The 72,089-nt window shown below is 40.7% G+C and overlaps 3 protein-coding genes across 3 annotated transcripts in view; 2 read left to right on the top strand and 1 right to left on the bottom strand.

Moving 5' to 3' along the window:
* cd101 (CD101 molecule) overlaps nucleotides 1-7,225 on the top strand; it is a gene marked incomplete at its 5' end in the record, with an annotated part of 15,228 nt that extends 8,003 nt beyond the window's left edge. The window contains 5 exons of the mRNA XM_081367423.1: nucleotides 2,621-3,004; nucleotides 3,647-4,042; nucleotides 4,143-4,940; nucleotides 5,114-5,497; nucleotides 6,503-7,225. Coding sequence (XP_081223549.1) covers nucleotides 2,621-3,004; nucleotides 3,647-4,042; nucleotides 4,143-4,940; nucleotides 5,114-5,497; nucleotides 6,503-6,714 — 2,174 coding nt within the window. The 3' untranslated portion in view covers nucleotides 6,715-7,225. The remainder of the gene's footprint in view (nucleotides 1-2,620; nucleotides 3,005-3,646; nucleotides 4,043-4,142; nucleotides 4,941-5,113; nucleotides 5,498-6,502) is intronic.
* A 16,892-nt stretch (nucleotides 7,226-24,117) lies between these two features.
* On the bottom strand, nucleotides 24,118-29,652 carry LOC308692365 (uncharacterized protein). Its single transcript, XM_081368301.1, has 2 exons — nucleotides 29,339-29,652; nucleotides 24,118-27,616 (listed from the first exon to the last, which is right to left on the bottom strand). Exon 2 carries the CDS (start codon nucleotides 27,587-27,589, stop codon nucleotides 26,579-26,581), a length of 1,011 nt encoding a protein of 336 aa, XP_081224427.1. The 5' UTR covers nucleotides 27,590-27,616; nucleotides 29,339-29,652; the 3' UTR covers nucleotides 24,118-26,578.
* A 687-nt stretch (nucleotides 29,653-30,339) lies between these two features.
* On the top strand, nucleotides 30,340-57,094 carry LOC308692351 (sacsin-like). The gene is made up of 8 exons (XM_081368286.1): nucleotides 30,340-30,408; nucleotides 31,212-31,266; nucleotides 37,381-37,468; nucleotides 37,584-37,695; nucleotides 38,701-38,847; nucleotides 43,548-44,976; nucleotides 45,074-45,162; nucleotides 45,268-57,094. Exons 2-8 carry the CDS (start codon nucleotides 31,232-31,234, stop codon nucleotides 56,130-56,132), a joined length of 12,765 nt encoding a protein of 4,254 aa, XP_081224412.1. The 5' UTR covers nucleotides 30,340-30,408; nucleotides 31,212-31,231; the 3' UTR covers nucleotides 56,133-57,094.
* The last annotated feature ends 14,995 nt before the right edge of the window (nucleotides 57,095-72,089 follow it).

The raw sequence follows: 72,089 nt of genomic DNA, 5'->3' as shown, positions 1-72,089 counted from the left end.
ATCAAAGAATGTCTTAAGTACTTTGATTTTCCTGTGGCAGAACTCGAATCCAGAGCTGAGGACAGAGCAGCTGGCATTTTAGCTATAAACCAATTCAGTAGAATTCATTGCAGTGCAGCTTTCCCTGCATCATTTGGCACTGTAGCCCAATATGTTTTCCCTCAGTAATTGTTTGCCTTATCAAAGTTAATCACATAGTTTAGGGTTGAATGCCGTCTGCTCTGTTGTGACCAAAAGAGCGTGGAAGATGTATATAGTTTTTCTTAATTACAAACCCAAACCCAACCTGTTCCCTAAGATATTCATGAAACATTAACCCAAACCCGACTCAAAACCCACAAGTTCGTCTGGACACATCGGGCTCGGGTTGGGTAGCAGACCTCTACTTTTCTGTCCTAAAGTGTTTACATCCAGAATAGGTATTATCAGTCAAACAAGTTCCCAACAGAGAAAGACTGCACAAAAAGTGATGTCATCGTAATCAATAGCTATTACTGTATCATCACTGTTATCAATATAGTAAATACATTTAACATTAAAATTAAAGTGTTACCCCTAATAGAAACAAATGAATCTGGCCAAAGTTTTGCATAACAACATGTATGCACGCAATAAATACATAATGTAATGTGTGCATAGTAGTTAAATACTCCTAATATAAAGAGGGGCTGATTTGTTTAACATTTTTGGTTATTACATAATAATTCCATTGGTATTATTTCATAGTTTTAAATGGGGGGTCATATGATGCTTTTTTAATGTTTACCTTTAGTGTGTAATGTATCTGTGCATGTATAAGATCTCATACTCATAGATAAGCTCATAGTCTCCTACATATGAATTTATTCTAAAACTACTTCAGACTGTCAGGGTTATGTTCTGTTGTGTGTTGGTTCTGTTTATCCCTGTGCCTATCATTTGACCCAGTTTCCCAGTGTGATTAATGATTCCATTCCTAATTCACAAGTTCCCTCATTTAGTTCTGGTATAATTGCTCCTTGTTTTGTTCAGCTCTTTGTCCTATCTCATCAGTATTAAGAAGTTGTTTCCTGTGTGTGGCTTTCATTGTTGGATTAATGACTATTTCCTGGTATTCTCCTTCGTCGTGCACTTCCTTGCAACAGCCACTAGAGTTCTCAACGGGCCTGAAAATTACAACCCGACCCGACCCGGCCCGTGGCTTTTAAAGCCCGGACCCGATGTAACCCGACACATAAACATGAATTATCTGCCCGAACCCGACCCGCGGCCCGACGCCGCGTCAGTTTTTTTTTTCTCTCATACACGTATTATCATGACCAGCAGACGGGAATTCAAATCAACCTTTAATGTTCACGCCTTTTAACAATACAAACAATACAAACAACTGAAACAATTAACTTTAAATATATAAATAGGCTGTAGTAGCGACGGTGAATTCACCTGCGGCAAGTTTACTTCTCACCAACTCCATCTTCTTCTCGAGGCTAAAGGCGTCAGGTCTGCCCCCGCCCCTCTCCATGATGCACGTTACACGCAGCAGCCAGACTTTCTTTACGGTGACCAGCAGCGATGATTAATAAATGTTTTTTTTTTTTTTTTTTTTTTTTACTGAGCGGAAAAGATTAAGCCCGAGGTCCGACCCGACCCGAGTCATTTGATTATATTTTCGACCCGAACCCGGCCCGAACCCGCGGGTCCCGTCGGGTTTGTCGGGCCGGCCCGACCCGTTGAGAACTCTAACAGCCACCCGTGACAGAAGACAGGACCATAACAGTATTTTTGCAGCTCTGCCATTCCTCCCATTAGCCTGCAATACTTGTAGCACAGGGAGTCTCACACCAGGGTTTTTTTGGAGTTGGCAAATGCCAAATTCATTATCCAGAGCGCTCGCTTTGCATGTTCTTCATCTCAAGCCTCAGCAAGCTGTCCAAGGCATGCCCGTGACACGGACCTGCCTAAAACACCTTGATATTACACCGTCCAGATATTACTTCTACAAACATCTATGTCACAAAGTGAAATATTACCATAATGTCCGGCCAAAGGCATACATAAAGAAAGAAGATGAGGATTTAGTGAATTGTGGTGTTGTCACCATGTCTTGGAGATGCTGTTGTTCTATGCAAAAGCAAAACCCTGTTCCTTGAGCTACTGAAATTGGATGAAATTACAAATTAGTTGTTAAGATTTATTTGTAACGCTGTTCCTGACCAGTAAAACCCAAAAGTTAGCTTGTGTACAGTGCATTTAACAGACAACAGCTTCCTGAACCTGGAACTATATTAGAAATGTATATTTTGTAAATGTTTTAAACTGTATTTTATGTTGTCACTTCAGGACATAAAGCTTTTACAATGAGAAGACGAAAACCGAGAGATATCAATTGAAAAGGAGAACTGGAAACTTAACCATGGCTCAAACAGAACAAACACATGTGACCACATATGCCAACATTGTGTGTGTTTGTGTTTCAAGCATGTAAATTAAATTACAGAACATTTGTACATGTCCTTTCACAGAGCTGCAAAATATCCACTGCTTTTATAAAGCATTTAGACAACTGTAGATTCATTACTGATCTACAATTTACTGAATATTTCTGTCTCTCTCTCTCCCCACTTTGAATGTTTACCAACAGTCAGCAAGATGAGCCTGTCCAGACTCAAGTCTCGCCTGGAAACCACTGTCAACACTGATGCTAAGATTGAATGCTCAGTCCTGACGACAACCACAAATACTTCTCGTTTCACGATTACATGGATGACTGGGTCCCAGATGCTCTTAACTATGGACCTAGATGCTGTTGTCAAGTTTGGCCCCGCAGCTGGACTAGAGATGGACCAGAGAATCCGCATGGAAGTAAGACAGAAACAGACCTTCCAGCTGACTCTCCATCAGGTCAGAACATCTGACAGTGGACAGTATCGCTGTGAGGTGGAAGAGTGGCTTCAGGATCCTCTTGGAGACTGGTATTCCCTAAAGAAAATGTCTGGTTCCACAGAGCTTGTTGTCAATGAGAAAGGTAAAGAAAACACACACACACACACACACACACACACACACACACACACACTTCATTGCACTTCATTGCAATGGTCGTTTCACTGAACTGCAATATTCTTCACACAAATACGTTTTTAATGATTAAGAAAACTCTTCTTTACTTGGGTCAAATAAAAGTCTAGTTTAAAAAGTGTTTCCAATATTTTAAACTTTTTCTAAGAAATAATACAATATACTATTTTTTTAAAAAATGAGACCTTTTTATTCTCATGATATAATGAGATTCAGGCAAGCCGATCTAATGAGAAAACATAACTATTTAACAAATAGTTTAAGTTCACCTCTAACCCCATCCCTAATCATAATCATCAGTGGGACATAAGTATTTTCGAATACGAATTAGCCACCAATTCACTAAAACATTAAATAGTTACAAATTGCCATGAAAGTGCTTTGGGTTAAGTTGTTACCACATTTTTAACTTTATGCCACCAAAAATATCAAAATTACTTTTAATTCAGAAATTAAAACATCAAGAGATTTATTCAAATTGTTGCATGTATGTATTTATATAAATTATGTATTTTTGAATAAATTAAGAAATTCAGAAAAAAACCTCATATCATAACCCACTTATGGATGTTGTACTTTTCTCTTTCAGCCAGTGATTTCAGAATGAATAAAGCTAACACTCAGCTGAAGGTTAAAGAGGGAGAGCAGCTGGTGTTGAATTGCTCAGTGGAGGGTATTGGTTCTGATTCCACACTTCGCTATTCCCTTTCCTGGTGGTATAACCGAGATCAGTCCTCCAGTTTGACACTTCTTAATTATAATTATGATGGCCGTCTGATATTCAACAGCTTTGAGTTTGAGGGACGACTCCTCTTCTCCAGCCCAGCAGTGGGTGTCTTTCACTTGGCTATACATAGAGCCATCCAGGAAGACAGGGGGCGCTACTACTGTCAAGTTGATCAGTACCAGCTGGACTGTAAAGGGCAATGGTCATTTAAGGCAAGCGACAAGTCAGGTTACACAAATGTCAGTGTTCAGCTTATAGGTGAGTATTCTATATTTTTTAATTTAGAGTTCTAAAATCATATAAATTTTTGATTTAGAAGATAATTTATGTTTATTTTTCATTTCTTAAATTAAATCAGAGAACAAACTGCATGTGCACAAGGAGGACAAAAGCTTCAACATCACCAATCTGCAAGAGGGGGTCACCGTTGACTGCGTCATTGACTCACGGTCCAGTGATGTATCTGTGTTTGAGGTGACTTGGTCCAGGGGTCAGAGAAACGAACGACCCATCATCATCTTCAATGCCAGCCGTGATGGAACCTTACACAGTGCGATCGTTGATAAAGATCTGGTGTTTAGACGCCCAAGTGCAATGCACTATAAGCTGACTGTGCCAAACATCAACCCTATTGATACTGGCCTTTACTACTGTCAGGTTGCTGAATGGATTCAGACAGCTGCGAACAAGTGGAGAAGGATTGGTGAAGACAAGTCTGGAGAGCTATCCGTCCATGTGGACACTGCGGAGAGCAAAAAGACAGACAGCTTTACTATGGACAGGACTGAAAAGCATCTTAGCATCAAAGAAGGAGAGCAGTTTGAGCTTGAATGCTCTTTGGGTGTAGAAAAAGAGGATCCTACACGTCACTACACTCTCAGATGGGTGTTTAATAGCCTGGAATCTTCTAGCGGGATACCTTTATTGTCATACTCTTATAATGGTCGTCTGCAGTACTATACAGAAAACAAGGACAGGTTACACTTCTCTAGACCTTCTTCTAGTACTTTCAATCTGGTTGTGTTAAACTCAGATACAGCTGATAGTGGAAGCTACCAGTGCAGAGTTGAGCAGCACAAGCTCGACTGTGAGGGCAAGTGGGAACTCACGGCACAAGCCAAATCAGGCTCAACTAACGTGATGGTTCACAGTACTGGTAATACATCCATTTAACACCTTATCCAGTTTTCCTCAACTATTAGTCTTATTAATAACTTATGAAACCCTGTCATATTGCTTATGGCTACCAACATATGACCGTCTTTAATGGTGTCACTGTATTCTGTTTCATTCTTGTTTGATCTGTGATGTTGTGTTTGATTTAAACAGAAAGTAAACTGCGTGTAAAGAAGGAGAACCGAATGCTCAACTTCACCAATCATCAGGCTGGGTTCACCGTTGACTGTGTCATTGAGTCACAGTCCAGTGATAAGTCTACCTTTGAGGTCACCTGGTTCAAGTTTCAGGAGAAAGGACCAGTCGCTATATACACTGCCAGACGTGATGGTACCTTACACAGTCCAACCGGTGATAAACATCTGGTGTTTGAACGACCACTTACCACACACTACAAGCTGACTGTGCTGCAGATCCGCCCCACTGATAGGGGGCAATACTACTGTCAGGTCGAGGAGTATCTTCCAACTGCTGACAACTGGAGGAAATTGGTTTCAGATAAATCTGGAGAGCTCTCTGTCCATGTCCACACTGAAGGTAACTATCTACAAACTAACATGTCTTTATACTAAAGATACTTTAAATGTGCTTTTACACACGCACAGCTTATAATACAGTGTTTATTTACTACTACAATACTATTTCGTTATTTTGTCCTGGAAGTCTGAGCAGCAGTCGAAGCAATATAACTCATTTTCATAGGGGATCCACTGTCACAGCACAGTTTAAATTGCAATATTTGACTAAATAATCTCAATGTATTTTTTGGCCAAGCTATTCAGCCTTATATATTATTTTGAAATTAAAACAATAAAAATGTAACGCTTACTAAAACACATGACATATTTAATCTGTTTATTTGCATGTCATGTATCCATTAATTGTCATTAAAGAACCTTGAACATGTGAATGTGTCTATAAATTATTAATATTAAATTAAAATCTCAGGGTGTAGTCCAAGTAAATATTTTATGTCTAAGAGGTTTGTCTGACAAAAAAGTTTGTGAACCCCTATTGTAAGTGATTTGAGCCATTTTTTATCATTTGCACTAGACTTTAGTCACTAAATTACTCTGTCTACATCCCTTCAACTACACTAAGTAGAAGATGTTAATGGATCAGCATCCTTCTTGCTGACCCCTGTGACACAGACACTCTCAGTGCAAAGTCAGCAAACTCCAAGGATATCTTATAAACCTGGAGAGAGCTATTCATTCCCATTCATCACAATGCCAGTCTCTTAGTGGCCGCCTGATCCCCCGGAAGTACACACACACACACACACACACACACACACACACACACACACACACACACACACACATTATGGGCACACACATGTATTTCGAGGCAAGCACTTCAGTCGTAAATGACTAATCACTCTAGAGCTGCAGGAAATGACATCATGACAACATTAACCCTAACCTTATTTTAAAAATAACTTACAGCACATTCAACCATAAATCTAATGTATACACAAAACAAAAAATATTTTGATTTTCTAAAAAAAAGAACAATCTAACATTTGATTTGTTTCCTCAGGTGATCCTGAAAAACGGACAGACCCGTTAGGAGCAGCGCTGGGAATCACTATTCCTCTGATCTGTTTACTTGTATTGGTTATAATATTGTTGTTGAGAAGAGAGCACAAGAGGAACTGTGAGCTTAAGAAAAAGAAAGCCTGTCTGTGGGCTGAAAACAACCCTCTTACCCCTGTGCCGGAGGTCCCTTCTCCTGAAGCGGATCATTCCTGATCCAAACCTGTTTACCGCAGTAACAGTATTAATCACACGGGCCTGTGACACACACAACGCACTGTTACTGAGGGTTATCTATTTTAACTCAGATACAAGTTTATTTACTCGTTCATTCTCTTTTGTATTATATGATTAATATTACTCTAAATAAATTCAATAGGCAAGATAAATAGAATATACATACATAATATTAAACCAGTTGTTCTCAGCTGGTGTTTCAGGACTCTGATTTTACATTTCACATCAAGTGTAGGCCACCCAGACAGTGTCGGCCCAGATCCGGCTCACATCCGGCTCACATCCGGTTCATGTGGACTCAATGCGTACCAAACAGACCCGTGGCTAAAACAGAATCAAAATAATGCTCAGGTAAATAAGAATGTCCTGAAACTACACATCGAAATGTATTCTTTTTAATAATAATTTATTACTGGTAATTTGGTATGACCATGATGGATGTAACAGACTTGTCTTATATTTAAGTGTTTTATGTTTTCTAAATGTTTTGTAAAAAAAAAAAAAAAAAAAAAAAAAAAAAATTCTGAATGTAATTGTTCGTCGAGTTAGATTTTAGATGTATTCTCTTTGCAGCTATATTCATTCACTGCAAATATTACCTAGTGGGCACAAACCATAGTTAATCTCCTTTAAACACATGTTGTATGCAATGTAGGTTCTGTTGTATTTTACCTTGCTTAATTTTGCTCATGGTTCATGAGGATGAACATGTCATTCAGCCTGCCCATGCTTCTGAGTGAAAGATGAATTTTTGAGAAAATACAAAAAAATGGCCAATAGTTTGTCTGCATGCACAGCCTTTGACGTGAAGTTAATGACAGAGCGGACCTATGAGACATTTTCCATGTAATTGCATAATTTGCGACTGTATTGCACAGTATTATAGTGTTCGCATTGGAATTGTGCATTGTAAACACATGTATTGATTGTTACTGCTATATTTTCAATTAAAATCAATGGCTTTTACTCTCCATTCCTCTCTTTAAAGTTGCTTCACTTGAGCAACATAGCAACAGCCACTGTGGTTACTGAGTCAGATCACGACACACGCACTACTCAGACATTTCCATTGTAGACGGGAAGTCGAGAAGCTCTGAGGAGATCTGTTTGACAATCACAATGGTGTGTGGTTGTGGTTTTTGTTGCTTATGTTAGGCCGATCTCACGAAGACACAGAGGAAACGCTTTCTTTGCAAAAACTAATTGCATGACTGAAACCACTAAAAGACATTTGGTTTAGGAAGAAAGTCTACTAAAATGGTAATATGGAAACATTGTATTAGGGGAAAGTCATGTTATGGTTTATTATACACGTGTTTAAATGTGTGTTTTTATAATCCATCTTTAAATGATGGATTTGAGAATCAAGGAGAATTTCTAATAGGTACTGCACATGAAACACTTCTTCCTCTCTCTACACTGCAAATGTAAACCAACATAGCATTTATTTGATCACATATGCAGTTAAAACAGTAATATTGTAAATCAAAGCTTAATTCAACTGTCCACAAATATACAATTAAAGACTTATCGCAATTATAATAAAGTACGAAGCTATTTCTAATGAAGACGGCCATACAGGGACTAAATGTAGAGGTCTACGCTACTTATATTTTCCAAAGAGAAAAAAAATAATCTCCAAAGATTTTTTTGTGGTCCTATTGTCATATTTTAAGTCATAAGTCATATTTTATGTTATAGTTGTCATATCAGCTTCACCTGCTACCCAAAGAAGTTCCTATATCTCTATGACCTCAAATGTTGTAAAAGAAAAAAAAAAAAAGTGTCGTTCACACAGCACTGTATCTGCAGGTTATTTGCAGTTCTAACCACACACACATACACACACTGTAAAAGGATAAAGGATACATTTAAAGGTCACATAAAGTCACCTCTATTTATATGGCTAACAGGAAAATAATGCACCCGAGTTTGCTGTACAGCAGATCTAGAAGAATGTATTGCCACATATTGCCACAGTCCAGCTGAGGTGAGTCCAGTGATGGTTCATTTCTGTTGTAAAAAAGCTCTGGAGAAAACAGTGATCTCATCGTCCAGGTATGGGTCAACTTCGCCCTCTACTGGTGAAAAGTGGCTTTCATTCAGACAACCAATGATTTCATGCTGTGCTGAGCATCACATGCGCACTATATTTTTACTGCAATTTATGAGTAATCAAGTTTTAATTTGTTGACTTGACATATACAATTAGACTTAATCAAATAATCAATTACAAGAACTTCTTAGTCATCTGAAATGATGCCCACTCTCTCTCTAAGACTGTTGCTGCAGGTCTTTTTCATAATTAATGTGAATGAAGAATGAATAAAAAAATATCAATGCAATTTAGTTTTATTATGATCATCAGAAAATTTCTTATTTTCTATATTTTTTCCCACACTTTCACAATACAGATTGTTTTAAATCAGCTTTACAGAAAATGCACGTTTCCTGCCATCAGGCCTGGATGAACAAGTAATTAAATCACTAAATTTGCTTTATTCTCTTTGAGCCACAATGAGCGGTCAGAGGCGACTTTGTCAAGAGAAAAACTCATATAAAAACTGTATAACAATTTACTTCCAAGAAAGTACAAATCATGTTAAATTAGACAAAGTTATGCTATCTTTCGCAATAATATTAAGGCAGTAAATACAGCTTGTGATATTCAGGCCTACTGTTCAAGTGTTGTGACCTAAAGATTTCAGAGACTAAAGGCCGCCGTTAAATATATATATATATATATATATATATAAAATAAATAATTAAACCATATAATGCATCTTTTTTTAGCATAACAAAGAAATGGGCAAACATTTCTTTATTTTGTGGTAGATATTACTGATGATAAACGATCCCTGGTGTCACAAAATAAAGCCCTGTTCACACCACCACTTCATTTTCAACAGCAAGCTGGCGATATCTGGCGTCATCAACCGTTGGAGAGACTCTGAGCTCTTTAACTTCATGCAAACCAAGACCGGCTTTCAGAAGCGACAACCAAGACACTTTTAACAGGGTGTTTCTCGGACTGAAGGCTGCATGTATCGGCTGCCACGTCCTTGATTTCATGTCCTTCATTCGGCTGATTTTGAAGGATGCATCAAGTGTATCCTTCAATCACCCACAATCCTTTGCACACATTCCCAGTCACAAAAAAGAACTGACGGGAAAAACGAGTCGACACTAAGGTTATCTGAGTTCCTTATGAAATGTAAGACAAAAATAATGTTTTTGGAGATGAAGGCATACATCCTTTCTTTTGTTTCGGTGTAAATGAATCACTGGACACTAAACTGTCAATAACGTACACTTGTCATTCACTGCATTAATAAAAAGCCAGTTAGTTTAAAGGTTTTAAAATACAAAGTATTTTTCCAATTTTTAATAATATCTTCATGCTGTGACCGTGGGGCAGGAACATGTGTGACGCAGCCATGCACACTTACTAGGCCGTCTCAGTCTAAACTCCCAATCCCAATGTCCATCTATCCTAAACAGTCTGTGGGATTTGAATAAGTGTTTCTCTATTAAGAATAGTATGTTGAAAAGAGTATGTCAGGTCAAGTCAAGTCATCTTCATTTATATAGTGCTTTTAACAATGTAGATTGTTTCAGAGCAGCTTTACAGTAACAAACGGATAATTTGAGGTAACCGAGATTGTTTTTCGCTTTATAGCGGTTCTTTAATAAAATATATTTTCCATCTAAAGTTAGTTTTGATTGATTCGCTTCCGTCGCAACGATCATTTGTTATTAAATTAAGGTCCGCTAAGACGACACCATTCTCTCCACACAGACTTTAAACGCGAACCTGTGAGAAACGCTGATGGCGTTCACATGCGCATTTAGAATGGGTTCTATAGTTATGTGCCTTTGAATATACGCAGGTTTGTAATTCCCTACAAACCAAGCCTAAACAAGTACTTGTCTTTCCTTATAAATTTAGATACAGAATTTTATTGTATTTTGTCACTTCGAGGTAGGTACGCAAAACGAATTTTCCCGACAACGCTTTATCTGTAGAGTGGTAGTGGGATCCTCCATAGGGAGAGACTAGTTGGCACTTCAGCACTGCGTTGTCATCGGTCCAGGCGAAGGTCCTTCGTCAGATCTGGATACGGCCTGGATCCGGCAGGCTGCAGGAAAACCTCGGGATAAACAAAGAAACTAAAATTAGCGTAGATGCCATTCTTCTCATGATGTAATGAGTACATCAGGATTTATGGGAAGTGTTCCCGGTTCCGGCTGACCTAATATATGCAGCCTAACATTGAATTATAGAAGTCTATAATGTATTATGTGAATGCTAGGTCAAAGAGATGTGTTTTTAGTCTAGCTTTGAACTGACAGAGTGTGTCTGCTTCCCGGACAATGTTAGGAAGACTGTTCCAAAGTTTTGGTGCCTGTGGTTGAACTCCATAACTGAGGTGTTTCAATCTGGATTCAAGTCAAGGCACAGCACTGAGACAGCACTGGTGAAGGTGCTCAATGACATTTTCTTGACTTTGGACAAAGGGGAAAATTCTGTATTGATGATTCTTGATCTCAGTGCTGCATTTGATTTGGTGGACCACAATATTTTACTGCAGCGTCTAGAGGCTTGGGTTGGCCTAAAGGGGAATGTCCTTAAGTGGTTTTATTCATATCTTGCTGATAGATCTGTTTCTGTGTGTGTAAAAGATTGCATGTCCGGGAGGTCTCGGTTATCGTGTGGGGTTCCCCAGGGTTCGATTTTAGCTCCTATTTTGTTCTCTTTATATATGCTTCCCCTTGGGTCTATTTTTCGGAAACACAATATGTCTTTTCACTGCTATGCGGATGACGTTCAGATTTATTTTTCGGTAAAACAGTCAAACAGTTATACTTTCGGTAACCTATTAGCCTGTATTGAGGAGGTAAAAGACTGGCTGGCAGCTAATTTTTTAAAACTGAATGATGAGAAAACTGAGGTTATAGTCTTCGGCTCAAAGTCCCACTTAGTGTCTGAGCGACTAAAAGATACCCCCTGGCAGTTGAAATCTCTGAAAAGGTCAAAAGCCTTGGTGTTATCTTGGACTCGGAGCTAAAGATGGATAAACAAATAAATTCGGTGGTTAAATCGAGTTTTTTTCACTTAAAACTTTTAGCAAAAACCAAACCATTTTTATCTCCAACAGATTTTGAAAGAGCTATTTCTGCGGTCGTTTTCTCGAGAATGGATTATTGTAATTCACTGTATGCTGGGATTGACAAAAAAGCTCTGGCACGCTTGCAAAACATACAAAATGCTGCAGCCAGGTTGATTAAGTCAGCGAAGAAAATGGATCATGTTACACCTCTTTTGAGATCCTTAAATTGGCTGCCAGTCGAGTATAGAGTGCATTACAACTTACAAGATCATTGTCTTGGTTTTTAAAGCACTACATAAATTGGCACCACCATACCTTTCTGAGTTGTTGTCGGTATATATTCCGTCTAGGTCATTGAGATCGGAAAATTTAAATCTCCTTGTGACTGTCAGAACAAACTCTAAACGGAAAGGTGACAGAGCGTTTTCTCGAGTCGGTCCTACACTGTGGAATAACCTTCCGCTCTCTGTCAGATCAGCAAAGTCGTTGGCTGTCTTTAAGACGTTGTTAAAAACCCATTTATTAGATGTTGCATGGGGTGCAGTCTGAAGTGGCCTGGCCCTTTTTTTGTGTGTGTTATAGTATAGTTGTCTCTTGTCTTATGTTTTACTTTCAATTGCTTGTTTCTATGTACAGTTTTTTTTTAATACGTGTTTTTATTATATTGTCTGTAAAGCACCTTGGGCAACTTCTGTTGTATTATGTGTGCTATATAAATAATAATAAAAAAAAAAAATAAAAAAAAAATAGGAGAAGGATCTACCGCCAGCAGTTGATTTAGATATTCTAGGTATTATCAAGTGGCCGTAATTTTGAGATCGCAATAGACGTGAAGGACTATAATGCGTTAAGAGCTCGCTCAAGTACTGGGGACCTAAACCATTTAGTGCTTTGTAAGCAATCAGCAATATTTTAAAATTTATGTCAGAAGTGCCGGATGATCTACTATTTCGAAGTGCGGATCCGTGCTCACCATAACAGCTAATATTACCCACAACCCATTGCACTTTGGAGGAGGATCCAGTTCAGAACTACAAACACGAGTAAAAAGTGTCTAAAAAATACAAACATGGCGGATGTGCAAAACCAACGGTTAAGTAGAGAGGTTTAGATAAAGGGTTTGAGTGAATAATAATCAACATTTAACCTGATAAAAAAAATATTTATTTAATTTTATAAGTGTTATATTTCATTTGAAACAACAATGTGAGCTTTTATAAAGATCTTTTTGGCCATTCAATTTTAAGTGCATCATTATGCAAAAAGATGAGCAGAGTTCTCCGCATGAAAGGCCCGCAGCTGGCAGATCAACGTGCTACTTGTTTTCTCTCCAGTACAGTGGGAAATTAAATTAAATCAAATTTAATTTAAGGTAGTTAACTGTGACAAGATGATTGACAGACCAGTTTACAGTGACAGGATACAAGTCATTATGTTACAGATCTTCCGTTAAAGAAGCAATTTTATGACATGATAGTTTGTCTACTCTTCAGCTCCACATTTAAAATCATGTACTTTTTCTTCACAAAAAGAGGACATACTTCCAGGGCGTTGTATGAGTAGGCAAATTGGGATGCAGCACAGCCTACTCGCCTCCAGAGGACTGGACTAGGAAGTACACAACACTAGGATGCAGCCTTCTGTTTGAGAAACACCCTATGAATGCGCTAGACATGCTAATTTAATAGTTTCTGTTAGGAAAATGGCACATTTCTAGACGAATCAGAGAGAAGAGGGGTTAGTGGGCGGAGCTTTGTGTTGTGGGAGTGGCCACAGACACCAACCACAACGCAAGGGGGAATGCGATCAGGTCGATTGCCATAACCCTTGGCATATCACGTTAGTCAAATTAAAGATTTTACCTAAATATAACAATGACATATTAATGTGTCTAATAAACTTATTTAACAATTATGCTAACGAGGTTACTCTTACCTTTGTGTAGTATTTTGTGAAGTCTTTCACAAATCAGAATAGTAAAGTTAAGGACCCAGTGAAAGGTTAACTGACTAAAACTGTACTGTGAAAGATTTCACAATTCAGCATAGTTAAGTTAAGGACTCAATAAAGGGTTAACTGATCAGAAATGTTTCATGAAATATTTCACAAATCACAAAAAGATTCACACAGCACTGTATCTGCAGGTTATTTGCAGTTAACCACACACACACACACACACACACACACACACACACACACACACACACACACACACACACACACACACACACACACAGTGGAGTGATCTCAACAACTGCTTTTCTCACTTCCCACTTATATTTTTTGTTACAGTACTTTCTTCTGAGTTTAATATGCAGAGACACTATGAGAGTCATTCAAGAATATAAATATAAATATAAAAAGGATAAAGGATACATTTATATAAAAAAAGCTTTATTGTTTCCCTTAAAAAGGTTGTATTGTAGGTCAAATAAAATCACCTTTATTTATATGGCTCTTTTAAAAAAAAACAGATTGTTTCACAGCAGCTTTACAGAGATAACAGGAAAATAATTGTTTCTGCTGTACAGCAGATCTAGAAGAATATATTGCCACAGTCCAGCTTAAGCGAGTCCAGTGATGGTTCATTTCTGTTGTAAAAAAGCTCTGGAGAAAACAGTGAAGTCATCGTCCAGGTATGGGTCAACTTCGCCCTCTACTGGTGAAAAGTGGCTTTTTACAGTGACAGTTTACAGTGACATACAAGTAATTATGTTACAGATCTTCTGTTAAAGAAGTAATTTTATGACATGATAGTTTGTCCCAAAACTTGTCTACTTGTCCAGTGACCGCTGTGAAAGGACAGCTGACAACATAGGAAAGTCTGTGTGACAGCTTGGAGAGACAGCTGACTGGAGGGAATAGTCCCCACTGGGGCGGTCATGGGCTAGCTACCCATGGCGACAGTCTCCGACGCTGCTTCAGTTTGTTGGAGACACCCGCCAAATGCTACAGAAAGTGAACAAAGGAACATACCCCCAGAGCCTGCGAGAGCGGGGGCGCAAGATGGCTCAATGACTGACAGCATGGTTACAGACCTAGGAACGGACATGATTACGAGCAAGAACACGGCACATGAGACAACCACAGCAGCAGCTGGACACTCTCTTCAAGTGTGCACCTGTGGCTGGGCGAAAATAACATCATACAGGGGGTTGAGGACACACCAAGGAAAGAGAGGGTGCTTGAGAGAGCAGAAACAAGGGCCTCGCATTGACCAGTACTTCCTACGAAACAACCAGTCAAATCAGTCGATTGAAGCACAGCGACGGGAAAAAAAACAAAGTTCGCAGAGCATCAGCACCATTGTTACTGAGGAGGATAATACAAGCACAGAAATGCCGGTGGAGGAACCCACTCAACCTCGGAGACCTCACAAGGAGGTAAAGATCAAAGGGCACAGACCGAGTGTAAAGTGGCCCAAAGCTGTTGAAAAGAGAGAGTGGGAAATAGTCAACAACGACCTGAAAAAAATCCTGGAGCAACAAGTGGGCACAGCAGAAAAAAAGCTGGAAAGGATGGGTGACATAATTTACCACTACGGAGAAGAGCGCTTTGGAGTAATCACAAGGAGAAGTGACAAAGCAATACCAGTACCAGCCAGATCCAGGAGGCAGCAAGAGATCGAAATGCTGGTCAGAGAGAGAAGGCAGCTGAGAAAGCAGTGGAAGAAGGCCTCTGATGCAGAGAGAGAGGGTATCATGCTACTCCAGGGGGACATTAAGTGTCGGTTGGCTACCTTGCGAAGAGCAGAGAACCTGAGGAAACTTCGCAAGAAGAAGGAACACACAAGAACAAGGTTCTATAAAAACCCCTTCAAGTTCGTTAAAGATCTCTTCAATAAGGAAAAAAGCGGAATCCTGAAAATTCCAAAGCAGGAACTGGAAGAACATCTGGAAAAGGTCAACTATGACCCAAAAAGGCACGAACAAATGGTTATCCCACACGACGTCCCACCTATTCAACCTCCCGAATTCAATCTGGAGACTGGCCCTCCAAAATGGAAGGAAGTAGAGAGTACAGTACGGCGTGCAAGATCAGCATCAGCCCCTGGGCCGAATGGAGTACCTTATAAGCTCTACAAGAACGCATCTGATGTTCTACGCTATCTTTGGAGGCTCATGAGGATAGTGTGGCAAAAGGGAATAATACCTAAGGTGTGGCGAAGGGCTGGAGGGGTGCTAATTCCCAAGGAGAAGGATGCGGCAGACATCAGTCAATTCCGGCCAATCTGCCTTCTCAACGTTGAGGGAAAAATCTTTTTCAGTGTGATAGCACGGCGGTTGTCCACCTACCTGGAAAAGAACAAGTACATTGACACATCCGTACAGAAGGCCGGCATTCCTGGGTTCTCTGGTTGCTTGGAGCATAACAGCATGATCTGGCACCAGATCCAAGCGGCGAAGAAAGACAAGAGAGACATCCATGTCATCTTCCTTGACCTGGCCAATGCCTTTGGATCAGTTCCCCATAACCTCCTCTGGGAATCCTTCAACTTCTTCCACGTTCCATCATCCGTCACTAGTCTAGTAAAAGCCTACTTCGAAGACCTGCAACTGTGCTTTACAACAACCGACTTTACAACATCATGGCAGCGCGTAGAAGTAGGCATCATGGCAGGCTGTACAATATCCCCTCTGGCCTTCACAATGGCCATGGAGGTCATCATCAGGGCCTCAAAATGGGTGGTGGGGGGTGATCGAACTAAGAACGGGATCCGCCTTCCACCTATCCGAGCATACATGGATGACATGACCACATTGACCACTACTGCAGCATGTGCCAGGCGGCTACTTGGAAAACTGCAGGAGAACATCAAGTGGGCTCGGATGAAAATCAAACCGAACAAGTCACGAAGCATCTCAATAGTTAAGGGACAGCTTAAAGATGTGAAGTTCTGCATTGGTGATGACCCAATACCAACAGTGTCTGAGCAACCTGTCAAAAGCCTGGGTAGATGGTACAATGCAAGCCTTGGGGACAAAGACCAAGTTCAGCAGGTAAGGAAGGACATTACCAACGGTCTGGAAACCATCAACAGTACCCTACTGCCAGGGAAGCTCAAACTCTGGTGTCTGCAATTTGGACTTCTCCCTCGGGTAATGTGGCCACTCACTATCTATGAGCTCCCAATAACAACTGTGGAAAAGATGGAGCGAACCGTGACTTCATACGTGAAGAAATGGCTCGGCGTCCCACGCTGTCTGACTAACATCAGCCTCTACGGCAAAGGGGTCCTTGAACTACCTATCACGAGCCTCACCGAGGAGTACAAGTGCTCTAAAGTGAGACTCCAGATGACTTTGAAGGACTCCAGGGACCAGACCATCAGCAATGCCGTTCCACCTCTGTTAACTGGACGGAAATGGATACCATCCGAGGCGGTCCAGCAAGCTACGTCAGCCCTGAGGCACAGCGACATTGTAGGGCACGTCCAGTTGGGGAGAGGAAGCCTTGGCCTTACCACAAGTAAGCCAACTTGGCGTAAGGCCTCAACATCAGAGAGGAGGAAAATGGTGGTCGAGGAGGTGCGCCGTCAGGAGGAGGCGGAAAGAAGTGCAAAGGCTGTCTCTCTCGCCAAGCAGGGACAATGGATGAGGTGGGAAGGCCTGGAGAGGAGAAAGCTTAGTTGGAGGGAGCTCTGGGAAATGGAGGCAAGTAACATCAGCTTCATCATAAGAGCCACCTGTGATGTGCTCCCATCTCCAAAAAAACTCCACCAGTGGTATGGAGAGGACCCAACCTGTGCCCTCTGCCCAACTCCAGCGACTCTTAAGCACATCTTGGCTGGTTGTAAAACCAGCCTCACACAAGGTCGTTACACCTGGAGACACAACCAGGTCCTCAAGAGTCTGGCAGCAGCTCTTGAGAGCCAGAGGAATACCACCAACTCCTTGCCCCTGAGAGCAATCAATTCCACCACGGCCCCAACCTTCATCCGAGAGGGACAGAAGAAGCCCAAACATCCCCCTACCAAAGCAGAGGCTGGACAGCTAGCCATGGCCCGGGACTGGAAGATGCTTGTCGATATTGGCCAGCAACTAATCTTTCCAGCTGAGATTGCAGTCACCACCCTTAGGCCAGACTTGGTTCTCTGGTCCCCTTCATTGAAGTCTGTTTACATCACTGAACTCACAGTCCCATGGGAGAATTCAACGGATGAGGCCTATGAACGCAAGAAACTGCGCTATACAGAACTGGCAGCAGACGCTCAACAAAGGGGATGGAAAGCGAAAGTCTATCCGGTTTAAGTGGGTTGCAGAGGTTTTGTGGCTTCTTCTACCATCAGACTGCTGAAAGACCTTGGCATCCATGGACAGGCTCTGCGACAGACAATTAGATCCGTCTCTGAAGCTGCCGAAAGAAGCAGCCAGTGGATATGGATTAAGAGAAAGGATCCTTGTTGGGCTCATAGAGCATCAACATGACCCACTCACTAATCGACCCACTCACTAATCCCCCCACCCTATAACCCACTTGAGAACCCAGGGCACAACCCTCCATGAGGAGGGTGAACAAGGTATGCGGTCAGCTCTAGGCTTGACTCAGGGAAGAGGACGCCTCCTGCCTTGCATAGTCCCGTGGGCTGTGCCATGTAATCAACCAAGCAATTTTCATGATTGGGCATGGGACACAAGCTCAGGTTTGATCACCCTGTAGCTGGCCACCTTTGATGAGGGTGTCTAGTGTTGAAAGGCCGAAACACCCCCTGATTCAAAGGTACATTACTGATGATGTGTCCCGAAATTGACATCTTTCCCGTGACTGAGGTACAGCTCCCACGCCACTCTCAACATCAAGGCAAATCTCATGTGCATACCATCCATTGGCACAATGGACAGTTTACCATCACGTCCCGTGTTTATGATTCTCTCCACGTTTAAAATCATGTACTTTTTCTTCACAAAAAGAGGACATACTTCCAGGGCGTAGTATAAGTGGGTGAATTGGGATGCAGCACAGCCTACTCGCCTCCAGAGGACTGGACTAGGAAGTACACAACACTAGGATGCAGCCTTCTGTTTGAGAAACACCCTATGAATGCGCTAGGTGTTGAAAAAAGTCAAAAAGTCTATTTGAGCCTAGTATGACCTGACTAGATGACCATTTTTAAACTTAAAAGTTGATTTATCTAATGGCGTGAGTTCATGTTTTGAGTTCCACTCCACGCCTTTGTTTTATGTTTGATCATTTCTTAAAAAAGCTTGGGTCCTCCAGTGGCCGTTACTTACAGAATACTTGAGCTACTATGAACCCAGCGGTTGCCCTCCTGCATCTACGCCAGGGGAACGGTCCCCTGGAGACGTATGTGGAGGAATTTTGTGGACTGTGCTGCCAGGTACATTTTAACGACGTGGCTCTAAAGGACATTTTTCGCTTTGGGTTAAGAGAACCCTTGCACTTCGGATTGCCTGAGGGGAAAACTCATTTCTCCTTTGCACAATATATTGACTATGCCCTTTTGTTGAGCGGCTCAACTTTTATTGTGGGTTTTGCGAACGAGAAGCCCCGCAACACCACTGTACCCTCCAAGCCTGAGCCTCTTCACACCATGTCAGCCATGCCTGTGTGATGGCCGCACACCAACTCTTGGGTTTGAGAGGCTGCTGTCCCTTATGGAACCCAGGTACCGGATTACACATGAGAAGTTCTACAGAACAAAGACGCTTGATGAAACATTCCAGAGTTTTGACAAAAGTCAAGTGTAGTGACGAAAAACAAGGCCCCATTCAAGGCCTTCACAACTGACTGTTGGTCCTCAACTACAGAAGCCCTTATGAGCCTAACTGGGCATTTCATTTCTGAGGACTGGTCTAGAAAGCAAGTGGTGCTAAATGTCAAGCCCATAACTGGATCACACATGGCCAGTTATATTCAATAAACCTTCCTCAACATGTTCGGAGATTGGGATATTGCAACAGGACGTGTTGTTCTTGTCCTAAGAGATGGAGGAGCAAACATGGTAAAAGGAATGAAACTGGCTGATCTTCCTGATTTAAGATGCTCACACCCTTCAGCTCATTATTAACGATGGCCTATCTTGTCCTAGGTGTCCTGGACATTATTGCCATATTAAAAAGCTGTGCAACTCACTTTGACCACTCTGTACTGGCCAAACAGAGGCTAAGAACCATTCAGGAGGAGCTGGGTCTCCCGAAGCACAACATCATCCAGGCCGTCCCAACTCAACACATGCTCCAAATGTGTGTATGAACAGAGTGAACATGGCCATATCAGCTGCTTATCTGCTACACAGTGGGACATCGTCTGTAACCTTATTGACACACTGGTTCCCATCGAAAAAGTCACAATGGAGATGAGCAACTCTGGGTCTTCAGCATTATCCCCAGTGAGTCTGCTCTAAAGCTGAGGCTGCAGGCAGCGGGTCCATCGTCAGTAGGGATCAAAACTTTGTAAAAGCCCATGCTTGACAGCCTGACAAAGCGGTTCTCCAAGGTAGAAGAGACAAATTCTGGTCCTAGCAACACTCCTTGATCCCGGATACAAAGCTTGTGCCTCTGCGTCTGAAGAAATACTTGAAAAAGGAAAACTGTGACAAAAAGAGGAAGCTGAAGTGCTTGGCGAGCTCAGAGAACAAGATCCGAGCCCTCCTCCAGAAGGACCTGAGCAGGATGAGGCTGTGGAACCAGAGACAAAGCAGCAGAGAATCCATCAGCCCACTTCACTGGACACCCTGTATGCCAGGGTCCTTGGTGCCACAACTGTGTTGGCGGGGATGCACAGCTTTGAGAGAGAGCTCGAGTGTTATTTGTCAGAGCCTGTCACTGAAAGAAGTGACATGCCTCTGCAGTGGTGGCAGAAAAATTAAACAAGATTCAAAACACTTGCACATCTGGCCAAGAAATCCCTGTGCCCCCCACCACCCACTGTGCTTAGTGAAAGGTTGTTCAGTGAAATCATGATTAATGACGCCAAGAGGAGCCGACCGACTGGGCATCATGCACACCAACTCTGCTTTCTCCATTATAATTTGAGGTTTCTTAACTTTGAATATTAAAACAGAACTAGACATAGAAATGGATCATGTTATAATTGAATCTATTGCAGTTCTTTAACGGAAGTAGTTTCACCTGTTTTACAAGTTCAAATTTTGTTGTTTTTTGAAACGCCTTTATTATTTTGTTTTGGATGGAACTGTTTTTATTATTTAGAGTGTCACTTTCTTCACAGTTTCAGTGTGAATGCATGTTCATGGTCCTGTACTGTTCTTTTTATTTTTGTAATAAAGTTTAGCACTGTTTTACTTGGAGTGTTATGTTTGTCTTTTTTATCCAGTATCAATTTTAAAAACTATCGGTTGATTAATCGTTATCGGCAAGTTCGATCAAACCTAGTTATTGGTATCGGTAAAATCAACTATCGGTCGACCTCCATTGTGTATTTACGCCCTCATGTTTGCCATGTGTCTTTGTCAAGTATTGTTTCCTGTTCCCACTGTTTGGTGAGTTCATGTGTTGAGCTTCATGCCACTCCATGCCTTTGTTTTTTGTTTGATCATTTCTTGAATAAAGCTTGGGTTCTCCAAGCTTGCCTCCAGTGGACGTTACTTTTGCAGGTCAAGATGACTCTGGTTTCAGTCTTGAGTGTCCAGAGTCACTATGAAGAAAAAACAAAACAAACTAACAAACAAACAAAAAAAACATAGACTAACACTACGTTAGTGAGTTCACATGGTGTAACAGCGCAGCGCTTCTGGGTTCTACGTCAGAACAAAGGCTCACTATTGGCCAGCATCACACACATGACCAGCGTCGGCCAATAGTCAAGTCATCTTCATTTATATAGCGCTTTTAACAATGTAGATTGTCTCAAAGCAGCTTTACAGAGATAAGCGTATAATTTAAGGTAACAGAGATTGTTTCGGCTTTCCAGCTGAAGTTAAGTTTCCTGAGTTAAGTTATTTCCATCTAAAGTTAGTTTTAATTGATTTGCTTCCGTTGCAACGATCATTTGTTATTAAATTAGGGGCCGCTAAGACGACACCATTCCCTCTACACAGACTTTAAACGCGAACCTGTGAGAAACGCTGATGGCGTTCACATGCGCATTTAGAATGGGTTCTATAGTTATGTGCGTTTGAAAATACGCAGGTTTGGAATTCCCTACAAGCCAAGCCTAAACAAAATACTTGTCTTTCCTTATAAATTTTGATAAGGAATTTTATTTTATTTGTTGCTTTGGGGTAGGACCGCGAGACGAATTTTCCCGACAACGCCTTATCTGTAGAGTGGTAGTGGGATCCTCCTCCATAGGGAGAGACTAGTTGGCACTTCAGCACTGTGTCAACTAGTCTCTAATAGTGAGCCTTCGTTCTGACGTACAACCCAGAAGCTCTGCGCTGTAACTCTACGTGAACTCACTCAGAGGCCCACACTGAAGAAAATCAATAGTTGAATAAAGTCGTTACTTTTGTTTGTTTTGTTGCACACAAAAATTATTCTCGGCGCTTGATAAACTTAAGGTTGAGCCACTGTAGTCACTTGACTATTTTAAACGATGTCTTTACTAACTTTTCTGGGCCGGCAGATGAGATTACCTAGAAGCCTATAGAGGAGTGAGCCAGCTCTCAGATTTAATCAAAAATATCTTAATTTGTGCTCCGATGATGAACAAAAGTCTTACAGCAGGGTTCACCAATCTTGGTCCTGGAGGGCCGCTGTCCTGCAGAGTTTAGCTCCAACACACCTGTTTGAAAGTTTCTAGAATGCCTAGTGAGACCTTGATTAGCTGGTTCAGGTGTGTTTAATAGGGGTTGGAGCTAAACTCTGCAGGACAGCGGCCCTCTAGAACCGAGATTGGTGAATCCTGTCTTACGGGGTTGGAACAAGGTGACAGAATTTTAATTTTTGGGTGAACTAACTGATAGATTTTGTATTTTCAGTCATCAGCTTAATTTACATTGTGACTGTGTATCCCTTTAAGGTTGAAGCTGAAGGGGCTGATATACCCCTGATATAAAACCATGACTTTATTTGCCAAATATGCAAAAACCCTCTGCAAACATCCCCATGTTTCATTAAAGACAGAATCAATTGAATTTGGAACAACATGAGGGTGAAAACATTACAGAATTTTAATTGGTAACAATTTTTTGTTAGGGGCTGGTTAATCAAGGAGAGAAAAGGATCTGTTTGCAATAGTCTAAATAAGCACTAAAACACCAGAGCACTGGAAAAACCACAAGAACACCGCAAACCAGTTTAACCAGAGTACAGCATAGACAGCGAGTCCCAGTTCAGCTCTCCCCATTACCAGCCATATAGCGCCTTCTAGTGTTGATATACAGCAACAACATTATTAGTGCATAACACAATACACTATACATTTGCAAAGAGAACATCGCTCAACTTCCGAGTAAAAAAAAATGATGCCCTTAGAGTACACTACGCATTTGTTCAAATTTTTCTCATTAGAATAAAAGTAAAAAGAAGCCACCATTGAAGCTACTCCAAAAAGTCCATGTGTTCTACACACCTGTCCTAATGTTAGTGTAATGGATTTTTTAATTAATCAAGTTTAATTAATCAACTAACATTTGTTTTTCTTGCAGAAACGACATTCATATGCTTTTAAATGTTTCCAAACACTTTGAGGAAAACTTGTGACTGTGTGTGTGTGTGTGTGTGTGTGTGTGTGTGTGTGTGTGTATAAATAACAAACAGGGGAAGTGAAACTAGACAGATGACTAGTTCTCAAACCTTGTGATAAGTAATCACAAAAACAGAGTTTGCTTGTGCCAGTGACAGAGGGAAAAGGTTGGGGCTTTTGAACCAATTGAACCAATCATATTGAAGGTGACATGTTAGTCTTGTTTGTTTTCTCGATTCTATAAAATATGTTCTATCCGTATTTTCTGGTGGGATTCTCAATGGAATTTATCTGAGATCCTCCGGCCTTGCTTCTTGGGAGAGATTCCCTGAGAACTGCTCGGGAAGATCTCCTGGCCGTGAGTAAAGCATTTAAAGGACATTTGCTGAAGTCTGTTTGTCAATTTATTCCTGCGCAGGAAGCTAGTTTAGGGAAGCTAGTTAAGGAAGCTAGTTTAGGAAGCAAGCTAGTTTAGGGGAACAAGTTAGTTAGGTGACTATTATTGAATGGGGACGTTGATTTGCAGACGAGAGCCAGATAGTAAGGTTAATCTACCACATTAGACACCATGGTTAATGTATGCGACTAAAAATAAAACTGTTCTCGCTTGTACACTTCTACTGTTCAAAGGTTCGGGGTCAGTACGATGTTTTTTAAAGAAATGAATACTTTTATTTCAGGTGCCAATCACAGATGTTTGTCTTGCATTGCTTTACAACAACATATACATACTAATGTAATATAAAATTAACAGTAAATCGAATACACATTTTTAACAATATCTTACATTTAAACTAAGAAAATAAATAAACATCTACACAGTATTAACACAAGTAATCCAATCAACAGCATTGTTCACTTTCATAATAGACTTCAGGAATATGACAACTCTGCATAAATATACAAAGCATTTATGTACTGTGAGTTTCTCTGTGGATATGAAATCAGCTGACTGCACATTATATTACATGATTCAACTGACCACTGTCAATAATATCTTACTTGAGCTCTTTGAAATTATGCAATAAAAATCATATTGCTGTTTTGCTATTAAATATATTTTCTTTTATCATCCTCCTTGACTTCAGATTTGACCTCATGTGCTTTATGAAATCTAAGATGTGCTTTGTGCAATATGACTAAACACAGAACAAATGTTTTTACACATTTTCTCTGCTGATTTCGAGGGAAAATCTGCAGAATTCTGAGTAATAGTTTTACAGATTTAATAGAGATTAGTTTGTTGCCAAGATTACAACAATCTTAGCAGTAAAATATTATTAATATTTTAAATAAATAGTCTCTCCAGGAAATCTGTAGAATGCTACAAATAACAGGCCTTTCAATTCTGTGGAAATCTACAGAGAAAATACAGAAAGTGGTGCAGATTTTATGCAGGTCTCAATTCTTTTACATGTGTCTGTATTTTTAGATATAGTATGTATAGTAGTACGTTCTTGTATTAATCAGGTTTGTGCAAAATTCAGAACTGAAGAATTGGTTCCAGTTAAATTGAGATTTAATTTGAATCAAAATGTGCAACAATTTCTAATGCAGTAAAATTCAACATAGAAAAGAAGTGTCCTTCCACCCTCAGGTTATATACAACATTCAAAATAAATACAAATATTAAGGTGAAATTTAAATCTGTTTGCCACCTCAATTCAAATTCAAGGAGTTAAATATGAAGGAATTGAATAGGAATAGAAAAGACAAGCTCAGTTGGATAATGCATGGCAGTGATGGCATCTTTGAAGATATGCCATGCAGAGTCCAACTGAGCTTGTACCCATACCTGGACTGAGCTTGTACCCATACCTGGACTGAGCTTGTACCCATACCTGGACTGAGCTTGTACCCATACCTGGACTGAGCTTGTACCCATACCTGGACTGAGCTTGTTCCTATACCTGGACTGAGCTTGTACCCATACCTGGACTGAGCTTGTACCCATACCTGGACTGAGCTTGTTCCTATACCTGGACTGAGCTTGTACCCATACCTGGACTGAGCTTGTACCCATACCTGGACTGAGCTTGTACCCATACCTGGACTGAGCTTGTTCCTATACCTGGACTGAGCTTGTTCCTATACCTGGACTGAGCTTGTACCCATACCTGGACTGAGCTTGTACCTATACCTGGACTGAGCTTGTACCCATACCTGGACTGAGCTTGTTCCTATACCTGGACTGAGCTTGTACCCATACCTGGACTGAGCTTGTTCCTATACCTGGACTGAGCTTGTTCCTATACCTGGACTGAGCTTGTACCCATACCTGGACTGAGCTTGTTCCTATACCTGGACTGAGCTTGTACCCATACCTGGACTGAGCTTGTTCCTATACCTGGACTGAGCTTGTACCCATACCTGGACTGAGCTTGTTCCTATAGTGCTTTACCACTTTTTGATAAGTATGATGGAAAAAAACAACAACTAATTAAATTAAGTGCAAAAATCTCTGCAAAGACAAGTTTTAGTACACCTGCACATGATCCACAGGTCTGTATGAGTGCAGAGAGATGTTCATAAATATGCGCAAATGAAGGCATCCTTTATATCATAAATCATAAATACAGTAGGGCATTATGTTAAAGAGGTCCTCTTATGCCTTTTCACGTTCAGCTTTCTTTAGTGTGTAATGTTGCTGTTTGATCATGAAAAAGCTCTGAGTTCTTCTCTATATCAGTGTCAGTGTTTCTGAACTCCTGAAACGCCTCCATTGTAGTCTTGAGTTTCTTCTGGGAACAAATATTCCACATTTAAATAATTCATACACAGAATAAAGGGGCGGGGCTTGGTTGAGTTAATTAGTAGTGTGTTAAACTGGCGGTTATGGTAAGGGGCGGGACATTTCCCAAACACACACAAAGCGCTCGACCAATCACAACACACTGCTCCAGCCGACCAATCAGAGCACAGTGTGCTTTTCAGAAGGAGGGGCTTCATAGAGACAGGAACTGAACAGAGCGTTACTGACAGACTAGGAAGAGAGGAGCCGCAACAATGGAGAATATGAGGAGAATAATCAACATTCAAGCAGGAAAACCTGTTCTAGTAGAGACAAAAACAACATCAAGACTTAAAGGGCATAATAGGTCCTCTTTAATGTTGCAAAAAGCTTACGAGTTGTCCATTGTACTCTTAATTTTGGCTCTTGTTTTGGAGCGCGTGTTGACCTCTGATGTTGATGGTGTCGGGGACGCAGCAGAATGCAGCTCAAATGGGGGATCTTCCTCCTTTACGGTCTCGTCCTCACATTCGTCGTCCATCTCCATCTGGTGTTTTGTGCAGTGTTTCTCAAAGGTGGACATCTTCACGAATATTTTGTTGCACACCTTGCAGTGGAAGAGCTGCTCTCCATTGTGCAAGTGCAGTTTGAGCTGTAGATAAGAGGACTGAGCGAAGGTCCCGGAGCAAACGCTACAGCAGAGCGCCCCTCCGCCCTGGTGGCTCTTCTCGTGCTGCTTCAACATGGACACCGACCGGAAGCCCTTCTGACACGTGGCACACACGAACCTGCCCTCACCCAACTCCAGAGCCTGGTGGTTGAGCAGGTGTGCTGACGTGCGGAAGGCCTTCCCACACTTGTCACACTTGAAAGGGCGCTCGCCTGTGTGCAAGCGCAGGTGTATTACAAGCCCGGCCTTTTGCGTAAAAGCCCTGTCGCACTGTGTGCATTTGAAGGGCTTCTCACCGGTGTGGAGCCTGCGATGGGTCTTCAGGTGTGAGGCACGGCCGAAGCTCTTGTTGCAGTCGGGGCACTTGAAGGGCTTCTCGCCGGTGTGGATGGTCTTGTGCCGCAGAAGCTGGGACGACTGCATGAACATTTTGGAGCACACACTGCATTTGTACTTCCTCTCTCCGGAGTGCGATCGCATGTGCACAGACAGGTGGGACGAAGAGATGAAGGTCTTGGAGCAAAGCCGGCAGGTGTGAGGCTTTTCCCCGGCATGGCTGCGCTTGTGCAGGACCAGCCGAGAAGAAAGAGAGAAAGATTTGTCACAGTAGGGGCATTTGTAGGGCTTGTCTTCTGTGTGCATTCGCTGGTGTTTGGTGAGCATGGAAATCTGGGTAAAAGATTTGTCACACAGGCCACAAGGGTGAGATCGAGGCTTGGACGAGTGGGACATGCCGAACGACTCAAAAGTCCATCACACCTAATGACAAAAACATTGCCTGAGTTAACCAATGATTATACAGTGAGTTCAAGGTTACAGGTGTAATTGAGTCAGCATCCATTGGCGGTCTAATTGTCCACTAATTTATTCTAAACAAGTTTGAGAACTAGAGCAAATGGAATAATCAACTCTTTACTAATGTATACAACTGTATAAGAACTTAGAATTGTCAAAAGTAACGACTTCGACACTAACATTTTAACAATGTGACGATACCAGCATTTCCCTCTAGCATTTTGTTGAACGGATTCTTAAACACCTCTGATTGGCCATTGTAGCCAATCAGAGTCATATCTGTTGAGCGTGTGCACGCAATGGCCAATCAGAGGTGTTTAAGAATCCGTTCAACAGCGCTCAAAATGCTAGAGGGAAATGCTGTATCATCGCATTTTTAAATTTCAGTACCATGAAGTCAGTACTATTTGACAACACTATAAGAACGATTTAAATAGATATGCAAATGAGGCAACATCATTTGTTTAGAACTGCCAAAATAGAAAACAAATATCCTTTTCCTGTATAACTAATAACAATGGAATAATCCAGTTAACAGGGAACGTTCTCAGAACTTTGGTTAATGTTGCGGCAAGGTTCTCTCAAAGTTATGAACAAACGTTCTTCCAATCTTTAATAATGTTCTCAAAACATAAGCACAATAACATTATTTATACATCATTCATGAAACGTTTCCTTTTAAGGTTTTAGTTGGACGTTTGTCTAACATTTTTGTTTCGGGACGTTCAGAGAACATTCAAAAGTAACACTGCTTGCTAAACGATGAAATGTAATGTTCTCTTAATGTTTGCATAACCAAGAAAATACATTTTTAAAAAACTGGATATTTTAAACGTTCATAGAAAATGAATAAATAAAGTTTTCATAACTTAATGGGAATGTTAGCAAAACGTTCTTAGGACATAATTTCGTTTAGTCGGTGGATATAAATCTTTCCAACCAATAAGTCTGATTTAAACATAAGGTTTGGTATTTATGTAACTGTATTATGATTACATTTAAATTGTAAATATGTCATCACATAGCTTTAACCAGTGGCCTTCAATTTTATGAAGGGCTCTTAAAAGTGTGACATATTTTCCTTATCTGCTTTATTTGACGTCTCAGCTGTTTGTTGCCAATGGCAGCAGTTATACAGTATCATACATAGACTTTCTTATTTCAAATTTAGCTAAAACACTGAATAACTCCAAATTAATAAATGATTTAATAAAGGAGGGGAGAATTAATTTACTCTACACATAGTAGCCTATACGAGGATATCCATTCATTTTAAGTTTGGAGATATGTTTGAAACTTGTAAAGATAATAACGCATTATTTATATTTTATAGAATAATCTGTCAAAACCAGATCATTAAAATGGCCTTAAAAACATATTATAGTTTTATATAGTTGAGGACAGCAGGTTTGAGCCACATTTTACACATTTCCTTCCTGGAAAATTGCCTCAAAAACCGCGACTGTCTTCACATATCCAGAATATGATGCAGCGAATAACCGCTAATAACTGGGCGTGGAATAAAGTCTGTGCCCAACAGAGATGTTTTCCCCCAAAAGACAAGCAAACATGAGTTAAGTTACGCCAGAGGAAACATTTCTTGAGGGCTGAAATACTTAAAACACATTTCCTCATTTCCCTGCTCGTGATTACGCAACATCCAAGAGTGTAAAAATGCAGACTCACCGCTTTCACCAGTTTCCGCACAGAACATCATCACTCCCTGAACTGAAGCTTTACAGAGTAACGTTATCTCGTTACATTATTCAGTGCACAAGAGTCAGACTCTGGTTATGGTGAGATAAGCTCATTCACCACAGATGAACGGACATGGATGTAGAATATGGCGCCATGAAATATATACACGTCAGCATTTTCAGGTTTTTGGCGAAAATCACACGAGCTGACAGCGATATTATCAGTAGATGTCAACAAAGGGAAATCAGTTTCTCTCTTCCATGGTGGGTGGAAGCCGTACAGAAAGCAGCCTGGCCACTGCTATCAAAATAAAAGTAGCCTAATTATTTTTAATTATATTTAGGTAGTCATAAATCCACTAGAGTAGCCCGTATATCTACATGTGATATTGTCCGTATCCCCCCTTATTAATTTTCAAGTATTGTAATATTTTTGATTTGCAATAAAAAAAAATAAAAAAAATCCACTAGAGTAAATATGATTCCTGGATGTTACATTTATTACAGTATTTTTTTGCAAGGTAGGCTTACTCATAATACATTAAAAATGGATCTCCTTCTAACATTTTAAAAAGCTTTCAGAATCCTTGTTTCTTTCTTTTCGATTTTGAAGAGTGACTATAAGCCTGTACTTTATTTTTTCCTGCTCTTTTTTATTCAGTCATCTAGGTGTCATTTCCTCGAAACCATAACCACAAATGAACCATTTTACTACAGAAAAAAAAAAAAAAAAAAAAAAAAAATACCGGAACATGTTTGTCCGTATCATGGACCATAGGCCTATAGCCAAATTAATGATTTTCAATCAGGCTATCCTGTTCTTTGGTTTGCAACAGTTACTTTAAGAGTCTGGTTTGGTTAAAAACGGAGCTAGTTTGAGTGAAAACTGGTTTATTTGACAACTCATTCACTGAACTAGTGAAGGAGGAGTGTAAGTTTCGTTTCCGCTAAACAGGATCTTTCTAGTGAACAGAAACCCAGAGAATCTGCTCGCGCTGAGCGGTTTATTATCAGACTCTTTCTGATCGCTGGATTCACTCTGCATCAGGACCACTGAAGGTAGGAGATTACAGCATGTAGAAGTTTAGAAGTTTTTAAAGTTACTAATATAATATATTACTATAATGTAATAGGCAATAATATAACTCAACAATATGACATAACATATGTATTTTTTATTTAATAAGTACAAAAGAGGGTTCATAAAAATGAGAGAGAGAGAGAGAGAGAGCGAGAGAGCGAGCGAGCGAGCGCACGAAGTTGGATCTCAAAATCATACAGTCGCTGTTGGAAAGGTGCAAATAATCAGAAAATGCTGGAAATCAAAGAATGTGCAGGAGGATTTTCTGAAGAACAGCGGACAGTTTCACTGCTAGACTCATGAACAACCATCACAAAACATGAAAACAGTCGTAGATCAACCAACAACACACAGTATAAGATTCAAGTGTGCAGAATGTAAACTTCTGAACTGGTTCATCTGTGTAAATTCAGTAATTTTATTCTCTTGTGGATTATATGGAAAAATCTGTAATGCTGTTTAGCCTATTCAGTGCAGTACAAAATAAATAACAAAATGCAATTTTTATGATCCTCTAATTTTAATGATTAACATTTAGCAGATTATGCGAGGTGTGTGTAATCTTATGAGCAGAACTGTGTTTTATCTGGAGGCCACAGGAGACCCAAGAAAGCAAGGCAAACTAGTTACTGAAATGTGTATGAAAAAAGAGAGATTACATTTACAGTGTTATAACAGTTTCCACGGAATAACTGTTCGAAAAGTTGGCTTCTTTTAATAATTTGGAGAATTTTAAAGTTAATTATTGTTTTTTAAACAGTTAAAAATTTTATCCACACAGGAGAATGTAAAAGAAGAACAATGAGTTCAGCATCGAGGGAAAAGAAGAAAAAGAAGTATGTGGTTTTATTCACGACATGTTTTTGTAACGATTATGTCCAGTTCTGTTCCTGTTTGCCTGTGTTCCCCTTTGCTAGTTTGCATGTTTTTTGACTGAGTTCACACTTGTTCCTGGTTATGTTAATTAGCCCTGTCTGCAGTTAAAGGCCCACTGAAGTGCCTTGAATGTGTTGACATAATGTCCACTGAATCAGGAAGACAGGGCAGGGCATATCTATCAGCTCCTCCCCGTTTTAAATAGCCAATAGTGTTTAGTTTAAATCACAGTTCAGCCAGAGCCGTTGAGTTCGGCAAAGCCTCAGTTTCCTCCTAATCTCTAACCGTTTCTCCTCCTGATCTCCTCCATATCGCTTTAAAATACAGCATTCTGTGCAGAATTCAAACTAGGGCTGGGTTTCGATTCAAATTTCAAGAATCAATTCGATTCCGATTCTCAAGATCTTGAATCGATTATCATTATTCGATTCGATTCGATCCGATCTGATCCGATCTTCGGGATTTAGATAAGTGTTTTTGAAAAAAGCATTTTTTTCCAGCTGTTACCTGAATTACAGGACTGTAGTTATGCAACATATTGATACTATTATTATAGACATTCAACCGCAAATAAATTGAGTATTGATGGTTGTAAAGAACAATCCCCCTTCCAGAGTGTTGATACAACTGCTTTCACAAACTTGCACTGGTGTAGACGACAGAGGACGCAGAGATATATCAGCAGCAGTAGACCGATTATTTAGACGCGAACCTGATGTATTATTAAAAATGACACTAAGAATTAGGGCTGCACGATATTGGGAAAAAATGACATTGCGATTGTTGAAATCAAAAGTTGTACAGTAGGCTATTTGTTAACATATTTAATGCACTGTGAAGTAACATTACCAAACAATGAACAGCTGTGTTTTTATAAACTAAGATAAACAAATATTAATAAATACAGTAACTTTAGGATATGGTTTGAATTGTTAACATATTAACTAACATGAACTTACCATGAGCAATACTTTTGTTACTGTATTTATTAATATTTGTTTATCTTAGTTTATAAAAACACAGCTGTTCATTGTTTGGTAATGTAACTTCACAGTGCATTAACTATGTTAACAAATAGCCTACTGTACAACTTTTGATTTCAACAATGAAGGCTATAGCCTAAATGTTGAAATTAACAATGTTGTAGAAGTGCAGTTTAGTAATAGTAAATGTTAACTAATGTAGTTAAATAGTTTAATAAATAGAACATTATTGTAAAGTGTTACAGATTTTTTATACACCAATTCAGACGTCTCGTGAGTTCAGTGTTGGACAGATCAGTTGTTTAAACCATTCATTAAATTGAATCGGTTCAAAGGAATCATTAGTTCGCGAATCGGACGTGGACGGCACGCGTTGTGTAATCTCTATGGTAATTATCTTGGCAGTTTAGGATATCGCACAAGATTTGACAACACAGAAAACATTTCATCACTGGATAGGTTTTTTTTTTCGACACCATCGTGTCAATTTATTTTGATTAATATGCGCGAGGGAGAGAGAGCAAGACAGCGCTCGTGTTGTTTGAAGACGGTGAAGGTGAGCGCGCGCGCGGCCGGGGCAGGCTTTGCAAATTGCTTTGCTTTTGTCAAGCTCGTTCTCTGCATTGCTTCTGAACCCGAAATGGTGCCAGATAGCAGCTTTGAGAGTTTCTGGAGTTTTCAAAGCAACCGCTTGCTTAAAGTTACTGACCGCTATGTTCGTTGTTTTAATGTCCTTCCACCTCGCGCGCATGCGTGAATTCAATGACGCGGCAAGTTAAAGTTCACAGGGGAAAATGTAGGCCTATTATTAAATCGATCCTCTGAGTTACGGATCGATCTTTAGAAATTATTATGAAAATCGATTCAGAATTGGTTAATCGATTTTTTCAACACAGCCCTAATTCAAACGGGTCTGATAAGTTTTCTGGTGTGTGCCGACTCTGTGTATCGTGTCTCTGGGCCGGAGCAGACTGTGTGTGTGACACTAATGTGAAACCAGACTTCATTCGAGCCAATGGAAAGCATATTTACACAGTGTGAATCGTTCCCTATCCCCTATATTATAGTGCACTATGTGCTGAAGCTTCAACATCTATTTATAGTGTAGGGGGCGGAGCTTCAGATTCTAGAGAGCATTTGATTGGACAGAAAATCTGATGAGAAGCTGAAGTACAGTGATGTCATCAGAATCATTGATCCATATTGGAGGAAGTGAGAGGCTATAAGTTCCTGCGTTGATCGACGCTTAGGGAGCGCTTCGCGTGATGACGTCTTGAAGCACATATAAAATCAGTCCAATGGTGTGACGGAACATCAGAGGTCATGAACCAGGAAGTATAAAGCCTGCCCAAAACAGAGCCGCGCTAGCTTCTGCGTCTTCAGTAGTGCTCATTGTGAAACTGTCCTTGTCTATTTTGTGTTGTTTTGTCTTTATATCAGTCTATATATATAAAGTCATGGCGAGCAAGTAGCAGTTCAGGATGTGTGAGCACATTATTTAACGGATGGACACACACACACACACTCTTTGTGTAGCTTGTTTGGGTGAGGATGCACTCGAGGGCGCTGGCTGTGAGCACTGTGATGTGCTTCCTATGCGGACGCTCCGATCCCGAACAGCGGTCATGGGGTTCGCAAATGGACCTATCAGAGGGGTTAGAGACGGGCCCAGCCTTATCTCTGCCTTCACCTGATAGATCCAGTGCCTTCTCTCAGGGTTTGGAAGCACACGCTGCGGTTCCTTCGCCCTGGTTGAGGCACCGACACTGCAACTGTCTAGTTCTGAGGAACTGGACGTTGTCAGTGTCGATGCAAGAGACACTGAGGATTCGTCTCCTCAGTCTCATGAATTCGAAGAGCTGGTTGAGATTGTGAGAGAAACCGGTTTCATATAGAGTATACAGTTCACAAACTTCTAACTATTCATCTATATCGAACTATAAAGAACACGGTTATGGGGAGATGCCAAAAGTGGACGAGACGCTCGCAAGCTATCTTTCCCTCGAGGCGGCATCCTCTCTAAATGAATTGTTATTACTGAATTGTTAGGAGACATGGATGAGGGCGGGGGTATTGGTCTTGACATAGTTTGCGAACTACATCAAGCCACAGATTTATCTCTCAGGGCCACCAAGGAGACGGCTAAATCCATCGGCCGCTCTATGGCAACCCTGGTGGCCACTGAGAGGCATCTGAGGCTCAATCTGAGCAATATTAAAGAGAAGGACAAGAATTTTCTTGTGGATGCGCACCGTCACCTTCTGGCCTCAGTCGTCAAGAGGTTCCTGGAGGCAGCCAATCAGGCGGCTGCTTTCCAGAAGCTCCTCCCCCGTCGCTCTCATGCCTCCGGAGCTTTGTTCCTCCTTGCTATCACTTCTCTTAAAAGGATAGGAGATTTGTAAGCGCTATCGGTTGCACCCTTGTGCTTGGAGTTTGCATCTGGCATGGTGAAAGCGTTCCTTCACCCTAGACCAGGTTATGTTCCAAAGGCCCCCACTAATGTGGCCAGGTCTATCATGCTGCAGGCCTTTTGTCCTCCTCCTTTCCAGAACTCGGACCAGGAAAATAATAATCTGCTATGCCCAGTCAGGGCGCTAGATGCCTCTGTCCACAGAGCTGCCCTGTGGTGTAAATCTGAACAGCTGTTCGTGTGTTTTGGGCCCCCTAACAAAGGGTCCCCAGCATCTAAGCAGAGAATGAGCAAGTGTGTGGTTGAGGCTATCTCAATTGCTTATGAGTCGGTCGGACAGCCTTCCCCTGTGGCTGTCCGTTCCCATTCTACTAGGAGTGTGGCGGCCTCCAAGACCCTTATGACAGGAGTTGCTCTCAAAGATGTTTGTGAAGCGGCAGAGTGGTCCTCACCGCACACATTTGTAAGGTTCTACTCTTTGGACTTGGACACTACACCGGGGTAGACAGCGACTGTCACCTGTCAGTGTACGTGCCTGTCAGCGACTACTTCAGACTTTTACGAAGCTAGCTCTGATTTGGGCAGGCTTTATACTTCCTGGTTCATGACGTCACCCGGCTCTGACGCTCCGTCACACCATTGGACTGATTTTACATGTGCTTCAAGACGTCATCACGCGAAGCGTTCCCTAAGCGTCGATCAACGCAGCGTCTCGAGGTTACAGTCGTAACCGAGGCGTTTTGAATGCTTAGCCTTTATCTTCTAAATGCAAATTGCACAATCAGACTAGTAATTGTGATATAAAGGCCTTTCAGCCATTATGTACAACTTAGCAAACCATATATTAATTTTGTGTAGTAATGTACTGTATATTGTAAATATATAAACACTGTAATATATACTGTATATATATATTACAGTGATTCACCATCTATTAAATTAACTGAACAATATGACGCTAGTAATTAGTGCTGTTTTTACAGTTATAAATTTCTAAAATAAATAGATAATTTCACCCCCTGTTCTAAAGTGAAAGTTATATACTCATTAATTATGGCACTTATTGAGTGATAATTCGGTTTATCAACCAGAATAAGCAAATAATCATGGCTAAACTGCCACTAATACAGTCCTAATAAAGACGTTCTAAAATGCAGTACTGTGCAAAAGTCTTAGTGTTAATACCCAAAAGTGTTAATACCCCCCCCCCCTAAAAAATGGTCAGTTAAAGTCAGTTATTTATATCTTTTGCTGTAGTGTGTCAGTAGGAAATATCAGTTTACATTTCCAAACATTCTTTTTGCCATTAATTATAATAATCCAGTGAGATTTCTGTATGCACAAGGAGTCTGACTGACAACAGCCGGTATGATCTGATCTCACCATCATCGAGTCCGTCTGTGATTACATGAAGAAACAGACTGAGACAGACTAAATCCAGAAGAACTGCGGGAACGTCTCCGAGATGCTTGAAGAAACCTTCCTGCAAAGCTACAGCACTGTGAAAAGTACTGGCACTTGTGTTAAAATGCTGTAAAGTGAGAATGCTTTCAAAAATAAAATCACAAATTGAATTTATTTATGATTTAACTTCTATTAACTAAATCAAATCAATATATGGTGTAACGACCCTTTGCGTTTAAAACCACTTTTGTCCAGGTACACTTGCGCATAGTTTTTCAGGGAGCTTTACAGGAAGGTTTCTTCAAGCATCTTGGAGACGTTCCCCCCGTACTTTTGCACAGTACTGTAGGTTCTTGTTCACACTTTTATTTTGTTTAGAAGTTATTCAGCAACATGATCTCACCAGAATATGTATTTTTACGTAGCGTGGTTCACGTACATTTACCTGTTTTCATACATTGAAACAGCACTAAAATATATATACGTATACACGTATATAAACAGCACAAAAAAACATTTTGCTCTGTTCGTGACTTCTGCTGCAAACTCGTTTCGAAGGAATATGTTAAACAAAACTACACCTTAAAATTAATTACATTTCTGTAATCGTTTAAAGTCCACATGAAATCAAAATTGACCATACTTACTTTGTTTGCCTAAATTGATCGTTTTGTGGTGAACAATTCATCCATGCAAGTCAATCCACACAAAAAAATATTTTGGCTTCATAATCTTTAATCAAAATCTGAAAATGCCCCTCCCCTCTGCATTGGAGGACCTTCCCTGATGACGTAGGTTTGACGGCTTGGTTTGGGAAACGCTTAACCACTCCCCTCAAACCGTTAGTCTGTTATGAGCAGAGATGGAGAGGAGGAGCGCTAGAGTAAAACCCTGCCCTCTGTTCAATATTCCTTTTCACTGGGAAATATGTCACAACACTGGAGAAAAGTCGTTTGCAACTTCTGGTTCACGCGGACTTTAAACATTATTCATCATGTAATACTTATTTTGTTTACCATTGGACACAAACAGCAATATATAAAATAACTTTCAGCAGCACAAAGTAAACATAGTTACTAGCTTCATATTATTCAGTTAACTTTATAGATGGTGAATCACTGAAATATAAAGTACATTACTGTGATTATTCTAAAATGTGACAATTATATCTTCTAAATGTGAATTTTGTCATTGTTTTGGATATACTAAAAGACAAAAAATAGTCATGAGTCTGTGTTTTGTGCAGTTTGTGATTAACTTTACATTGTTCAATGCAGAAATAAATTTGGTGCGACGTCTCCACCATTCATTGATTACCTGAAAGAGATTTTGAGAAGGTACCCAGATGGAGGACAAATATTGAAGGTAGGCTAAAAAAAGGTTTAAATATTGCCTGAATACTTTCACATCATTGTTAAATGGTATGTCTCTTAAATATCTCATCGTATCTGTGTTTAATATTAATCCTGTAACGTACCAGGAGCTGATCCAGAATGCAGATGATGCAGGAGCTTCACGTGTGGTGTTTATTCATGACGAGAGGCATTATGAGACTCAGAGCCTGTGGACTGAAGAGCTCGGAAAGTATCAAGGTATTTGTGTTGCAAACAGATTTAAATCACACTAGACTTAAACTTTATAAAATTACTGCAGAGCCCACAACAAAGGATATTGCAGTCTAGGGTTTTACATTTGTCCTCATTCATATGTCACATGAAGAGTTTTGCAACTACACCTGCCTTTCTTTAATGGGAAGTGAGTTTTGAGCTCTGAATTTACAGTATGTTTTTATATTAAATCCAACTTTTTGGCAGCGGCTATTTGCACTGAGTGAAAATAGCAATAGATTCTAATTACACTACAATAAGTGTAAATAGTAGTTAGATGTGATTTATACTTCAAATAGTGGCAGATAGCATTTGCATCTCAGTGTTGTTGTACATTATACGGTATGCAATTATAATAAATTATTATATTTATTAAAATTATTAAATGGATTCTGCCTTATTGGGACAATAAAGCCGTCCCTACACCGACCCCTAACCCTAAACACTTTATTATTAAACACAAGTTAGACACTTTATTTCCACTTTTCAAATGTTTTCTTAATTTTTATTGAAAATACATGCCTTTCCGATCTGATATGCGATGGGAAAAGGAAATAGAGCAAGTTCAGCAAAAGGCAGATTGTGATCTCAGGTCGATTTGGGTCAAAACTTTTCTGCCACACACTTTACCCCTACACCATTGCTACTGTTAATAATGCAGTGATTTAGTCCGGCCCAACCAGTGTCAAAATCACAGTTTGGTCCTAAAATAAAATAAAATGAGCTGAAAATAAGGGCATAACGTACATAGAATATGAGAGACATAACTCATTCTTCTCTGTCATGACCAGTATTTGACCAGATACTGAAAGTCTTTACTGTGCTATAAGCAAAGTGTGTTATTTTCAAAGTAGTTTGGTCATTTTTGTCATTTACAGTATGGGAGACATGATTCATTAGGAGCAGTCTTTGACAATACTGAAAGTCTTTATTGTAGGCAAAAGACTACTCTTTATGTGTTTGATCATCTGTTTGTATCTTTGATGGCAGGACCGGCTCTCTATGCCTTCAATGATGCAGCCTTCACAGAGGAAGACTGGGAGGGAATCCAGAGAGTTGGCAGAAGCATCAAGCAGGATGACCCAACAAAAGTCGGGAGATTTGGGATCGGCTTCAACTCCGTTTATCATATTACAGGTGAACTATACTAACAAGTTACTAAAACGCAAACCTTCATAGAATGATGAACAGAAAGAAACTGTTACAGAATACAGTAACCCTTTTATATTGGCTAGTCTGTTTTTAATAGTAAAATGTGTATGCTTATTTCCCTTTTTTTTTTTTTTTACATTTAGATTTCTTTTCCATCATCTAACACTCGCTTAAAGTTAATCTTTAAATAAAACTAAAAGAACATACATTTCATAACACTGCTGAATATAATATTTAACAAGTATCAAAACAGTACATTATAATGTTCTGATTCCTACAGTAAATGCATTTGAAGCATTACAAACTATTTGTTTTATATTAGTTTTATCTTTAATCTATTAAGGCAAAATAGAGGAGAACTGTAATAAATGTGACTCTTTCCCTGCCAGCATTAAAAAATAAAAACTTTATACACAAAGATCGCAGAGGACCCCAGATCATTGTTGTTCAACATTCACTCCACATTAAAACATCACACTCTTACTTGATCTGGACAAACTGAATATCATTAGAAATATTTACAGTGGTGGTCAGAATGAATGGCACCCCTGATAAATATGATCAAAAATGGCTGTAAAAAATAAATCTGCATTGTTTATCTTTTTGATCTTTCATTCAAAAAATTCACAAAAATCTAACCTTTCATTGAAGTAAAAGAATTGAAAGTGGGGGGTAAATCACATTATGAAATAAATGTTTTTCTCCAAAACACGCTGGCCATAATTATTGGCTCCCTGTTATTAAATACTTTCTGCAACCTCCTTTTGCCAAGATAACAGCTCTGAGTCTTCTCCTATAATGCCGGATGAGTTTGGAGAACACCTGACCTGAGATCAGAGACCATTCCTCCATACAGAATCTCTCCAGACCCTTCAGATTCACAAGTTCATGCTGGCGCTTCTTCTCTTCAGTTCACCCCACTCCTCTCCTATAGGGTTCAGTTTAGGGGACTGGGACGGTCATGGCAGAAGCTTCATTTTGTGCTCAGTGACACATTTTTGTTTTGATTTTGATGTTTGTTTTGGATCGTTGTCCTGATGGAAGATCCAACCACGGCCCATTATAAGATTTCTAGCAGAGGCAGTCAGGTTTAGATTTTTTTTATCTGTTGGTATTTGCTACAATCCATAATGCCATGTATCTGAACAAGAAGTCCAGGACCTCCAGCAGAAAAATATGCCCACAACATATAAGATCCAGCAGTGTATTTAACCATAGGCATGAGGTACTTTTTATCTCTGTGTGCACCAAACACATCTGCTGGCTTTGCAGCCAAAAAGCCCTTTTTTAGTTTCATCTGACCACAGAATCCGGTCACTTCTGAATATCCAGTCGAGTCTGACAACTGAATATGCTGGAGTTTGTTTTTGGAGGAGCGAGGAGGACTTTTCTTGAAACCCTCCCAAACAACATGTGGTTGTGTAGGGTTTGTTTGATAATTTTTTTTTAGGCTTTCTGACCCCCAAGACTCCAGTAATCTCTGCAATTCTCCATCTGTGATCCTTGAAGAGTCTTTGGCCGCTCAAACTCTCCTCCTCACCATCCATTAAGACAATATAGACACACGTCCTCTTCCTGGCAGATTCGTAACATCTTTAGTTGATTATAACTTCTTAATTATTGCCCTGATGGTCAAAATGGGGATTTTCAATTCTTTAGCTATTTTCTTACAGCCACTTTCTATTTTGTGATGCTCAACAATCTTTTAATGCACATCAGAACTATATTCTTTGGTTTTACTCATTGTGATGGATGATTAAGGGGATTTGGCCTTTGTGTTTCCTCATATACAAACTCGTGTGAAACAAGAAGTCATAGCTAGACAATTTCATGTTCCTAGTCACCCTGGTGTGCTAAATAAAGGTACATATTAATGGGAATATACTTCAGAGATACTGTATTTTACTCATATAATTATATGCCAATAATTATGGCCAACATGTTTTGGAGAAAAACATTTATTTCATAATGTGATTTCCTCCCCACTTTCAATTCTTTTACTTCAATGAAAGGTTAGATTTTTGCAAAAACAATAGATAAACAAACAGAAAAACAAAGTAGATTTATTTTTTACAGGGATCTTACAGGGAGCACTTTTTTATTTGCCTTCTCTAAAAAAACACATGACATGGTATTAGAAAATGTTTCATAAAATTCATAGTTTTAGAGATAACATTCTCAAATTTTAAATGAAGCATGACCGCACTTGTCAAATCAACTCAAGTCACCTTTATTTATATAGCGCTTTTTACAATACAGATTGTTTCAAAGCAGCTTTACAGTGATAACGGGACAATAACCGCTTTTTCACCGCTAGGGGTCGCTAACCTCTTACAATAACAAAGGCGTAGGTTGATGACGCATAAGTGGAATCATGGAACTTGCCGTCATGCTGATGGATCTAATAATGTTTATGGAGGATTGAATACATTGATGTTTTTAACATGACTGTGGAATGAAGCAGGTCGCGATTGCTAATGAGAGACAGATATCAGCGGCACACGCGAGTCCCGCGGATATAAAGTTATAAGGACATTTAATTCTACCGAACTAAGTTACCCGCAAGTGCTGAATTACTACACACACAGGTCAGTTTATTAGACGAATGAAACTTGAAACACTGTTTCTCTTAGTCTAACGTTACACTATCATACTAAACAGCATTTGAGAGTGAATGGTCCATAATGATTGAAGGAAACAACTAGAGCATGAGCTAGACGTTACACACTACGCTAGACGTTACACACTACGCAGTTTTCCACGTCTATCGCCCATGGTTACTATGGCAGTACGAGCGGAAACCAGGGATAACGTCATTGACAGGCGACAAGTGAACAGGGACGGGCAATTTGTAAAATTGTGAATTTCTCTGAATTTACTAATTCTTGGAAACATTTAGGATAATGGAAGTACACTATTGAAAGAAATATATAAAACTGCAAGTGGTTTTGGGATATTTTGATATAAAATGTATATATTATATAGTTAATATATTGTACCTTTAAGTAAGTTCAGTTATGGTTCTTTTTTTGTTGTAAAAAAGTTATTAATTTAGTTTAAATTAAATTAAGTAAACTCAAGTAAACTTGTGGCTTCAGCTTCATTGTGTTTCTACAGCCCCTTTCACTCAGATATTCCGTAAAATACATGGATAATGTGTCCTGGGATTTGTCCCGGGATCGTTTGATTTTGGTTCATTCACACTGCCAGTGATTTTCCGGAATATGTGAGTGTGTTCACACACATCCCGTAAAGATCCCATAAAGACATCAGGATGTCATTGCGATGGCACGTGCGTGCATCATCACCCATTACGGCATTGGTCCTGGCTTTTGTTCACACAGGGCGCGTTCTGGGACTGATCCCGGCAATGTTACTATACTGCCGTGCAAAGGCAAAAGACCGTAACTTCGTTTTTGGTCGAAAATGAGTTAATTATATTTTTGGCACATTCAAGACCTTCTTTATCATGTGGATAAATATCTTGAATCAATTCCGTTTTTTTTTTTCGAGAAAATAATGATTTGTCTTAACAGTAACTTCCAAAAGCCCATGAGAAACCAAGGCAGAACACCGTAACATCAGTTACCGCTCTTTGGCTTTGTTTTGGAACGCTCAAATTGAGTTACGGTGCTCTGCCTTTGTTCAGCCGCGCGTCAATATGAAGTTACTGTGCCGGTGTTCAATCAAATAATGCTACCTACCAGATTGTACGGTTATCTGCCTTTGTTTTAATGTCCATTAAAATTAAAATTACGGTGTAGCCTGTGTACTTTGTACAGCTGCCATCAGTCGCTCTAACTTCTGATGTCCTCAGAGCGGTCAGTATGGTCTGCTCCATCGACAAACGTGCGATATCGATCGCGAAGGATTATGCAGAGTTGACAGAAAAACGTTACACATTGCCGTATCAGATGAATACAACCAAGAATTAAAGCTCGGCAAACTAGCTGGCAGAGTGCCAAAACTTCGCTTTCAGCCCCGCCCTAAACGCGGTCGATCGAGTCAACGCTGGACTAATAGGTATTTTGTCATGTCAAATGTATTAATAATGCCATCAGAATGCAACCAAAGCACAGGATAGCAATAAGTAGATGGCTATAAATAATTGTAAATCATACAAAATAAATGCCATGATCACTAGATTTTATACAGGTGTGTACTATAATGATTTTGTTAATGGTGATCAGCAACTAAATATTGATAATGTGGAAGTTACTGCCTTTTTCCTTGGCATGACTTCTCACTTTTTGCTGACAATACAAAGGCAGAGTACAGTAACTTTAAAATAGTGGTCAAAAGTCAAGTTTGAGCTCAAGATTTTTTTATGTATATAATTTCCATTACTAAAACATCTATTTGCCAGATTTCCAGTGTCCTACCTATAATTAATTTGGCGGGACAACTAAAAATCTTTAAAGTCATTTTTCTCAGTTCCACACTCTAGCGACTTAAGGTCTTTTGCCTTTGTAGGGCAGTATAGGTCCCAATCCCGGCATCAATCCCAGGACACATCAAAACCTACACACAGTTTTATAAATGACACCCAGATCAGCTGCAACATCAGTTTTTACAAATAACTGCCCCTCAGGGTACTTGTGGTGTCGGATTCTGACATTTAAATTGGCACAACACTGGCGACGCTAACAATATTTATAATTATTATTATTGTTGTTTATTTACAGACTTGCCATGTGTATTCAGTTCTGAACACCTGGCCATATTTGACCCACAAAAGAAGGTGTTTGGAGATGATGAAGAAGGCTATCGATGGTCTTTGGATGATGAAGAGGACAGAGAGAGCCTTTTGAACTTGAGAGATCAGTTCCAGCCCTTTCAAAATGTAGTCAGTCATGTCAACAGTTGTTCCTGGGAGAAGGTCATCAGCGAGGAGCAATACTTCAAAGGAACGCTCTTCCGTTTCCCTCTGCGCAATGAGGCTTCTGAGATCTCAGATAACTTGTATGACTCCACAAAAGTTACACAGCTTTTTGACAGTTTCATTGGTGATGCAGACATCAGTCTTCTTTTCCTGAGAAATGTGTCATCCATTACTTTGCTGCATATTGACACCAATGGCTTCTGCAACAATAGGCTAAAAGTTTCAGCGTCAAATCAATTTGACACTGACCTTTCTCATGTTAAGCAGGAATCGTTTGACAGAAAAACTTGTTTGAAAACAGTGTCACACATTTCCCAGAAAATGGAAGAAACAAAGTCTCAATGGCTTGTGACAACTTGCCTTCTGAAACATGGATATAAACCAGAGATTGACTTTCTAGCCAGTAAGCTGAGCTTCTACCCTCAAGTTGATGCAGCTTTTCAAATAGATGAAGACAGATCACTTTGCAAAGGACGACTAAGTTGCTTTCTGCCACTTCCAAATAATGACTCAAACAAAACTGGGCTTCCCATTCACATCAATGCTTGCTTTGGCCTGACAGATAATCGGAGGTTCATTAAGTGGCAAGAGGAGGATCAGAAGAATGACGAGTCTGCAAAGTGGAATGAGCTACTTATAAAAGATATTCTTCCTCATGTATATCTTATGATGATCCTGGATGCCATTCAGTTATCCAGAAACTCGACTCTGCCTGCTGCCACTGTGTACAATCTCTGGCCTGACCTATCCAAGACTGTACATAAAGACAGATGGCATGAAGTTGCAACAGACACTCTGAAGCGTCTAAGTGAATACAAGATCTTTCACCTTGCCAAAGATGAGAAAATCTGGGTGTCTACCTCAGATGCGGTTTTTCCAGTTAACAATATATGTAGTGACACAATGTCTGCAGTGTCAAGATTATTGATTTCTGAAGGAGAGAACCTGGTCACAGTCCCAGAACATATTTTGAAAGATGTTCGAAAAATCTTCCCTGAAAATGATACCTTGACATGGGTGACTCCATCTTGTGTTAGAGATGTCCTTCACAGAAGTAAGACTGAAAACCTCAGTAAAGATGACAGATACTCTCTTCTTGAATTTGCTCTCAGTGATGAGAAGTACACAGAGCTACAAGGTCTTAAGCTTCTGCCTCTCAGTGATGGAACCTTCACTTCATTTAGCAATGAAGTGCAGAACACTGTTTTGATCGACAATGAGAAGTTTCCAAGGTAAGGTGTGATACAGTTGTCTCTTTCCTACTTGAATTCTTTGGTGTGTTTATATTGTGTTTTCAAAGTACTAAAAATCTTTTTTTTCTTTGTTTAGAACATTGCTGCCATTTTGTAAAGAAAGATTTATACCCAACGATCTGAGCCATGTTTGCACTAAGCAACTAAGGAAGCTAGCAACAAAGGGTAAGACAACTGTTTCATATATTTTATCGAGAGTCCTTATAAAATATTGAATTAATATCATACATGTTTGTGAAATTTGGTCTCAATCATTTCACTTTTTTTCAGACACATACAACATAATCAATTTGGATGCTAAACACGTTGTTGCACTCACCAAGAAGCACTTACCCATGGACTGGAAGGTGACCCAAGGTCATGTGACATGGAAAACAACAGAAGATCATCATCCACCAAAGAGCTGGCTGGCTGAATTCTGGAAGTTTCTTAGCACTGAATGGAATGAGTTAAATTACTTTATTGACATGCCTTTAATACCACTGGAGCCACTGCAGAGTTCAGGCAATTCTGTATTGTTAGCAAGGTTGCAGAGTAACACAACTTTGATTTTTCAGAGAAGCACAGCGTCTAGCTTGTCAGATCATGTTCAGAAAGTGTTAGGAATGGTGGGGTGCACAGTCATAAAAAGAGATGTGTGTCTTAGACATCATGACATTGAGAAGTATGTTCTTCCCGCTTCACCAAGAAGTGTTCTACAAGTCTTCGTGAACTCACACAGAGATCAGGTCATCAAAGGCATTGCCTCTGCTTCATCACAGGAAAAAGAGGAGTTGAAAGTGTACCTCTCTTCTTTGGATTCTCTCTCAAATGCTGAAAAGATCCTGCTTTCCATGTTGCCAATCTTCAGAATGATGTCTGGGAAATATGTTGCAGTTCAATCAAAGCAAGCAGTTCTTTCAACCACCAAACCAGCCATTCCAAATGATCTGCCAATGCCTGAGACCATTGTACAGTGTGCAAATGAAGCTGACCGCAGACTTTTGACTCTTCTGAAAATTGAACTCTTAGATGCCGCTAAGTTGGCTGTTTGTTTGGTTGACTCTATTGAGACAGCCTCTTTCAAAAAAGGGGAGGAACAGACAGTAATGACCTGGATATTGACTAATGGTAGCATTTTACTCTCACAAAGTGAGCAGCTGCTCATGAAAACTAAAAGGCTCACATTTATTGAGACAACTCATGGAGAACACAAACACGCCTCAGATGTTTTTGATCCAAGAAACAGGACATTTCAGGATCTTTTCGAGGCAGATTTCTTTCCCCCACCTATTTACACAAAGACAGAGGAAATGCTTCAGAGTTTGCGGCGCCTTGGCCTAAGGTCAGAGCAAAAACAAATATCAACAGAAAACATACTCCAAGTCATAAATCATACTGAAAAGCTTTTTGCCCACTCACCAGATAAGGCATCAAAAAAAGCACATACTCTTGTTCGAGTCCTGAATGAGAATGATTTCCTTTCAAAATTCACCAAGGCGCAGATAGAAGAGCTGAAGCAAAGGCAGTGGGTGCCCTGTGAAAATCCAAAGTTCTTGAATGGAAGTGTTTGTAGAAATCTTAAGAGAGGTCTGTATAAGCCAACTGAAGTACGGGATTCAAAGTATTCTTCAATTGTTGGATATGTAATGCCACTTACCTCTGAGCTAACAGGACATGTCTGCAAAAATCTTGGACTTTATGAACCCCCTCCTGCTGAAAAAGTCTTGGAGAACCTCTCTGCACTGAGATCAATGGTCAACCCAAATTCAGATTTTCAGCTTAAAACCGAGCTGCACAGTATTTACAAATTCATGCAAGACAACATGAGAAATTTCACAGATTTAATGGACACAAAAAGTATCCCCTGGATATGGAATAAAAGTGAGTTTGTCTGTCCAGGAGATATAGTTTTAGCCTATCCACCTGAATTGGATCTAAGCCCCTACATCAAGAAAGTGCCTGAAGAGTTTTTGCAATATGAAAACCTACTAACAAAATTTGGGGTGAAGAAAACACTGTCCGATGAAGAGATTGAAGACATACTCCATGACATAAAACAAAGAATTGACTGCAGGGATCCTCCTCATGGAGACTTGACAGAACTTAAAGTGTCAATTGCCATTCTTGACTGGATGCGAAAGAATGAGAAGCTTTTAAAGGACAGTACCCCTGTGCCTGTCATGGCACAAAATCAAAACTTTACTCTGCAGTCTTTGTCCAAAACAGTCTTCTGTGACATCAGTGCTGAAGGACTTGATGACCTGAAACAAGACAATGAGGAGTTCTATGTCATTCATGAAGAAGTTTTACCCATCACTGCAAAATGGTTGAGAGTCCCATCCTTAAGTACTCGCATCTTAAAACCACAGCTCATACTAGCAGGGCAAGAGTCCTTTGGTATAGAACAGTGTGGGCAATCTGAACCAATTACTCAAAGAATTAAAAACATTCTGAAAGAGTATGATGAAGAAAGTGACATTTTCAAAGAACTCCTACAAAATGCTGAGGATGCTGGGGCAACCACATGTAAATTCCTCCTTGACTTCAGAAAACACAAAGACCCCCCTGAAACTCTCTTTGATCATGGAATGGCTCTCTGCAATGGACCATGCCTTTGGATCTTCAACAATGAGCTTTTTTCAGAAGAAGACTGGAGAAACATTGTCAAAGTGGGATCAGCATCAAAGGAAAAAAAAATTGAGATGATTGGAAAGTTTGGGCTTGGATTTAATGCTGTTTACCATGTGAGTGATATTCCTTCAATTTTGAGTGGAAAAAGCCTTCTCGTACTTGATCCAAATGTCACCCATTTGGAAAAGCACATTCTCAGCAAAGGAAACCCAGGAATTAAACTTGACCCATTCCAGGAACGACTGTACAAAAGGTTTCCTGGCCAGTTTAAATCTTATGAAGGAATTTTTGATTGTGATTTGTCAGTGCAAAACAGCAAGAAAGCTTACAATGGCACCTTGATTAAATTACCATTTCGCACTCAGGAGGAGGCCAACAAGTCAGAGATCAGTTCAAAGGTATATGATGTGGAGCGAATTAGGAGTTTTAAAAATCATTTGACTGACAATTCACAAACACACCTACTATTTCTGAAGAGCATTACATCTATGTCCCTTCAAATTGTCCCTGAAAACGCATCGACTCCTCCATGGAATGATCAGATTCAGACTCCTCTCAAAATATGCAGAGAAGTCATGAATTCAATTGCTGTCTCGAATGACACACGTCTACAAGAGGTCGAGAACACCTTCAGAAATAGTGATATCAAATGCCTCAACATTATTGATGTCAACAAAGCACACATTGTTAAAATAGTTCAGGAGACCTCAGATAAATCCCTCACCCAGTACTGGCTTTTGTACTCCTGTTTTGGGACGCATGATTCTTTGCAAATGTTCCAGAGAAGAAATGAACAAGAGCATGTGTTTTCATTTCCAATTGGAGGTATAGCTGTACCTTTGCATAAAGAGGCAAAAAATAATTCATGGTCTCCTGATGAAAGCCTGAAGCATGAAGGCCAGGCTTTTTGCTTTCTTCCTCTCTCAATTGAGACGGGTCTTCCAGTCCATGTCAATGGAACTTTTGCAGTCACATCTAATAGGAAAGGATTATGGGGAAAAGGAGTGAAATCTGAGTGGAACAAAGCTCTACTGAAAGATGCTGTAACCTCTGCTTACATCACTACACTGCTTGAGCTGAAAAAAATGGCCCAAAATGGACATATCCAGAACTATTCCTTCCATACATTCTGGCCTAAGACAGAGACAGTAAGCAAAGCATTTTTACCCATGGTTGAGTCTTTCTACTCAGCAGTTGTGCAGAATGCCAATGGCAAATCTCTGGAGCTTTTCAGCAATGGACATAATTGGTGTTCTATGGACAACGTGAGATTTCTGAATCCAAAAATTGAGGAGAGCCGAGTAATTGGAGACATTGCCATGAAAGTGTTCTTGAGCTTGGGAGCTTCATATTCCAATGTTGTTTCTCTCCCATCATGGGTAAGACAGAGTTTCATCGATTGTGGATTTGAGCCAGAGATCAAACAGAGAACAATCAACTGGCCTGAGTTTTACAAAATTGTTTTTGAGAACTTGAGTTCTGTGGACACACACAGCAGAAATACTCTTGTGCTGAATGCCATTGACTTGAATGATCCAGCTGTTGATGACCTACTGAAAAGCTACCCTTGTATTCCAACACAGAGTTGTAAGAAGCTTCAGTTAATCAAGCGACTTGTGAATCCTTCTGGCAAAATGGCTTGTTTGTATGAACTTAAGGAAGGACGCTTTCTTGAAGGAACAGAAAATGACTTTCTCTCACCAAAAAGGATTCAACGGCTTTCAGATCTGGGAATGCTGAGTGACCATCTCCCTTTAGAGGACATCATAGAAAGAGCAGAGAAGATAACCAGTGTTTGGCAACAGGATAAATCTGGATATCGTAAACGTCTTCAGTGCCTTGTGGAGTCAGTGAAAGACTCCCCAGAAGATGTGAATTCTCTGCACTGGCACACACTGTCTCAAATACAATTCCTTCCTGCCTTAGTTCCTTTAGTTCAGCAAAACAAGAACGCCACCGTTCTTAAAAAACCCTCTGAAGTATACAGTGACAGTTGTCTCAATTTAGTAAGCATGACAGAATTCACAGTTGATCATTCAAACCTTCAAATACACAATTATCATCCAGTTTTCCAAAAATTGAGAGTACTGACAAATCCACCAGTTGAGACGGTTCTTCAGCAGCTGTTAAATGCACACCAACATTGCAAAGAATTTGAAAAGACAGCTCTCTTCAACATTGCCCAGTATTGCTATGAATATCTCAACAAATACTTGTTAGAACAGAAAGATCCCAATCCCATTATTGAGCAAGCAAAATCATTTCCATTCATTTTCATTGAGGATCAATTTGTAAATGTGATGTCAGTGGCCAGAAGTACAGAATTTGAGGAGAAACCATATCTCTATGTGCTTCCAGTCATCTTCTCCAAATTTGAGAGACTCTGGGACTGCCTTGGTGTCAACAAACAATTTACAAAAGAGCAATTTGTTGCTGCACTTAATAAAATTGAGAATTTAAATAAATCTCAACCTCTTTCCACGTCAGACCTCGATAAGTGTGTCACAATACTCATAAATGGGCTATACAAAATCAAAGACGAAAAGCTTACAAACTGTCTCATACCTGATGAGAGAGGTGTGTTGACATCTTCTAAAGAGCTGAGATTTAATGACAGCCCATGGATGCCTGTCTCAGCTGGTGTCAAGCTCATCCATGATCTGATACCTCGTTCTGTGGCCTGTCATTTTGGTGTTAAGACAACAAGACACCATACTCTGAATAATCATTTGGTCAGTCAGTTTTCTCTTCATGCCAAAGAATTTGGACAAAGTGAGAAACTACCTGTCCGAATAAAAAATATAATTGATGCATATCCATCTAAAAAGGATGTTCTGAAAGAGCTCATTCAAAATGCTGATGATGCAGAGGCAACAGAAATTCACTTTGTGTGGGACAAAAGAAAACATAAGAGTGAAAAAATATTTGGAAAGGAATGGGAACTGGTTCAAGGCCCGGCTCTTTGTGTGTACAACAACAGAACATTTTCTGATGATGATCTGCAGGGGATTCAGCAGCTGGGGGAAGGAGGAAAACATGGCACTTTAGGCAGAACTGGAAAATATGGACTTGGCTTCAATTCCGTGTATCATCTGACAGATTGTCCATCTATCCTGACCGGTGACAAATGGCTCTGCATTTCTGATCCAAATCTAAAATATGTGGAAGGTATAACAAAAGAGTCCCCAGGCTGCATGTTTTCAGTTGATGATGAATTAAAAAAATCTTTTGAGGATGTTTATCATACCTTTCTCCCAGAAATGTTTGCCCTCAATTCTGGAACCATGTTCAGGCTCCCTCTCAGAACAGAGGAAATGGCAGAACAATCGGAAATATCTAGACAGACCGTCACAGATCGTGACATGAACGAACTTTACTCTGCCTTGACTGAAGATCCTGAAGGACTAATTCTCTTCTTGAAACACATAACAAAAATTCAGTTCTTGGAGATCAGTGAAGATGGAAAAGGGAAAAAAGTTCCTTTCCTTATTGAAAAAAAACAAACAGAGAAGAACACACTAAGCAGGGAAAACTTTCACAGACATGTTCGAGAATCCCTCATGTCAGGAACAGCAGAACCCTGCAAAACCATCTATGACATTCAAATCTCATCTGGAAATAACCAAAGTCAGTGGGTCATTGCAGAGTGCTTTAGCTTTTCAAGACAAAACTATGAGCAAAAAAACAAGCAATTTAATTTGAAAGTTCCTCAAGCTGCTCTGGCTGCATGTAGGAAATGCTCATTTAACTACAAATTTACTGGCAGGGCGTTTTGTTCTTTGCCATTACCTGGAGAAACTGGTTTACCAGTTCATGTGAATGCAAATTTTGAAGTAGATTCTTCAAGAAGGGATTTGTGGAAAGAGGATGGCGATAGTCTGAAGACAGAGTGGAACCAGTCACTGAAAGTAAACATCATTTCACCACTCTATGCTGACCTCCTGTTACATCTGTGTTCAGTCATGAAGAAGGATACACCTAAAGTTCTTGTATCCCTCAAGTTAGAACTGGAGACTTCTTGTCTTGATTACTTTCCATGCATTTCAGAGAAAGTAAACAAAGGCTGGCATGAGATGATCCATGAGGTCTATAGCTCAATCAGCCAACGTGATCTTCCTGTCTTACCCACTGTACATGCTGTTTCTGTTGAGTCATCACACCTTTCACAACAAAAATACACAGTTACCTGGTACAGTCTATCTAAACCACATTCAGAAAATTGTCCATATTTTACAAGTACTGACAAAGATGGAATTTTCGAAATTTTAGATGACACAGGGATGAAATTAGTGCCAGACACTTTTAAAATGCATGAAATAAAATCCAACTTCAAATCAGCTGGTGTGAATGTGACAGAAGTCAGCGCTTCAACAGTGATGAATTTCTTGAAACAAAGATCATTGAATGATCCTTCCCAGACAACTAGTGGTTTGCCTTTGCCCATCAACCAGACCTTGATCAAAAACAAAACAAGATGTTCAAAACTTCTGAGCTTCTGCTTGACAAATGCCAATGAGAAAAATGTTCATGACCTCAATGGGCTGCCTCTTCTCCTCACAGAAGATCAGATGTTAAGAGTCTTCGACTCTAAATCCCCAAAGCTGATATCAAGATTTAACTGTCTTTTCCAAGGACATCAGGAAATGTTTGCAGACAGTTATGTCAATAGAAGTCATGTCCAAATTCTGTGTCAGGGAAAGTTAATTAAGGACTTAACAATTGACATAGCAGCAGAGTATTTGAAACTAGAACTTGCTCAACTCCTCAGTCAGTCATTACCTGATCAAAGGTGCCAGCTTTACAAAGCAGAGGCAGAGACGATCAAATGGCTGAAAACATTATGGAGCTTCTTTGAGGATCAAAAGATATTCTACCAAAATGAAAATATGAATGTCTTCAGTGAGATAAAAAAGCACTTTGATGACAGTCCTATTTTACCAGTCATTTGTCCCAGTCAAAATAACACACATTTCTTACAAACATTGGGAAACATATCAAAAGTGATTCAGTATCAAGAAGTGACTCTGAAGCCAGATGAAAAAATAGCTTCCATTCTCATAAAACTCGGGTTTATGAAATTAGACTCCAGCTTTTTCATTGGTTTCATTGTTGAGTTCCGTTTCATGTATATGAATCCAGAACTCCTGCAAACAAGAGACAGCAGTGCTGTCTTAGAAGAGGTTTATCATGTACCTCATTCCCAGTTTGAGGAGCTCTCAAAAGATGAATGTGTAGATCTTCAACGCTTCTTACAGAATGGGATCAGAGATTCCAAAAAGAAAAGTGGACATGTGGGTATACTCAAGTCCTTGCCCCTGTTTGAGTCAATAACAGGAAAACGGGAAAGGATCGATTTACATAGAATGATTTTCATTCTAAATTCTAAGCATCAGAATGACTTTCCAAACTTATACCATGTTGATGGATGTGACAGTATTTTCCTGAAGAACACCTTTGTGAACCTAGACTTGGCAGAATGTCTAAACATAAAGATTCTAGATGATCTGGAGTTCTGTGTACAGTTTATTCTTCCTTCTGTGCGCATGATGACAGAGGCCAAGCTTCTTGATTTAATGCGATTTTTAGTGGAACTTGGACCAGTGGACCCCAGGATTGTCTCTGCATTGAGAGATGTCCGATTTATTAGAGACATCCATGGCTCTCTTCAGGTGGCTTCATACTTCTATGATGACAATGTACACCTTTACAGTGCAATACTTCCAAAAGAGAGATTTGTGCCAGAAAAGTTTTGGGACATTTTCCAAGGTAAACGTACAGAAGCACGTTGTCTCTTAAACGGCCTTGGTTTAAAACATGAAGTGTCTGATGAGGAAATTATTCAGTTTGCAAAACAAATTGAATCTGAAACAAGAGGCAACACTCCTCTAGATGTTCTCAAGAAAAGATCAAAACTTTTGCTCAAGAGTGTTTTGTCAAAGAACAGTGACAAAAACTCAAATTTACTTAACAGAGTTGCTGACATTAAATTCATCTTCCCAGTGCAAATTCAGCAAAAACTTTGTGATTATCACAAGGCCTTTGCTCAAGAGAGGGACGTTGTTGCAATCAGTGGATCATTGATTGACAGAGACAGTGATCACCATTATCTGATATGGACATCTATGCCAATCCTACCTTCAGAACTCTGCTCTTCACATCACATACAGAAAATGAAGGATGCCGGAGCCTTGGAGACTCCAACCCTTGGACAAATAGCTGCTAATCTGAAAAACATCTGTACGTCTCAGTGTCACACTGACACATTATTAGAAACAAGAAACACAGTATTTAGCAAGTCATACGCATACCTTCAGTCAATAAATGTTGATGCCTCTCTGTTCTCAGACCTCCCCATTATCTTGGTAGAAAACAGGACAAAACTTGTGAAGTCAAAGCAGACAGCACTTGTGCTACATGATGCTCTTGAGTTTAGGCCTTATTTGTACCGCATACCATCGAATTATATGAAATTTGAAGATTTCTTTAAAAAGATTGGTGTAAAGGAGAGGCCCACCATTAATCAATATATCACTGTTCTTCAAGAAATCTATTCTGATAGTTCTGACAAAGACAGCCTTCAGGCAAATCAGCAGATAACTGTGAAGCGTGTTGTACAACAGCTGTTTTGCCTGCTGAAAGAGGAACAGAACAAAACCTCTTTCCAAAACGACCTACTTTATCTTCCATCAACAGATGGAAGACTCTATGAATCCAACACTTTGTTTTTCAACGACACAGTCTTCCAGCCTGCAAGACTTGAGGGTCCTTTGGAAAACAAGCTGAAATTGCTGGAAAAATTTAACTGCTGTCATCTTGGAAATGATCACTATGAACATCAAAAATTGTTGCAGTTCCTTCCACAGCAAGTTCGCCCCAAATTTCTCTCGGTTGTGGTTTCTGAAAACCTGGAGGGAGCAAGTTTCCAATATTGCGATGAAGGGGGATGTGAATTTAGTGGCTGGTTTGACAAACACTTGTCTTCTGCTGCATTTCTTCATGGTCTAGTCTGCCTCATCAGAGAAGACAGCAAAGGTGGGGTTTCACAGTCTGAAGCTGCAGGAAAGTGTGAAGAAATCTTTTCTAAGATTCAGATTATCTGTTGCAAAACTCTTCAAACTGAACTTCTGTTAAACCATGAGGCACTTGAAGGTAGTAAGGCTGAAACAGATGTTTATGTAAAAAGAAAGAAAGATGGATGTAGTTTCTACTTGAAACACAATGATGACATGGCCCACAAAGTAGTAAATGAAGTTAATATGTGTCTTACTAAAGAAATCAATGCTCTTCTTAAGAACTGCCTGACCATCTCAAGACTTCTAGTCCTTGGGCAACTTCTGTTGTGTGATAATATGGAGGATGTTGAGAAAACATTGGCGAATCATGGCATTCATAACAGTGGCCTCGAGGAAGGACATGATGCCTTACCGAAACCTGGATGTCTCATACCTGAAGAATGGCATGACTGCCTTGATATGAACTTCCTCAACAACTTTGAAAGTGGAGAGTATGTTGGCTTCAGCAAGGATGAATCCGGTGAATATTTCTATGCCATTGTTATCAATCGACTGGATGATCCACTGGGACAATTTCCTGCCAGATATAAAATACAAGTTGGTAGTGATGACTTAATTGAAGTAAGCGCTCTTGACCTTTACCAATTTAAACGGGAAAAGAAGGCAACTGTGTCAACAGGGTCCACTTGCACAGATATAGAGCGTCTTTTGACATCCAGGCCTCCACCCAAAACAGTCTTTCCAGGGACATTTGAAGAAATCAAAAGAGAAATTGACCAAAGCTTAAATGAAATCTGGAATATGTCAAGTGAGGACAAACAAAAAGCCATTAAACGTCTCTACCTCCGGTGGCATCCTGACAAAAACCCAGGCAATGAAGAACTTGCCAATGAGGCTTTCAAATACATGCAAAACAGAATTGAGGAACTACAACAAGGGAAAACTGCAGATAGCACATCCTCAACCTGGAGAGACTTTCGAGATTTCTATGACACGTGGAACACAGAGGCACGAAGCCACAGGAGGGGACGCGAGAGGTTCTATCAGAACTACTCTAGAAGACACTATAACTTTTGGTCATACCACAGAGAAACACCAAGGCCAAACACAGGAGAGGCAAAGCGCTGGTATGAACAGGCTCAATGTGACATCAGAGCAGCTCACAATGACACTGGAGGAGATTGCTCAGAGTGGTGTCTGTTTAAGGTGCATCAGGCTGTGGAAAAAGCCCTGATAGCAGCAATGTACAAGAGAAGTGGAGAGCATCCCAAGAACTGCTCAATAACTAGCCTTGCTCAGCAGGTGTCCCATTACAGCTCACAGTTGACTTCTTTACCAAACACTGTGAAGCAACTGACTGAACTTGGTGTTGATGGCAAAAAAACTCAGTATCCGAACTATCACCAATTTCCTCACATTCCAAACAAGCAGTTCAGCTTCGATAAAGCTAGAAGTGCACTGGATATTGCAACAAAGCTTTTAGAAAAAATAGAAGAATACATTTCTTAAAGTTGCTTGAAATCACAGACTATGTTCCACTGAGACGATCATGAGGATCTTTTCATGTAACAATGCTGATATTCTTTTTTTATCTGTTTAGTACTGCTACCATGCATACTGGAAATTCTTATATCTTTGTAATCATGTTTTGATAATTCTAAGTCTACTTCTCTTCTTGCTTACTGTTATATTTAGCATTTATAGTATTGTATACTGGGCATTTTTGTAGCAAACAGTAGAGCAATGCCAATGTAATGGGTTTCATTCCCAGGGAAACCATTACATTAATGTATATATTGAATGCAATGTAAGTTACTTTAGATAAAAATGTCTGCAAAATGTGCAATATAATTGACATTTGAATTAAAATTTCAATGTAAATCATTTAAAAGCATGTTTTTTATTAAGAAATATTACAGTTTTTCTCGATTGCTTAAACACTATAACCAGGCTTTTGAACTAAAATTTCAAAACCATAACTCCAGTTATCAAAAAGCACACCCATTTCACTAAACTATAAACACTATAAACACAAGCGAACAGCATACAAGAGACACGGCAAGAGCGCGCAAGTGTGTTTTTCTAGAATACTCTGTTCTCCTGTTATTTCAGTGCTGCATTTTAGTCAAGGTAAGGCCATCTTCGATTCTCTGCTTATTTAGTATTTTTAACTTCACATAATTCTGTATTTTAGTTAGACGCGTTGCCACATTAAACAAACAGCCGCGAGTGAAACTTATTATTGTTGCAGTCTAATTTGCACGTAAGCCTTTGCTCCTAGCACTTTCGATTTGGCCCATTCTCGCGTCATTCACTTAATTGCCCAACCGAAACAGCTGTACTCACTCAAGCGGTGAAAGCATTATCTGTATATCGGTGTAATTTGCGCGCTGCCGCGGAAGCGTCAGCGGAAGCGTTCAGCTCTCGTGTTCAGCCTCCTCGTGTTAAGACCGACTCGGGTAAAGACCATCGACTCTACCTGCGCGACTCCACCGAGCAAGGACACCAGAAAGGCACTTAAGCATCTCCTTTTCCCTTTTCCTTCCCTCGTTTTATCTTATTGTTCACCTTAATCAACATGTGCTTTCAACACATTCCTGTTATCTCTCGCCAACGCCCTTTCATCACTCGCAAAAGGCAGCGCAATACTGCCAATCTGCGTCCCATTCTCTCATCCTCATACACTCCTCTCTCTCTTTCCGTGGGTCTATGGAATTGTCAGTCAGCAGTCAATAAAGCTGACTTCATTCCAGCCTTTGCCTCTCATTCTACTCTTAGTATCTTGGGCTTGACTGAGACCTGGATTCGTCCAGAAGACTCAGCAACCCCCGCTGCTCTTTCTAGCAATTTCTCCCTCTCCCACTCCCCTCGCCAGTCTGGGAGAGGTGGGGGTGCAGGATTTCTCGTTTCTAACAATTGCAATTACTCCACGCTCTCTTCTCTATGCAACAACAACTCATTTGAATATCATGCTATTACACTTACAACTCCCATTAAGATCCATATTGTAGTCATTTATCGCCCCCCAGGTCAGCTGGGTAACTTTGTAGATGAGCTGGATGTGCTGCTGTCCACTTTCCCTGAGGACGGCACCCCACTTCTAGTCTTCGGTGACTTCAACATCCATCTCGAAAAGCCGCATGCAACAAACTTCATCTCTCTCCTTGCCTCTTTCGATCTCAAACGACTCATCACCTCAGGTACTCACAAATCAGGCAACCAACTGGACCTGGTTTACACACGCAACTGCACCACAGAGAACATTTTGGTGAGACCCCTCCATGTTTCAGATCATTTCCTCATTACTTTCAGCCTACAATTCTCTACCCCTGCACCACCAACCCCACCACCAGTCACTTTCAGGCGAAACCTGCGCTCACTTTCTCCCTCTCATCTTTCCTCTGCCGTGTCATCTTCTCTTCCCCCACCCTCACAATTCTCATTTCTGGATGTGAATACCGCAACGGTGAATACCGCTCAGCTCCCTCCTACTTTCACTCACTCCTACGAGTCTACATCCCTACCAGACGCCTACGATCGGTCAACGAGTGACGCCTCGTGGTTCCATCACAGAGAGCCACAAAATCACTCTCCAGAACATTCTCATTCACAGTTCCGTGCTGGTGGAACGCACTCCCCTCCCTCATCCGGAAAGCAGAATCCCTGACAACATTCAAAAGACAGCTGAAAACCCATCTCTTCCGTGAGCACTTAACCTCTTAAAAAAAAAAAAAAAAAAATCCTTTCCCTTTGAAACATCACTTATCAGGCTTATGCTACTCTGAATAATGTCTGAACTTCGTATTTTGAGCACTCCTTGCGTTGTTGTTGTTTTTGCCTCTTTTAGATGACTCGCTTATTTAGTCCTAATTTGTAAGTCGCTTTGGATAAAAGCGTCTGCTAAATGACTAAATGTAAAAATGTAAATGTATTCCCTGTTTTGACACATGAGTCAGATTTGTTGAACTGTCACTGCAAAACTCTACACACAAATCCCTTCATTTCTCATTGCCTAGACCATGTTGTCATTTAGAAAGCACTAGCATTCAAAATTGTTCACTCAAGTCAGCACGGCTTCAGCTCAGTTAGCACACAATTACCCAGGTGGAAACACTAAGAGTCAAAATTTAACACACATCAATCAGAACCTTCAATAGATATATAAAAGGGCCCAAATCAGTTTATTGCGTTTTGGAACAATGGATCCAGAAAGACATGAAGGAAGAGGGATAAGAATGAGGAGGAGGAAGGGCAAGGACAAGAAGACAAGCAGTCTCAGATGAAATTCAAGCCACTCTAGTTGCCCATGTCTTTATCAATGGTATGACTATGAGGGAGGCTCGGCTACGAGTAAGGCCAAATTTGAGTCGCTTTACCGTCACCTCGAGAGCCTTCAGGGAGGTGTGGTGGCAAACAAAATTCTATCACTGAAAACATTGAAACATTTCCAATAGTCTTTGATGAGGTGTATTTTCTTTCAAGAAATGGCCAGCAGTCGCACAGTCACACAGAGTGGTTGCAGAGTGTGACAGTGAAGGGAAGGGCATCCTTTCTCCTTTATAGTCTTGACTCCCAGAATGTTATCTTTCTAGGCAAATTATGGTATTTCAACCATATGTGGAACATTCTTAGACGTGTTCATCATATTGTCTCCTTGAGTGGAGGCCCTCCTGTTACGTCCCAACACTCTTTCCCATTCCAATACAATTCGAATTCCATATTAGAATATGGTTTGTGTGTGCTCTTGTACTGTCATATGTTGGTCACACACATCTTACTGTAAGTAAATATAAAAAAAATTTTAGAGAGAGTAAAAAAAAGAGTAAAAAAAAGAGTAAAACAGGGAAAAAAATGTTTTTGTGTGTGTGTGTGTTTTCTGTGTATGAATAAAAATGTGCCAATGTATCCACTGGTTGTGTCTTTTGTGTTCATCATGTGAAAAGGTTTGTGAGGGAGGAACCACAGGCAGCATAACTTACCAGTTTTGGAAATGTTGTTTTGAATTTATTGCACCAGTGTCTTAGACTATGTTGTAGTGTGTGTGATTTTGAGGGCTTGTGTGTCCTGTCTGAGGGCAAAGTTTGTTTTTTCAGCAAGAGTGAATGGTTTTGAGTGTAGAGCTTCATTTTGACCTGAAAATAGGATGTTTGGGGAATTGGGTGAGACGTTATGGATTTGTGTTTACAGTTTTGAGAATACGAGGCATAGTTTCAAGAAATGTGTTTAAGCAATCGAGAAAAACTGTAACAAAAGTCCAAAGATGTGTAAACCAAATATTCACTAAATGACAGAACTGCAAATAAAATGAATGAATTTGAAATACAAATTACATAAGGGACAGGAAAATATTTAAGGTAATGCTGTGAAATGAAGTGCATTACACATTTTATGTCTGGATCCTGCTTTTGGCATCAGGCGGTCCTTTGCCCAGTGATGAGAAAATAATCGATATTACAAAAAATAAAACAACACAAATATTACAAAATGTGACATTAAAAAGTGTATAAGTCACTTTTATTTATAAAGTAAGAGTGTCCAACGGCGACACCCGCAGGTGAAGTTACAGAGGGGGGTGTCTCTCTTGCCTTCTCTGAGCTCCATTGACTTAAAGTCCCCCTGTAGTCAATAATTTTATCCCTTAAAACTCATCTTTTATCACCCAAATTACATATTTTCCTTGAAAACAAAAAGTCTTCATTCCTTAAAATAGCTTGAATGTAACTCGAATGTAACCCTTGCCTCATTTAGTATACACGGTTCTATGAATATGCAAATGAGCCCCGCCTCCACTCACTCACAGCTCAGAGATCCACTCGTTGATGGTCACACGTTGATCTGATTGGTTACAAGGTAGTTAGTGACATCAGAAACTTTAAAGATTTATAAAAACAACACATAGACATATAAACAACATTAAAACCTGGATTTTCACCACAGGCGGTGAAGCATGAGGTGGTTTTAGTTGGGGGTAATTGATAATGAATGGGCGAAAGTCACATGAGAGGAGGCTATGCCTCCATTGCACTTTGATTGGATATGATCGGTTGTGATTGGGTATGATTGGTTCATGCGATAAATCATGCCTCTTGTTTTCATGGGTGTTCTCGAATCGGCCTGAATGAAGACTGTCAGGTTGAGTGAAGGGAGCGAGGGCTCAATTGCGAGAAAAAGGGCTTTTATTCAATATATCACAAAATAAAGCAAAACACAAACAAAAACTACTCCGAGGGGGAAAACGGACTTGGACTTGGACTTGGACTTGGACTTGGACTTGGACTTGGACTTGGACTTGGACTTGGACTTGGATGAAGCACACAGCAGGAAAACACACAGTGTACAACGACGAACCAGCACAAGACTGAAGACACAAGGAGAATAAATAGGAAGAGCAAACAAAGCAGGTAACAAGGGGGGACAGGTGGGGAAAATGAACTAATAATCAGGTAACAAGATGGGAGGGGCTAGACAATTGACAGGAGAACACATGGCACAAGGAAACATACATGACAAGCCATGTGCTCACACCAAACATGACAAAAACACAAGCACATGGCCAGTAAAACAAATCACCAGCCATGTGCTTACACTTAACAAGATATGAACACGCAGCTAATGAGAACTCACAAGCCACGTGTTCACACAAAACATGACAACATGGCTCGAGCGAACTCGAAACCGCGCGCGCTCACGTGACAAGACAGAGCGCACGAGAACGAGCGAAAGCTCATTCCGTGGTCTCACAAAAGAAAACAAACACGTGGAGCAATGATGTCCGAATCCCGACACAGAACCGAAACCTAACTAGACAGACGTGTCGGGATCCAAACACCATGCCCCGCACATATAACAAGGCACGTAGACAAGTGAGTGCACGGCCTGAGCGCGCTCGAAACCGCACACTAACACAGAGACGAGACAAAACCGGGAGTGTCAGAGCTCTGTCACAAAACCAAGAAATTAACTAGACTCAAGTGACAGAACCCTGACAGAAGACAATGATGCCTTTAATGGGAAGACTAATTAAAAAGTTAGTAAACAACTCAGCCACTCAGATATCACCATATTATTTCATGTCAAAATCAAACTTGAAATAGCCTGAAAAGAAAACAGTATCTAGTATTTTTTTTCATGGGCGTGCAAATTGAACTGAAACTAAAAACACAGGTAAAGGAGGTGATTAAAGATTACACCGCTGAACATGATCGCAAATCGTATTAGTTACCATGACAACAAAGAAGTAGCGGGAAAACTGGGGCACGTTCAAGTTCAAAATGGTGCGCAATGTTTTGCTGCGGTTTCCGGGTTGAACGTCATGTTTCCTGGAAACGGCGTGCACCGGTGTGCAACGGGGTTTGAGATACGTTTTCTCTTGTTTGGTGGGTGTGTCAGAACTGCAGTCCAATCAGCAGCAACATGTATATAAAGCACGCGGTATTAAAGTGAATTCCACAATGTGTTCAAGGAAAGTCATTTACAAATGTGTTCGATGCAGCTCGGTATACGCAACAACTGAGGATATTAGACATGTTTGTCGAAAGTTTTATTGTAAAAATATAGGATATCAACATAATGATGTAGTTGTTTATATTTTTAGCTTCATTGCAAGTGTATGACATTTGGTATAGAAATAAACAATGGTAATTAAGTGCTTTTCCTAAAAATGAGAAAGAAAACACAGGGTATTAAAACAGTATGAACTACAAAATAAAGTCAGTATGTGAGGCTAAATAGATGTGTTTTAGTCTGAATTAGGTAAGATGTGTGCTTCCATTTCAGTTTCAGCAATCCCTTCACTCTTTTGTTCTGGGCGGCAAGTGCAGTAACTGTAACATCGGGCATATTTTGTAATATTAAACACATATTTATACAGACTTCATCAAGCTCAGAAAATTCTTCACAAAGAACACAAACAGGGCCGGATTAACCATTAGGGCAACTGGGCACTTGCCCAGGGGCCCATGACATCTAGGGGGCCCTGACAGGTAGGAAATACACAGAAATTTAATAAAGTTATCAAACTCTTTACGATCTTCTTCACTGCATAAAGTGCATCTACGCGGGTTCACGCGACTTTCCTCCCTCCCCGCTGAACGCCAGAGATTACTAATTCGTGAAATGCACTCCCGCTGGTTGAGCGCGGTAAAGTTCGTTTCAGTTTCGATATTAGCCGGACATTTGTTCTATAGGGTCGGTAGTCTAACAAAGATATCAATAGCAAGATTAGTTTTAACATTATGTGACCATTGTATATCGACATGATGAAATATTCGTTCAAAATCATTCGTGCATTAATGCTGCATAATTATACCTGAGAATGCTTTGACGCGTTTCCACAGCGCACGATGCTTAAGGGAACGTCTGCCAATTCCACCAACTGCGGTAGACGTAGTCTATAATTTGTATTATTTAAAATTACTTTTAACATTTAAAAACAGACGTTTTCAAATTCCAAAGCTTGCAGAAGGTTCCTAATGTCAATACTGACTTTACAGCTATACAGCTTTCCTGGTAGCCTTGAGTAAATTAACATGTCTAAGAAAATGATTCATAAAACGTATAAATATCAGTTGAGCCTATGTTTATTTTCGTCACTGACACAGACGAAAATGAAAAGACTATCAGTCAAAGTTCAGCTTTAGGAGAGGTAGAAATAGGCCAGTATAAGAATACTGAGAGAATAAGAAATATGAAGATGAAGATGATGAATAATCTAATGACAAGGTTTTAAAGCTAGCCTATTTCTTATAATTTTTTGGCCTTCATAAGTCCTAAATTGCACATATGTAGGTCAGAGAAATCCAAATTTTCTCGGGGGAGCATGCCCCCGAACCCCCCTAACTACGGGGGGGCCTTGAGTCTTGTTGCCCAGGGGACAAGAAATTGTTAATCCGGCCCTGAACACAAAGAATGGCCTTCTCAGCTGCCATAGTTGCAACTCTTGCGTCATCAGAACAGTGTGTTCAACGCATCACCGTTTCTGTTTAAAAAACGCTGTGCAACGTTTTGTCGGGGATGAATGCAGCCCTGAACTAAGGAAAACAGGAACTGATGAATGCAAACTAAAAGTCCATGAAATCGAAACTCAGCACACAGATAACAGAATAACTGATACAGTGCTATTAAAATGCAAACAAAATGGAAAGGATAGCAGGGTGCCGAGACATGTTTTCAAAAGTTGAACTTTTAACTTGACACAGAATTTTAAATTGACGCAAGAAACTGAAAAATCAGAGCAGTTGCAACAGTCAAAGACACCTGTTTAATGCATTAATCTATATGTTTAGATCGAAAACAACCTTTTCTCTTTATTTTTTTTCATCATCAGGCTACCTAGGGTGAACAAAGTGCAAGACTTTATATTAAAATCTATATTATTTTCTGTTTATAATGTGAGTGAATGTTCAAAAAGATCAGGGTAGTTACTCATGGATTACAAGAGCAGATTACAAGAGGATAATATCTCATTTGTCTTCTGAACTATTCAGAGATGTGTCTGAAGTCTGCAGTCTTTTTCTTCATATTTCATAGTTCTCCAATATGATCATTGCTGATGAGGAGCTTCTATGATATTCTATGATTCCCAGCACCGCCACTGCCTGAGAACATAATGACTGTGGGGGTTTTTAGTGACCAATCAGCTTAGGGAAATTAAAGTTTCATCTTCGTGTCTGTGACCAGTGTGTTGAGTCTTCAAGCTTGATGACTGCTGAAAATAAGATGACTATTAAAAAGCTGAACATTAGTTCACAAATAATATATTGTTTACATTTTAGTTATTATTTTGGAATAAATGTAAAATGCGTAAATAAAACTTGATGAAATTTATACTTGGTTTTACTAAATAGAATATTACAGTTTTCCTCGATTGCTTAAACACTATAAGCAGGCTTTTGAACTAAAATTTCAAAACCATAATGCCATTTATCAAAAAGCACACCCATTTCACTAAACTATAAACACTATTCCCTGTTTTGACACATGAGTCAGATTTGTTGAACTGTCACTGCAAAACTCTGCACACAAATCCCTTCATTTCTCACTGCCTACACCATGTTGTCATGTATAAAGCTCTAGCATTCAATATTGTCCACTCAAGTCAGCACAGCTTCAGCTCAGTTAGCACACAATTACCCAAGTGGAAACACTAGGAGTCAAAATTTAACACACATCAATCAGATCCTTCAATAGATATATAAAAGGGCCCAAATCAGTTTATTGAGTTTTGGAACAATGGATCCAGAAAGACATGAAGGGAGAGAGAGGAGGAGGAGGAGGAGGAGGAGGAGGACGAAGGGCAAGGACAAGAAGACAAGCAGTCTCAGATGAAATTCAAGCCACTCTAGTTGCCCATGTCTTTATCAATGGTTTGACTATGAGGGAGGCTGGGCTATGAGTAAGGCCAAATTTGAGTCGCTTTACCGTCGCCTCGAGAGCCTTCAGGGAGGAGTGGTGACAAACAAAATTCTATCACTGAATAAGAGACAAACATTTCCAATAGTCTTTGATGAGGTTTATTTTCTTGCAAGAAAAGGCCAGCAGTCGTACAGTCAAACAGAGTGGCTGCAGAGTGTGACAGTGAAGGGAGGGCATCCTTTCTCCTTTATAGTCTTGACTCCCAGAATGTTATCTCTCTAGGCCAAAGATGGTATTTCAACCATATGTGGAACATTCTTAGACGTGTTCATCATATTTTCTTCTTGAGTGGAGTGGAAATTATTTTTTGTTTTGTTTTGTTGTTGTGTGTGTTGTACTCTGTAGTTCATGACTGAATAAAAATGTGCCAATGTATCCATTGGTTGTGTCTTTTGTGTTCATCATGTGAAAAGGATTTTGAGGGGGGAATCACAAGCGACATAACTTACCAGTTTTGGAAATGTTGTTTTGAATTATTGCACCAGTGTGTTAGACTATGTTGTAGTGTGTGTGTTTGTGAGGGCTTGTGTGTCCTGTCTGAGGGCAAAGTTTGGTTTTTCAGCAAGAGTGAATGGTTTTGAGTCTAGAGCTTCATTTTGAACTGAAAATAGGATGTTTGGGGAATTGGGTGAGATGTTATGGATTTGTGTTTACAGTTTTGAGAATACGAGGCATAGTTTCAAGAACTGTGTTTAAGGAATCGAGAAAAACTTTAATTGCAAAAAAAACAAAATAGAATTGTAATGATAATTTAACCAGGAAAATTAAGTGTAACTGACATAAATTTACTTTTGATATACAGTATATAAAAACTGCAGACTTTGCCTCCGGTGAGGTGTAAAACACCACCGCACACAACTGGTATTTATGTAGTGAAAGCAGCATATCTACATATATGCATATCAGAATATGGCTGCTGGAAAAATAAACCAAATACAAAATCTACCAGTGAAACAAATGTGCTTAGTCAAATTTCATACGGAAAGATATTCATACTGAAGATACGATCTTAAGGAAGTCTTAAAGAATGCTTCCAGTTATTAAGTGAAGCTTGATCAACAGCATTTGTGACATGCGGAAAGTGTTTTTGATCAAGTCTCAACAGTTTCTCGCCAACACCAAATCTATTTTACATGCAACTTAAATGAATCTGTGTAACTCTTTCTAACATTTGACTCTGTCAGCTGTAACATTTGGCAGCACACTTTAACCATATTTTAAAGACAAAATAATTATGAAAGGATTTATATATAATTATTATATATATATAATATATTATATATATTTTATTATTTATATTATATATATATATTATATATAATTACTTAAGTCCTGCTTAATTGGGTCAAAACACACTCTAAAGTTCAGCTAATTGCGTTTAATATAAATTTAAACAATAAAAGATTTTCATTTAATTTCAATTAAGTGTCCAAAAGCATTACATTCAGATTACAATAGGTTGTTCTTATTGTATTATTTTCAAAATTATGCTAAAGTATACTTCTTTTTCACAAGGTATTATCAGTGTTAGAGCTGGTGTGTAGTGTGTTTGACTGGCCAATAGTCATGTAGTTTTCTGTCATACGTTTCTTTAAAGCTTACAGATGTCAAATTACAACAGCATTTGTTCCAGAAAAACAGGTTTTTAATACGAGTACACATTTTCTGTGGTAATCAACAGCATGACAAAGATGTTTTGTTGGTCTGTTTCTGGTTTCCTGGTTCCTGGTTCCCCTGTTTGGATTATGTTCCTGGTTTGAATTATCTTTATTTGTATTTTTAATAAAACTTTCACTGCTTCTGGATCCTGCTCTCCTTCATCTCAGAGTTTCACCCAGCATTACAGAAGACCTGACCACCAGCTTGAGGACACTGGACACTTCTTGGACATTGCATATATCACTGACTTCACTCTCATTGACTTTTACTGTTATGGACTAAATAGCCAATTACAGACTACACTTTTCCGTATTGTTGTAGGATTAGTTATATGTAATTATGCATCATTTACATATATTATAGTAACTACATGTAATATGTATAACAAAGACACTGTAAAATATTTCAGAATTTTAATTAAACATTGTACATCAGCAAGGAAAGAGAGGGCACTTGCATGACACTGTATTGTTTATTGTTGGTTTTGTAGAGTGGAAACCCAACATCAGACTCTCAGGTTCATGGCACTGTCCTCATCCTGAGGCAGTGTTTTGATGGGGAGTCTGACCTCCTGATCTGCATCTCAGCAGGGCATCCATACTGCACCTGATCACTGCAATCCCCTGTGCGGTTCAACAGGGATGGTCAAAAGAAGTGCTATTGTTCATCTTCTGGCCGGCCCATGCTGCATCCTACAGGATGGTCGCTCCACCCTTTGACATCTCTCGGTCCACAGGCTTATAGGAATCTGTCCTCAGCCTCTAAGAAAAGTTGTTCGGCTTCCTCAAGGTGAAGAGCTAGAGGAGGTGGGTGCAGGATTTGTCAGGCTGAGAGACTCTCCTGTTTTCAGTGTGGCAGTCGGAGCCATTAGGGGCTTTCGCACCGGAGGAACATTTTCATAGTGCCTAGAACTATTGGCGGAAGTTACCGTTTTTTGGCGTGTTCGCACCGCAGGAACTAGGAGCGATTTTAGTACTAGGAACTCCTTTTAGGGGAACTAATTTACTCATACTTCAGAGTCGGTCTAAACCAGCACTATAGGAACTACAGTGACAACGCACGTGAAACACCAGCACCCGCCATTTTAAAATAGCTGTGTAAACATACAGATTATAGCCTATATATTTACTCCAGAAACTAACTCTACGAACATGTAAAACAGTGATAGATGGTCCTCTTAACCGTTACGCTGAGGAGAAAATCCAACGCAACTTTGAGGAGACCAAGAGAAGCATGATTGTATTTCTGCTCAGCTAGGGAGAACATCAACCACACGCCATATGCTAATACCTTTTCATATACTCTCTACTTTCTATGTATAAGAGTTATAATAATGGACGTTAAAATAATGTAATAACGTATTAGACAGGACTCTTAGACAGATCGTAAACTAATGAACACAGAGAATGTGAGCACTGTGAGCTCAGGCTCTGCCGTTCTCAGCGCCGTAAAAGTCACAACAACAAGCTTGTCTTACGTCACTTCAGAGTTCATACTGGTGGTGCAAATGCAAGCAGGAAAATGTTCCTAAGGGAACCATTAGTTCTCGGGGAAACACCCTGGTGGAGAGTTCCCATAACTGAGTTCCTAAAACTACCCGGAGCGAAAGCCCCTTCTGACAGCTGCCATATTCGTATAAAGCCCCATCAGTCAACTCCATCTGTTACTTCAACAAGAAACTCTTCTTTTCAGTACAGAGCCAGGCTGTGTGTGACCACCAAGGAAAGTTATTGGATGTCTGTAGGCTTTCCTGGTTCTCTGCATGACTCAAGGGTCCTGCAATAACTGTACCCACCTGCGGGCCGGTGCATCCTATGGGCGGTGTGCCTGTGCCTGATATCTGCATTGTTGTGTTTTTATCATGAATAAGTCAGATGACACACAGGAGGTTACTGGACTGGACACTCAACACGTGTATATCACGTACTGCCTTATTACATACTTCTGTACAAAGTACAGCTTACATCATCACGAAATACACATTACACTAGAATTAGTAACTATTCTAGTGCATTGTATAGTCTCTAAATCTTGAGGGAATTTGAACCTCTCTTCCTGATCTTGTGGTGATGATGATTGGCTTGCTCTGACTCTTCTTGACATGTTTGCTTTACCACAACAGGTGAGTCTGGGTTCATTTCTCTCTCCTGTGTTGCTCTTGTGTTTGGCTCAGTGTTAAAGTCATCTTGATCACTAGTTAATGAGAATTTTTGTTCTTTTTGTCTTTAACAGATGCTTTCTGTTCCTTCTGTTGAGATTTCCATCTGGTGTGCAAAGAATGTGTGATCTTGACGAATCCTGTTTCTTCAGAACTGCTGCAGGGTTTCAGATTTGTCCTGGCTTGACTTTACTCTCTCTTTGTCTTCTGGCGATATTTCCGACAACTGTCTGGTGTTTTTGTCACAGTAAAATGTTTGCTTTGACTGTCTCCGTTTGAGTTATTTTTTTTAATTATTATTATTATTATTTTTTGTTCCTCTTCCTTTTTGACTTAACAATTTTGTTAGAAGTTGGCAGTTTGGTTCTCTTACGAGAGTTCTCTCGTACTGCGTTTTGCTAAAAACGCTATGGGAAAAGTCTCTTTTCACGAAAACACTGAAGCAAAAAATTATCCTTAATTTTCATATATGTAAAACGCGTTGCGGCAGCAGCAGACAGCTGAAGCAAGACGGCTTGTCTGCTCATTGGCTGCTCTGCGGCAACTGCATAAGCCTATCGAGCGCAGGCTGATGCAACATCAGGCCAATGAGGGCGCTTTGCGCCCTCCTCGCCACTTCCCGCCGAAACGGGCGTGGCTTATCCCTATAAAAGGAGCTCGAAAAGGCTGATTCACTCAATTTTGATCTCTTCAGCGGAGCGCACGCATCGCTGGATCACGGAAGCATGCGTCGTCGAAGCAAGCATCTCAGCAGGACGAGCCCTCGACGTCGCTGGCCAACTCCGCCTTCTACAGCCGTACCTACTGCGCTTTCCGACGCATCATATCCTTTACTATTATTGCTCTGTTTTTCTGTGTGTGCGTGTGGTGTTTCAGTTACACTCACCCCCTAAAAGAGCGGCGTCTTTCTCAAGATGCCTTCCTGCGGCTCGTGCAGAGCCCCACTCGCCGAGGGAGACAACCACCTCATCTGTGTTTCCTGCCTCGGTGAGGACCATGCAGCGCTCGCGCTCGCTGACGGCGGCTGCCCTCACTGCGAGCTTTTGCCGATGGTGGCTCTGAGGACCCGCCTGGCATCCTTCGCGAAGCCTGCATTCACCGCCGCGATGCCGCGCCGAAAGAAACGGCGCTCGCAGCGGATCCCGGAACCCGCTCCAGCCCGACTAAGCTCGCCGGTTCGCCCGCTAGCTTCACCGGCCTCGCTCGAATCACTCCCCGATGCTCAGCGCCCGCAGTCTGCCGCCGCTTCATCTGAGGGGGTCATTTCAGAGGCCGCGTCGGGGGATAAGGATTCCTGTTCTCTCCTGGCTTCGGACAGCGAGGATTGGGCGGTCTCTGAGGATCCCGCGCCTCCTGCCCAAAAGCCCTCGGTGAGAGCCAGCATCGAGACGGAGCTCATGCGGATACTCGCGCTGGCCGCGGCGAGCCTCGGCCTTGAGTGGTCTGCACCGGAGCCCCCCTCTCGCACCCGGCTAGATGGTAGCTTCCTCCCCGGTGAGCGCTCTTCTCCGGAATCAAAGCCCGCTCCTTTTCTTCCTAAGTTACATGAAGAAGTTGCGAAGGCCTGGAACGCGCCCTACTCTGCGCGGACGCGCTCATCTGTGTCGCCTGCATTTTCCTCGCTGGATAATGCTAAAGACCGAGGCTACCTCTCTCTGCCGCCGGTGGAACAGGCGATAACGACACATCTTTGCCCGCCCTCTGCTGGACGGCGGACTAAACCGGTGTTGCCTTCGAAAGCCTGCCGCATGACGTCATCACTGCTCGCGAGAATATTCTCCTCCGCTGGGCAAGCAGCGTCAGCGCTACACACCATGGCTACCTTACAGATCTTCCAGGGAGATCTCCTCCGTAAGTTGGATGAGATGGGACCTGATGCTATCTGTTTGGCGGATCTAAGGAGTGCTTCGGACCTTACGCTCCGAGCTACCAAGGCTGCCGCGCAAGCAATGGGACGGTGTATGGCTTCCGCTACTGTCGCTGAAAGGCACTTGTGGCTAACGCTCACGGAGATGGCTGATTCCGAGCGCACAGCGTTTCTCGACGCCCCGCTGTCTTCCGCTGGCCTCTTTGGTTCTTCTCTCTCCGAGTTCGTGGAGAGATTTACCGAAGCCCAGAAAGCGTCCCAAGCCTTCAAGCACTTCCTACCGAAGCGCTCTGGTTCTGCGGCGAGTCGTGGAAAACGGACCCCGCGGAGCTCTCAGCCTCAGCCCCCGCCTTCGGCCTCATCTTCGCAGCAGCCGCAACAGCGCAGCACGAGACCCCGCTCTCGATCAGCCGCCCGGCGCCCTGCGCACGGGCCGCGACCGAGGATTGTGGTGAAACCTGAGGTTCCGAAGAAATCCTAGCACCGCTAGGAAAGCGCAGGTGTGTGAGTCCCGTTGCGGCCGGCCTCTCACCCAAGCGCCTCGCTGTTTCAGCCCCAAGATTCGCGGCTGTTCCAGTGTTATCTGCAAAGCGCAAGCCTGCTCTTCTGCCCGCTTGCCTGCACACAAAAGCCGTTTTTACGGCTACCCAGATATATCCCAAAATGAGTGTGATTTCTGGTGTCCCGGCCACGGCCGATGGTGCTATAAATGTAGTATCGATGCCCACCCCCCCGTGCCCATCGTTACACACAAGCACAGCCCTACACTTAGGGCTCGCGCGAATAAAATCGACTCAGGTCGATTGCGCTTCCAACATAGTAAAAGTGCCCACTGCCCAGTGCCCACGAACACTATGTCTATCAGATCACAGGCTCTCCGTAAAAGCGAGACCTGTGAGCGCGCGCGCTGCTCACACAGGCGGCGCGCCCAAATCAGTAAATGTGCCCGCTCTCAGCCCACATCTACTTGCACACATGAGTCCCACGGGACTCTCGCAGCCCTCCCTCACTCAGCTAAGCACTGTTGTGGGGTCGAGGGCGAGCGTTCCGCCCGCTGTATCAAGCGCGCCCCCTGCCTCAAATGCCACAGGCGAATCGCCTACGTTTGCGAGTCCCATAGCACCTCTGTCGCACGGCGAACAGAGCGAGCTCTGTATCCGGCCCTTAGCCAACCATGCAGAAGCATGGGCAGCGCTTCCAGGGGTTTCGGACTGGGTCTTAGGCATTATAGAGAGAGGCTTCTCGCTACAGTTTTTTCGACGCCCTCCACGCTTTACAGCGCGCGTCGAAACTTCGGTGCCGTTGAAAGTAGCACACCTACTTCGCGCCGAAATATCAAAACTGATAAGCAAAGGGGCGATAGAACGTG

Source organism: Scardinius erythrophthalmus, assembly GCF_964197995.2.
Source record: "Scardinius erythrophthalmus genome assembly, chromosome: 6".
Taxonomy (NCBI): Eukaryota; Metazoa; Chordata; class Actinopteri; order Cypriniformes; family Leuciscidae; genus Scardinius; species Scardinius erythrophthalmus.
This window is presented reverse-complemented; position numbering and strand designations above follow the sequence as displayed.

Excerpts from the sequence above, each read along its gene's own strand:
- LOC308692365 (XM_081368301.1), bottom strand. The coding sequence starts at position 27,589 with ATGTCCCACTCGTCCAAGCCTCGATCTCACCCTTGTGGCCTGTGTGAC.
- LOC308692351 (XM_081368286.1), top strand. The coding sequence starts at position 31,232 with ATGAGTTCAGCATCGAGGGAAAAGAAGAAAAAGAA. Across the intron at positions 37,696-38,700 it reads AGAGCTCGGAAAGTATCAAG|GACCGGCTCTCTATGCCTTC; the intron begins GTATTTGTGTTG and ends CTTTGATGGCAG. Across the intron at positions 45,163-45,267 it reads AAGGAAGCTAGCAACAAAGG|ACACATACAACATAATCAAT; the intron begins GTAAGACAACTG and ends ACTTTTTTTCAG.